The sequence below is a fragment of the Crocuta crocuta genome, unplaced genomic scaffold, assembly GCF_008692635.1.
Source record: "Crocuta crocuta isolate KB4526 unplaced genomic scaffold, BGI_CrCroc_1.0 scaffold271, whole genome shotgun sequence".
NCBI classification, from domain to species: Eukaryota; Metazoa; Chordata; class Mammalia; order Carnivora; family Hyaenidae; genus Crocuta; species Crocuta crocuta.
Genome location: NW_027527824.1, coordinates 4,899,860 through 4,967,675, shown reverse-complemented (window position 1 = coordinate 4,967,675; position 67,816 = coordinate 4,899,860). Strand labels below are relative to the sequence as shown.

At 49.2% G+C, this 67,816-nt stretch overlaps 6 protein-coding genes and 1 long non-coding RNA gene across 10 annotated transcripts; 5 read left to right on the top strand and 2 right to left on the bottom strand.

Moving 5' to 3' along the window:
* Positions 1-8,582: 8,582 nt before the first annotated feature.
* On the top strand, positions 8,583-10,652 carry LOC144243073 (uncharacterized). Of its 2 annotated transcripts, XR_013338531.1 has the most exons (4): positions 8,583-8,785; positions 9,123-9,226; positions 9,525-9,601; positions 10,418-10,652. It is a non-coding gene; the product is annotated as an uncharacterized LOC144243073 (long non-coding RNA). The 2 variants fall into 2 exon arrangements; XR_013338530.1 differs by lacking the exon at positions 8,583-8,785 and having other exon boundaries at positions 9,083-9,226.
* Positions 10,653-10,805: 153 nt separating this feature from the next.
* On the top strand, positions 10,806-12,820 carry UPK2 (uroplakin 2). The gene is given in 4 exon segments (XM_077778109.1): positions 10,806-11,059; positions 11,422-11,557; positions 11,744-11,882; positions 12,311-12,820. Coding segments are annotated over 4 exon segments (555 nt in total). The 5' UTR covers positions 10,806-10,981; the 3' UTR covers positions 12,513-12,820.
* Positions 12,821-25,821: 13,001 nt separating this feature from the next.
* FOXR1 (forkhead box R1) lies at positions 25,822-28,992 on the top strand. Its single transcript, XM_077777815.1, has 6 exons — positions 25,822-25,885; positions 26,101-26,175; positions 26,276-26,532; positions 26,768-26,994; positions 28,275-28,513; positions 28,943-28,992. The coding sequence occupies exons 1-6, from the start codon at positions 25,822-25,824 to the stop codon at positions 28,969-28,971; spliced, it is 891 nt and encodes a 296-aa protein (XP_077633941.1). The 3' UTR covers positions 28,972-28,992.
* Positions 28,993-35,125: 6,133 nt separating this feature from the next.
* CENATAC (centrosomal AT-AC splicing factor) lies at positions 35,126-41,876 on the top strand. The gene is made up of 11 exons (XM_077777065.1): positions 35,126-35,289; positions 35,321-35,484; positions 36,071-36,169; positions 38,702-38,768; positions 38,840-38,902; positions 39,222-39,286; positions 39,440-39,545; positions 40,487-40,517; positions 41,232-41,321; positions 41,394-41,526; positions 41,617-41,876. The coding sequence occupies exons 1-11, from the start codon at positions 35,170-35,172 to the stop codon at positions 41,687-41,689; spliced, it is 1,011 nt and encodes a 336-aa protein (XP_077633191.1). The 5' UTR covers positions 35,126-35,169; the 3' UTR covers positions 41,690-41,876.
* RPS25 (ribosomal protein S25) lies at positions 41,788-44,193 on the bottom strand. Its single transcript, XM_077777091.1, has 5 exons — positions 44,083-44,193; positions 43,752-43,847; positions 43,015-43,198; positions 41,931-42,029; positions 41,788-41,837 (listed from the first exon to the last, which is right to left on the bottom strand). The coding sequence occupies exons 1-4, from the start codon at positions 44,083-44,085 to the stop codon at positions 41,935-41,937; spliced, it is 378 nt and encodes a 125-aa protein (XP_077633217.1). The 5' UTR covers positions 44,086-44,193; the 3' UTR covers positions 41,788-41,837; positions 41,931-41,934.
* A 315-nt stretch (positions 44,194-44,508) lies between these two features.
* TRAPPC4 (trafficking protein particle complex subunit 4) lies at positions 44,509-47,505 on the top strand. The gene is made up of 5 exons (XM_077777078.1): positions 44,509-44,750; positions 44,914-45,088; positions 46,051-46,154; positions 46,748-46,874; positions 47,165-47,505. Exons 1-5 carry the CDS (start codon positions 44,576-44,578, stop codon positions 47,241-47,243), a joined length of 660 nt encoding a protein of 219 aa, XP_077633204.1. The 5' UTR covers positions 44,509-44,575; the 3' UTR covers positions 47,244-47,505.
* Positions 47,506-48,127: 622 nt separating this feature from the next.
* Positions 48,128-54,438, bottom strand: SLC37A4 (solute carrier family 37 member 4). Of its 3 annotated transcripts, XM_077777046.1 has the most exons (11): positions 54,398-54,438; positions 52,974-53,316; positions 51,891-52,123; positions 51,335-51,578; positions 50,668-50,826; positions 50,340-50,425; positions 49,709-49,822; positions 49,439-49,504; positions 48,987-49,125; positions 48,685-48,855; positions 48,128-48,546 (listed from the first exon to the last, which is right to left on the bottom strand). In XM_077777046.1, exons 2-10 carry the CDS (start codon positions 53,119-53,121, stop codon positions 48,689-48,691), a joined length of 1,356 nt encoding a protein of 451 aa, XP_077633172.1. In that variant the 5' UTR covers positions 53,122-53,316; positions 54,398-54,438; the 3' UTR covers positions 48,128-48,546; positions 48,685-48,688. The 3 variants fall into 3 exon arrangements, with proteins under 3 accessions (XP_077633172.1, XP_077633164.1, XP_077633179.1); XM_077777038.1 differs by having other exon boundaries at positions 48,128-48,855; XM_077777053.1 differs by lacking the exon at positions 49,439-49,504 and having other exon boundaries at positions 48,128-48,855.
* Positions 54,439-67,816: the final 13,378 nt, after the last annotated feature.

The following is a 67,816-nucleotide window of genomic DNA, read 5'->3' as shown; positions in this document are numbered from 1 at the left end:
CCTTCCCACACGGCCTCGCTTTTCCTCCAAGCAGCCACCTTGAACACCTTGAAACACCTTGCTTTTCTCTCTGGGGATTGGCTTGAGCCATAGCCAAACCTCGAAGTTGGGGGGTGGGGAGGAGTCAGAAGTTGGCTGGACCCCAAGAGCAGCTAAAGGTCACGGTTCTCTTGGGTCCCCCGGTTGGCTAGGCTTGAGCTCCCAGGCCTCTGCCCCTCACCCCTGTAGAGGGGGATGAGGGGATAGAGCCCCTTCCTCAGCAGGCCTGACCCAGGGAAGACTGACCCAGACCACCCTGGGAAGGGGACCCAGCCTGGGGCAAAGGAAGGTGGGGAGGGGGTCCGGGAAAGAAGACTCTCCCTACCCTCCTCCTTCACATCTGCCCTCCCCAGGCTGTCTGGTGCCTCGGCCCTTCCCTGAGCCCTACACCCCTCTCCACCCAGAGCGCCAGGCCCTCACCACCATCTTGCCCGGCCCCTCATTCACACACCCTCACTCCCAGCCTGAAGCAGTCTCCGTGACTCCTACTTGCCACATCGAGGAGCACACTTCAGACCTCCCCGTGCCCTGGGAACCAGCTTGCGTGGGCCGCGGGGCCTGGAAGGTTCTTCTTTGGGTCCCTGGGACACCACTCTCTCCTGGCTCTTTTCTTTTTCCTTCTAGGAAAGCTTCTCGGTCTCTTGGGCAGGCTCCTCTTTGCCTTTGACCCCAGTGGTGCTCCCCAGGCTCTGTCCTGGCTCCGGTCCCCTTCCTGGGCCGGCACTCCATACCCAGGCCGCAGCTGTCACCCCCGGGGCCCACAGCCTTCCTGGGCTCCAGCGCCTCCCTGAAAACCTCCCCCCACCACCACCTGCACCCCAGCCAGTGAGGGTGCCCCCGTCCTCCCTCCCAGCTGCCCCAGCCACAGCCTGGGAGGCATCCTTCACCCTGCTCCCCACGCTGCCCTATAGCCCTCCCAGGCCAGCCGTCACCCCGGATTTTTCTCTTCGGTCATTTCTTGCCCAGGACCGTATCTCAACAGTGTGTCAAGAGACATTTAAACCGTCTCCCAGCTATTCATCCAGCACAGTCTCTACAGCACAGTGAAAATCATCTTTATAAGATACACATTTGATGGTGACACTCTCCAGTTTAAATCCTTCAAGGGCTTCTTTTATCCTTAGGATAAAAATTAAAATTCTTTTTTTTAAATTTTTTTGTAGTTTATTTCTTTTTGAGACAGAGAGAGAGAGGAAGAGAGAGAGAGACAGAGCATGAGTGGGGGAGGGGCAGAGAGAGAGGGAGACACAGAATCTGAAGCAGGCTCCAGGCTCTGAGCTGTCAGCACAGAGCCCGATGCGGGGCTCAAACCCATGAACCGCAAGATCATGACCAGAGCCGAAGTCAGACGCTTAACTGACTGAGCCACCCAGGCGCCCAGGCAAGGTTTATTTTTAAGGTTTTATTTTTAGGTGGCTCAGTTGATTAAGCGTCCGACTTCAGCTTAGGTCATGATCTCACGGTTCGTGGGTTTGAGCCCCGCGTGGAGTCTGTGCTGACAGCTCAGAGCCTGGAGCCTGTTTCAGATTCTGTGTCTCCCTTTCTCTCTGACCCTCCCCCACTCATGCTCTGTCTCTCTCTCTCTCTCTCAGAAATAAATAAAAACATTAAAAAAAATTTTTTTTAATTAAAATTCTTTAAAGGGCCTAACAGAGCTCTTCATCTGGTACCTGGCTGCTTCTCCGGTGACTTCCCCAAATTCACTCTATTTTTTTTTTTTTCAAGTAGGCTTCATGCCCAGCGCAGAGCTCATGCGACCCTGAGATCAAGACCTGAGCTGAGACCAAGAGTCAGACACTCAAGTGACTGAGCCACCCAGGTGCCCCCCACCCCCCACCAAATTCCACTTTAAACCTCTAGTAACTTAATGAGCATCTGCTGCTCTCTCAGCTTAGAGCAATCTCCCCTCTCATCCCTTCCTTCCTCCGCCTTCACCCTGCTAACTCCTATTCGACTTTCAGAACTTTCAGATCCTTGCTTATTTACTGCTTCCTCCAGGAAGCCTTCCAGGACTGCCCAGGCCCATGGAAGTCCCTCTTTCAGTGAGGAGCCTCTTTGGCAAGTCATTTAACGTCTCNACTATAAGGGTTAAGCAAGAAAATATAGGAAGGATTTAGTGCAGTGCCTGACGTGTGGTAAACACGCAATAAATAATGGCTGTTGGCATTACTTTCTCTACTAAAATCCTGCTGCAGTGAAGTCGTGGACTCTTCAGTATCTCCCATTATACCATAATTTCCGGGAGAGCAATCATTTTCACCTCTGAATGCCTGGTACTTAGCACAGCGACTGGTGCAAAGGCATTTAAGAAAAATGTATTGAAGAAATTAATTCACATTCATTCGGGCTACTATTATTTCTTGGGTGGATTAGCTCTCCTTCAGGCCTAAGAGGAGGCTTCATTACCCAGCAGTGTAAGCCTCTGCCTTTCCTACGATATTGAATTTTGCCACTTCCCTGCTTAAACCCTGGGAGAGGCTCCTGACAGCCAGGCTGTGGAAACATGGTGGGCCAGGCCTTCCCCAGAAGCTCTGCTTCTTCGGATCTGCCCCTCCTCTCCCTCCCCTTCCACTGCAGTCCCTCCTTCTCGCTAGGCCCTGCCCCCTGGCTGTCTGACAGCCTGCAAGCTCTCTCCCTTTAGCTTCAAATGCTTTTCCTTGTTGGTCACTAGCAAAACACCTGCTCTCCTAACACCCTGTCCCAGGTGACACCATGGGGGGCTCCTAGCGGCAAAGATGGCCTCAAAGATGTATATTGTTGGGGCGCCTGGGTGGCTCCATCGGTTCAGCATCCGGCTCTTGATTTCAGCTCAGGTCATGATCTCACGGTCCGTGAGATCGATCCCAGCGTCGGGTTCCACGCTGGACGTGGAGCCGGCTTGGGATCCTCTCTCTCCCTCTCTCTCTGCTTCTCCTCTGCTCACGCACACTTTCTTCCAATAAATAAATAAACATTAAAATAAAGGGGCGCCTGGGTGGCTCAGTCGGTTGAGCGTCCAACTTTGGCTTAGGTCATGATCTCACGGTCGGTTGGTGAGCTCAAGCCTCACATCAGGCTCTGTGCTGTCAGTGCAGAGCCTGCTTCAGGTCGTCTGTCTCTGTCTCTCTTTGCCCCTCCCCTGCTCATACTCTCTCTCAAAAAATAAATTGTAAAAAACTTAAAAAAAAAAGAAAGCTGTATCTTGTTTGGCTCACAAAGTACATTGTATAATACATATTAGTTTTGACTTTGTATTTTTTTTAAATTTCTAGGCGAGAGAGAGAGAGACAGCGTGAGCAGGGGAGGGTCAGAGAGAGAGGGAGACACAGACTCTGAAATAGGCTCCAGGCTCCGAGCTGGCAGTCAGCACAGAGCCCGACGCGGGGCTCGAACTCACAAACCGCGAGATCATGACCCAAGCGAAAGTTGGACGCTCAACCGACTAAGCCACCCAGGCACCCCTAGTTTTGACTTTGAAAACAAGAGCGCTTTACCTGCAAGTTCCGATCTCTGGCCTCTAGAAAAAAGAGAAGGTGCAACTTCACGAGGTCCCCCTTTCTGCGAGGTGACGCTCCCCCTCTAACCGGAGCTCCTGCTGCTATACTCTGTCCAGTTGCCCCAGTTTCACTCACCTTGTTTTATGGATTTTATTATCTCCCTGGCCCCAGAGACACCGGCGTCCACAGCCCCTGTGTGGCCTCACAACGCCGTGATTGATCCGCTGCAGTGAGGGCCTCGGCTTTCCCTCCCCGGCAGCTGCCTGGCTGGCCGCCACTCTCCGTCCTGGCCCCGTCCACACTCCCACACTTCATTCGACCTTGACCTCCCCCGCAGTGCTCCTCGTCCTGTCATCCAGCAGCCCTTTTCATAACTAGCCCACATCTTATTCTCCGGCCCTTCATGCCCCGGTGCCTGCAACTTTCCATGCCTCGAGTCAGGACCTCCTGACACTTGTATCATTTCTGCACTCGAGCTGTTGTGTCATTTGAAAAACTCCCAAAATGTCAAAGTTAGTGCGACGTTTGTTGTACATAGTTTGTCAAACATTCTGGATGGCTCGGTGAAGCTGTTATTTGGGGCGAGGTGAGCATTGGAATCAGTGAATTTGGGGTAAGGCAGGTTATCCCATGGTGTGGTGGGCCTCATCCCATCAGTTGAAGGTCTGAATCCAACAAAGACTGACCTCCCCTCTCGCCTGCCCCACAAAGAAGGATTTCCGTTGGCAGATCACCTTTGGACTCCGACTGCAGCTCTTTCCTGGGTCTCCAGCCTGCCTGTCTCCCCCTTCAAGCTCAGCTGGGCCACAGCCACCAAACAGCCTTCCTCAAGGCCCCCAGTGGCTATGTCCTCCCCTCCCCACAAATGGCTACTGAAAGTCTCACCCCTCTTCAGGCCCCAAGCCCTTCTCCCCACTGAGTTTCCTATTTCCCAGAGAAAGTAGAGGCCATCAGGAAGAAGCCCCCTTAATCTGCTTCTTCGCCCGTCTTTCTCCCCTAACTCTCTCCATAAAAGTATTGCATTTCTCTACCTCGTTGCCCATTATTTTCTCTGCCTCGAGAGCATCATTCCTATGGCCAAATGCTAATGCTTCCACCTCTGATCTGAATCCCATTTTCCCCTCCAGAAGCTCTGTACCAGACACACCTCTCTCTTACATCTTTGCCTTCTTTTTAATGTTATTTTTGAGAGAGAGAAAGAGCAAGAGCAGGGGAGTGGCAGAGAGAGGGGGAGACGGAGGATCCCCAGCAGGCTTTGAACTAGCTGTCAGCACAGAGCCCAACGCGGGGCTCGAACCCATGAACTGTGAGATCATGACCTGAGCTGAAGTCAGACGCTTAACCCACTGAGCCACCCAGGTGCCCCTTTGCCTTTAAAAACACAGCAAGTGAGCCTCTCCTGAACCCCCAGTTCCCTTCCAGTTCCTTGTCTCCTTGCATCCCCAGCCAAGCTTCTTTGTTTTTCCTCTTCTTCTCCCCTTCCGGTCATTTCTAGACTCTTGCAGTCTGGCTTCTCTCTTCCTCGTCTGCAGAAGCTTCTCCAAAGAATGCGTGTCCCTCAAGATACCAAGCCCAGTGGCCATTTCTCGGTCTGTCCCTTTGACTCTGACCTTCACACTGTCCAACACTTTCTTTTTGAAATTGCCCATCCACTCCCTTGTGGTTTTCCTCCTCGCGCCCCTCCCTCCTCCATCAGCTCCCCTCCCTCCTTCTGTCTTTCACCCGCTGTGTGTCCCAGGATCCTCTCCATGGCCATCTTCTCCTTCCCTTCTACTCATCAGTCCAAAGACGGCTTTCCGTGTCATGATTTTAACCATTGCAGCCCTTCCGTCTCTTCCTCTCACACTTGTCTTCTGTCCCCCAGACGCATACACTCAACTAGGAAAATGCCAGTTGCCTCTGAATTTCCAAAGATATTTGTTTTAGTTATCTATTACCACATGACAACATAGCCCCAAACTTAGCAGCTTGTAAGAGCAAATACTGCTCTGAGAATCAGGAATCAGGAAAGGCTTCGCTGGGCAGTTCTGGCTCAGAGTATCTTATGAAGTTGCCGTGAAGATGTTGACCTGGACCACAGTCATCTGAAGGCTTGACTGGGGCTGGAGGATGTGCCCCAAGCTTGCTCATTCTCGTGGCTAATCGTCTAGAGGATTCGGTTGCCTGCTGGATGTTGGCAGGAGGCCTCAATCCTTGGCCGTGTGGGCCTCCCCTAGAGGTGCTCCTATGCCCTCCAGTCCAAGAGGGAGCAAGAGGGAGGTGCAAGTCCTTTTATGATCTAGCCTCAGACATGGCCATTGCCTCTGATGAATTCTCTCGGCCACACAGACTAACACTGCCGCAATGTGCCAATCCATCACCTGCTGCCATTCCCCTCCCACACCTTTTCCAAAATGTTCTTTACACAGTTAGAACTCCTCAAAGGCTCTCTGTTTTCTTTTTTTTTTTTTAATTTTTTTAAATGTTTTATTTATTTCCGAGAGAGAGAGAGAGACAGCGTGAGCAGGGGAGGGTCAGAGAGAGAGGGAGTCACAGACTGAAACAGGCTCCAGGCTCTGAGCTGGCAGTCAGCACAGAGCCCGACGCGGGGCTCGAACCCACGAACCGCGAGATCATGACCTAAGCGAAAGTCAGACGCTTAACCGACTAAGCCACCCAGGCGCCCCAGGCTCTCTGTTTTCTTTAAGGTAAAAACCAAGCTCCTTAGTGTGGGATACAATGGCACAGATGACCCAGTTGCTGACGAGAGGTATTGTCCTGCTCATCTTTGAAAACCTCTTCCTAGCCAAGGTGTATTTGTTTGCAGTTCCCAGAAGGTGTCAAGATAATTCACTTCTCTGAGCCTTTTCATATGCTGTTTCCTTTTTGGAATATCCCCTTCCACTTCTTTCTTTTTTTTTTTTTTTTATTAAAAGTGGGGTGTTTTTTTTTAGTTCATTTACTTACTTTTGACATAGAGAGCTCGAGCGGGGAGGTGCAGAGAGAGAGAGAGGGAGAGAGAGAATCCCAAGCAGGCTCCTCGCTGTCAGCAGAGCCTGATGCACGACTCAAACCCATGAACCGTGAGATCATGACCGGAGCCGAAACCAAGAGTCAGATGCTTAACCGACTGAGCCACCCAGGCGCCCCATCCCCTTCCTGGTCATTTTAACCAGGCTACCTCCAGTTCATTCTCCAGAACTCAGCACCTTGAGAGCAAGAATGGTTTCTTGTCCTCGCTGTATCTCACTCATCATGGCAGCCACCACCGAGTAGTTATTTGACAAATGTTTACTGACTGAATACACGAGCGAGTAGGCAGTTCCTGGGTGCCTGGGACCTCAGTGGGATGCTTAGCATACAAGGAACAGCTGGCTCACATCTCCGTCATCTTCCCGCTCACATTACCATTCCTGCCCAACCGTTTTTCTCTGCATCAGTGACAGAATGGGGAAAACAAATTCCAGTTTCTTTCTTTTAATTAATTAATTTTAGGTAGGCTCCATACCCAATGTGGGGCTTGAACTCATGACTCTGAGATCAAGAGTTCGTGCTCTACTGATCAAATTCTGATCAGCTCTCCTGATCAAACTCTATCCCACATCATTCCCTACTAGCTTTGTGATCTCTGAGCCTCTAGACTCATTTATTGCCTCTGAGCCTTTAGACTTCATCTGCAGTAAGGGTTAAAGGAGAAGGTAAGATGAATTACTTAAATTAATATTTATTGAACCAGATATCATGCGAGGCACGCCTAAATAAATTAGCTTGAGTAATGGTCATAATAGTTTAGTGAGACAGATTTTATGCCCTTTCTACATAAGGGGAAACTGCAACAGAGTACTCAGGTAGGTAACATGGCCAAGGTCACAAAGCTGGCAGAAGATTTGGGGTAAGTGGTTATATCATAGGGAGCATTAAAAAAAAAAGGGGGGGCATCCAGGTCTCTTCCAACCCTGAGTGACACAGATTTTCCTCTTCTCCCAGCCTTTTGCTCAGATCTCAAGGATAGAGGCTCGGCCCTTTCCCATCAGACCAGCATTTGGTAAACACTGCGTATTACTTCTCAACCCAAGTCCCCAGGGCTCCCACCGACTATGACAATGATCTCCAATATTCCTTCTGCACCTTTATTTTAAAGCATTTTTACACCTGTCATATCTTGCTAGATGATTGAGAAGGAATGAGTCTTCCCATTTTACAGGGGAGAAAACTGAGGTTCAGAATGACTCACCTAAAGTTGCATGGTATCACCTATCAACAGGTCAATTGTCCCCATCGGAGGCTCACGCGCCCGTGGAGTCAAGCGGACATGTGGACAGAAGGGTGGCATTGTGGAACAAGAAGCATCGACATACCAGACAGACCTGGGTTCTGATCTGAGGTCCCCTGGCTGCAAATCTACCACACTTCAAGCGAAAATAAAAAATACCATAATTCCGAAAGAGTAGGTCCGCTTTAGGAGCTAACCTTTTAGCCCAGGCAGAATAGAGAGGTTAAAAGCTCCCTGAAGGCAGAAACTAGCACAGTTCTGGTTCTTAATAGGTTTTTGTTGACTTGAGTAGGGAGCCTGGAAGGAAGGAGGCAGAAGAGGAAACTTGCATGAGTTTAGAATCAAGAATCCAAGGGGGAGACGGCCTAGAAGGGGTGGGTCCCAGAGAGAAACTCCAGACATTTGTGGCCCTGGTTCATTTACTCCGGACCATGAGGACACCCTCCAGAGGCACGGGGTGCTGTGGCTTTAAATGACTTCAGTGTGTCAATGAATCTGCTCTGCTAAAAGAGTTATCTTCTTGCTCCTGCGCTCGGCCTCCCCCCCTCCTCGCAGCTCCCCAAACCCTTCTCGGCCGCCGCCGCTGCGATGGGATAATTAGATGCGAGAGCTCAGCACAGATGATGCTCCAGTTGCTTAGCAACTAATGGTTTCCATGGAGACCGCAAAGCACAGCCTCCGGAGCAGCCAGTGAGCAGCTCGGCAGGGCAGGGAGAAGACGCAACTCTCAGTTCCTCCAGAAACCTGGGGAGGGCCGGGGTGGGGAGGGGAGGGGGCGCAGGAGGGAGAAGGGAGAGCTTAAAGGCACAGGGCCCTCTTATCCCTTAAAAATCTGGTCAGAGCTCTGCCCTGCCCTACTGCACTCCGTCCCACTCATAACTTCAGATGGGATGGGGGCTTGGGGTGGACCCAGCACAACCCACCCCGCGAGAAACCCAACCTCTTCTTTCTGCTTCTTGGTCTGTGAGTGAAATGGGAAGAGATGCCTCCCAAGCCCGAGCGTGAACATACCTTCCGGGTTAGTGATGGGATCTGAGGAGTACCAGGAAGACCCCCTTGACCCTAGAATGCCACCACCTACTTCTTCCCTCTCTCCGAAGTTCTCCTCAATGTGCAAACAGTCCTCTCTCAGTCTGTAGAATGATGGTAGGGACTGGTGGAAAGAGGGGCAAAAGGCAAGGCACAGAAAAAGCAGGATTCAGTTCCTCACCGCAAGGCAGCCCGGTTCTGCAAGACCAGGGAAAAACACCTGCCCCTGACCTCCACCAGTGTGTGCGTGTGTGCGCGTGCGTGTGTGTGTGTGTGTACAGGGTACAGTATGAAGCACCTGGCAGTTCAAAGTTTGGGCCTCTCAGACTAGCATCAATCGCCGTTAACCTGGAAGCTCGTTCAAAATGTAGACTTTCAGGCTTCACCTCAGACCCACTGAATCAGAAACTGCATCTTAACAAGGTCCCTGGTGAGTCACAGGCACATTCAGTGTGGACAAGGGCTGGTCTGAGACCCTCCTCCCCTCGTGTGGGTCTGTGAGTTCCACCTTGACCCTCACCCCCTGCTCACGCTCCAGGCTTTGAACATACCCTTTTTCCCACCGTAGGGGTAAGGATGGGGCCCCCACTGAGCCCTCCCTCCCTTACAGGAGCCTGGCCCCTCTCTGGGCCTGGGGGAGACAGGATGGTTCATGGTGCAGAGACCTGCATCAGCACCTTCTCTGTACATCTCCTGGCCTCCCTTACGGAGTATCCCACTTCCCACAGGTGACTTCCCCTCCGAGTCTCAGTTTCCATATCTGCAAAAACGGAGCCTGTGACGTCTGCAGCCCCGTGGCTTAAGGGTAAGCATGTTGGCACACGCCCAGTGTCCAGAGTGGGCACTTCCCCTCCTTGCTTTCTGCTTATAACTCCCCCTTCTGTCTAATCAAGTGCAGGGCTGGGAGATGCAATTAGAGGAGTTGTGTCTCTTTTTTATCTTCTCTTTTTGAAATAAATATATATATATATTTACATTTATTTATTACTGAGAGACAGAACGCAAATGGGGAAGGGGCAGAGAGAGAAGGAGACACAGAATCTGAAGCAGGCTCCAGGCTCTGAGCTGTCAGCACAGAGCCTGACGCGACACAGGCCCTGAGATCATGACCTGAGCTGAAGTCGGAAGCTCAGCCAACTGAGCTACCCAGGCGCCCCTCTTTTTCATTTTTTCCTACCACGTCTCTCTCTTTTTTATTCTCTCTTTTTTTAAATGTTTTATTTATTTCTAGGAGAGAGAGAGAGAGAGAGACAGCGTGAGCAGGGGAGGGTCAGAGAGAGAGGGAGACACAGACTCTGAAACAGGCTCCAGGCTCTGAGCTGGCAGTCAGCACAGAGCCCGACGCGGGGCTCGAACCCACGAACCGCGAGATCATGACCTAAGTGAAAGACACTTAAGCGACTAAGCCACCCAGGTGCCCCATCTCTTTTTTATTCTCAATCGGTTCAACAACGGTTGCTGAGCCAGGCTGGCTGTGCCCGCTGAGGCTGGACGGGGTCGATGCCCACCACTCCAGTCCCTCTGGAAGTCTTCCCTAGTGTCCCTTGGCCCTGCTCTCCGCTCTCCAGAGGAATCAAGCCCCGCACACTCCCTGGCACCCACACCCCTCCGCCTCTCCCAGGGCAGCAGTACCTGGGCCTCGGTGGACACCACTACGAAGAGGAGCCCTCTCATCTGCTGCCCCCATCCCCTCCTACCAGCCTCAGTTTCCCTCCCATCCTCGCCCAGTGGAGAGGCCCCATCAGGAGCCCCTCAGCGTCGCTCTCCCTTCCTTGCACACCAGGGCAGTCTCAGAACTCGCTGTGCTCCTGGGAAGACTCCCACCACCTGAGGGGACCAGTCTTCCACAGGCCATGCTCCAGGTGCACGCATGGGCAAGAATACTCAGGCCCTAACGCATGGGAGCCCCAGAGGAAGGGGTGATTTCTGCCCCCCCCACCTTACCCTGCCCCTCCACAGCATCAAGATCCAGCCAGAACAACCCCACTTCTGACCGGGGAGCCAGCTCCCCATCCTGAAAAACCTGTCTGGGGGCCTGCCCTGAGGCTGGAGGGCCCAAAGGGCAGGTTGGACAGGATTCCCCTGCAGCCACTCCCACCCCAAGACAAAATCAGCCACCTGGGGGGCCGGGCGGCACTTGCTTCAGGAAGCCCCAGCCTGCCAGCACCTGTCCCAGCTCCCAGCTATGGCATCCCCGCTGCCGCTGCCGGTCAGGGCCTTGCCCTTGATCCTGATGCTGCTGACTGTCCTGGCCCTGGGGACTGCAGGTCTCTGCCTTCTCTGGCCGGGTGTGGGGAGGGGAGGCACGGTGCCTTTCAGGGCTTGCAAAGCAGAGCTGGCCTGGCCATTTGGAGGGTTGGGGCCGGTGATGGCAGTGACCAGGCATCAGTCACTGAGCCCAGGGCACACTCCTGGTCCTCCTCCAAACCCAAGAGGCAGAGAGGTGCTAGGGATTGGGGGAAGGTTGGCCGCTGCCCCCTACTGACACCCAGGATCTGGCCGCTCGGCGGAGGACCCGGCTTCCGCGGCTCAAGCCTGCCACCTGGCGGCCACACAGGCAAAGGCCTGTGTTCTGTGGCACCGAAGGGGGGTACTGCATCCTTAGAAATGGCCCCCAGGGGTCAGGGCCAGATCTGATGGNCATGCGTCTCTGGTCTGCTGTCCCCTGCGCTGACAGAGAGCCTGCTGGTTGCTCTGCCCCCCTGTCACCTCACAGGGGGCAATGCCACACTGATGGTCCGGAGAGCCAATGACAGCAAAGGTTTGCTACCCCCTCCCAAGTGGCCCCCTAGGCCCTGGAGACCCCTACCCAGGCCACCACCAGCGCCCCTTCTCCTACCCCTGCCGCCGTGTAGACCCTTCTCCCGGGCCACCCATACCCTGCTGCCCCTTCTCTTTGGGGCCTCCAGAAACATGACCCCGACTTCACCCCCGATTTCCTCCCCAGTGGTGAAGTCCAGCTTCGTGGTGCCTCCGTGCCGCGGGCGCCGGGAGCTGGTGAGTGTGGTGGACAGTGGGGCTGGCTTCACCGTCACCCGGCTCAGTGCCTACCAGGTGACAAACCTCGTGCCCGGGACCAGATACTAGTAGGTACCAGATCCAGGCCTGGGGCACCTACGAGGGGGGCAGTGGGGACAGGAAGAGAAGCTGAGTCCTTAACATTTATTTGGTGGGAGGCGATAAGGTCAGTTTGGGGGAAGAAGTGAGGATACAGCCTGAGGCGTCCGGAACGGGCCTCCCGGAGGAGGGCNCCCACCCCCGGCTGCCCCTCCCTGTGCCCCCTTAGCTTCTTGGCATACCTGTATCCTCCTGGCATTTCAAGTGCCTGTCGACTCATCTCATAGACTAAAGGTTCTCGTAAATTAAAGGCGGGTAGGGATTGTGGCCACTTAATTTCTGCACCCTCGGTGACCAACGTAGGAGATGCTTCATGGATGCTTGCGCGACGGATGTGTGGACCCGCTGGCCGGCTGGATGAATGAATGGACGAAGGATGTCTGGATGAGACAGAAAGCCTCGGGCCAGGAGAGGGGCTCCTCCTGCCCACAAAGTCGCCCCCCCCGCTCTGTCTTCTGACAGGGAGGAAGATGGAATCCATTGGGCTGGGCATGGCCCGGACGGGGGGCATGGTGGTCATCACAGTGCTGCTCTCTGTCGCCATGTTCCTGCTGGTCGTGGGCTTCATCGTCGCCCTGGCACTGGGCGCCCGAAAGTGAGGAGGCCCTCACCAGGCAGCAGGCCTCCGGAAGGTCCGGGAAGGTCTGCTCTCCATTCCCCCAGCCCTCACTTTGCCCTCTGTGCCTGCCTTCTCTCCTGAAAAGGCTGCCTGCTCCCAGGCCTCAACCAGGAGGCTTTGGTTCTTTGGGTGCCTTCACCTCCCTTCCCTGCCCCCTCTCACTGGAGCCCTTTCCTCCCTCTGCCCCTCCCCTTTTCCCCAGAGCCTCACCTTCTCCCCACACTCCCTATAACCCCCTCACCCCACTTGTGTCAGAATGGATGCGCCTTCCACTTCACCTCTTTAATCTCTCCCCCTNCTCCCCCCCCCAGTGACGGAAGGCTCCACAGTAAAGTCTGATGCCACCTCTGCTGTGTTTCCTTTCCTGCGCTCCACCTGGGCGGAACCGAATCCCTGCATCAGGCTCCCAGCCCCCCTCCCTGCCCCCCTAGAACAACCTAGAGTTGCTCCTCTCAGGACGCAGGTAAGGGGGGGAGCATTAGATGCCAGGAGTCAAGAGTCCTCAGAGCTCCTGAGGACTGTGGATTTTGCCCCCTCCACCGCGGGCCACCCAACCAGAGCGTGCTGCGCCGCGTGGGGGAGTCTAGAGGCTGAGGGTCTTGGGGTGTTGGAGCAAAGGGAAGTGTTGGGTACGGGAGTGCAGGCTCTGACAGGGGAGAGAAGAGAGGGCCACCAGGGTGAGACCCCAGACAGGGTGCTGGGGGGTGGGAGAAGTGGCGGGCAGTCTAAAGGGGCCCTAGGAAGACGGAGCAGAAATGGAAGAAGCCTGGGTACGGGAGGGCAAGGATGGTGCAGTCTGGTAATGGAGGGAAAAGGGCGGGCGTGTTCCCCTTTCCAACACACCACCCTTATGAGGATCAGTGACCTTCGCATTGACTCTTTAAGGTGACCTTCAAGACCAGCTCTGATCTCTCCCCTCACTGCCCCTCAGTTCTCACCGTGTTCCCTCCAGTATCCTGTGTTCCCTCTTGCCTCAGGGCCTTTGCACAGACTGTACCACACGCCTGGCTTGCCTTTCTGACTCCCCCCATTCCCATTCCATCCTTATGTGCACAGGTGGCTCACCTTCTCCAGGAAAACCCCTGACTTCTAAGCCCCCATTAGGCTGGGTTCCCCTATCCTGTCTTTCATAGCATCGCTATGGTTTATCATTAATGTTTATGTGATTCTTCAGTTGTGTCCGCAACCAGACTGTGTGTTCCACGACAGCAGTCATTTTGTTCCCAAAGTACCTTTGCTCCACAATACCTGGGGCATAGTAAGTACTCGGTAAATATTTGTTGGATCAGTGAACAGATGAACGAATGATCAAGCTCCTAAGAGAAGGTGGGGACTGGGCAAGGGCTAAAAATTCTGTGAAAACAATAAAAAAACCACACAGAGCTAGAAGATGCTGGCACAATGGCCTTAATGACCCCTTCCTAAAGTAACACAAAAGCCTGGGAGAGGGAGGCCATGGAAGAGAAGAGCAACAGTGTTTATTCATCCCACAAACATTAACTGAGCATTTATTATGTGCCAGGTGCTGCTAGAAGTGCTAAGAATAAAACGCAGAAGGACCTTGTTCCACCCTCATGGTGTTTACAGGGAACTCAATGCAAGACTCAGATTCTCAAGAACGTGAACAAGTAAATAGATTAAAAATGTGAGAAGTGCTGGGGCGCCTGGGTGGCTCAGTCAGTTGAGTGTCTGATTCTTGATTTGGGCTTAGGTCATGATCTCAGGGTCGTGGGATCGAGCCCCATGTTAGGCTCTGCATGAGTGTGGCGCCTGCTTAAGATTCTCTCTCTCTCTCCCCAGCTTGTGCGCGGGCACCGTGAGCACCCCCTCTCTTTCTCTCTCTCTCTCAAAAAAAAAAAAAATGTTGGTAAGAGCAATGGGAAATGAGAGAGGAAATGAGCACTGGAGCCCTTCTTTGTTCAGGTGGGCCTAATGGAGCTGGGCTTAGTCAGGAGAGACAGGCAGAGAAGATGTGCCCCGCAGAGAGAATAGTTTGGCTGTGTTTTCCCACCTTCGCTGCATCAGCCAAGAGGGCTTTGGGAGCCCAACCTTCCCATGCTGGGGGAAGAGCATCAGACTGGGAGTCAAACTGCCCACTGGAATCATCTAGGAGGTAGGTTTTAAAAACCCGAATGCCTAGGCCATACCCATTACCGGGATCAGCATAACAGGTATAGGAGGCAGGTATTAGTATTTTTTTTTTCTAGATCCTCAGGAGATCTTAAAAGTTTGGAATACACAGCAAAGCTTGGAACTTACTGATATAAACATTTTCAAACTTGTGATAAAATATACATGACATGAAATTAACTATTTAAACCGTTTTCTTAAATCTTTATTTATTTTGAGAGAGAGAGAGAGAGAGTGTGCACACGTGCATACGGGTGCACAAGTCAGGGAGGGGCAGAGAGGGAGAGAGAGAATCCTAAGCCGGCTCCGAGCTGTCAGCACAGAGCCTGACGCAGGGCTCGATCCCATGAACCGTGAGATCATAACCTGAGCCAAAAGCAAGAGTCAGACATTCAACCACCTGAGCCACCACAGTGCGCCTATATTAACCATTTCTAAGTGTTCAGTTCAGCAGCATGAAATACATTCACAGTGTTGTGCAGCCACCACCACTATGCATCCCCAGAACTTTTTCCTTACCCCAAAGAGAAATTCTGTATCCACTAAACAATAATTCCCCATCGCCTCCTCCCCCACCCTTATCAACCACCGTGCTACCTTCTGTGTCTGTGAATTTGGTTGTTCTAGATATCTCATAAAAGTGGAGCCACACACAATTTGCCCTTTTGTGCCTGGTTTGTTTCACTTCGCATTATGTTTTCAAGGTCCAGGCACATTGTAGCCTGTGTCAGAGTTTTATTCTTTTTTTTTTTATGTTTTATTTATTTCTAGGAGAGAGAGAGAGACAGAGACAGCGTGAGCAGGGGAGGGTCAGAGAGAGAGGGAGTCACAGACCGAAACAGGCTCCAGGCTCTGAGCTGGCAGTCAGCACAGAGCCCGACGCGGGGCTCGAACCCACGAACCGCGAGATCATGACCTGAGCGAAAGTCGGACGCTTAACCGACTAAGCCACCCAGGCGCCCCTCATTTTTAAGGCTAAATAATATTCCAACGTATGTATAAGACCGCATTTTGTTTATCCATTCACAGGCCGATGGGTATTTGGGTTTTCACCTGTTAGTTCTTGTGAACAATGCTGGTACATAGGTGCACAGGTATCTGTTCAAGTCCGTGCTTTCAGTTCTTTTGGAGAGATACCCAGAAGTGGGATGGCTGGGTCATATGGTGATTCGTTTAATTTTTTGAGAAACCGCTATACTTTTTTCCATGGGACTGTACCATTGTACATTCTTACCAGCAATGCACAAGTGTTCTAATTTCTCCACCTCCTCATCCACACTTATTATTTTCTTGTTTTATTTGTTTGTTTTTAAAATAGCCATCCTAATGGATGGGAAGTAGTACTTCATTGTTTTTATTTATTTATTTTAAAATGTTTTATTTATTTGTGAGGGAGAGAGGGAGATGGCGTGAGCAGGGGAGGGGCAAAGAGAGAGGGAGACACAGAATCCGAAGCAGGCTCCAGGCTCTGAGCTGTCAGCACAGAGACGGATGCGGGGCTCGAACCCACGAACCGTGAGATCATGACCTGAGCCGAAGTCAGATGCTTAACCGACTGAGCCACCCAGGCGCCCCCCTGTTTTTAATTTGCATTTCCATAATGTCGAGAATCTTTTCACATGGCTATTGGAAATTTGTCTATCTTCTCTAGAGAAATGTCTGTTCAACTTCTTTGACCAGTTTTAAATTGTCTGTGTGTGTGAGTTGTGGTTCTTTTTTTTTTTTAAGTGTTTTTATTTTATTTTATTTTTGAGAGAGACAGACAATGTGAGCAGGGGAGGAGCAGAGAGAGGGAGACACAGAATCTAAAGCAGGCTCCAGGCTCTGAGCTATCAGCACAGAGTCTGACATGGGGCTTGAACTCATGGACTGTGAGATCATGACCTGAGCTGAAGTCAGACGCTTAACTGACTGAGCCACCCAGGCACCCCTGTAGGTTGTGATTGTTTATATATTCTGGATATTAATTCTTTATCAGATATATGATTTGTATGATATAAACATTCTTAAATGGTAGACTAAATTGAAAAGNAGTTTTCTATACTCCCAAGTTTTCTGCATTGAACATGTATTTTTTAAATTATTTTTAAAAATTATTATTTACTATTTTTAATGTTTATTTGAAAGAGACAGAGAGGGAGAGCAGGGAAGGGGCAGAGAGAGAGGGAGATACAGAATCTGAAGCAGGCTCCAGGCTCTGAGCTAGCTGTCAGCACAGAGCCTGATGTGGGGCTCGAACCCCCGAACAATATGAACTGAGCCGAAGTCGGACACTTAACCGACTGAGCCACCCAGGTGCCCCTAAAATAAACATTTAAAAAAAAATTAAATAAATAAATAGCCTTTAAAAATAATTAAATAAAATACAAAAAGTAATTTCCACATCCAGTGTGGGGTTTGAACTCACAACCCCAAGGTCAATAGTCAATGTTCTACTGACTGAGCCATCCAGATACCCAGAACAGGTATTATTTGAATAATTAGGGAAATTATCATTAAAATTACTATTATTGGCATTAAAGGTAGAGTCCCCGCAAATTTTTAAAAGGGGAGCTGTTGTTTTCAATGTAGTTAAAACATTTATTGAGGGTCTCCTATATGCCAGGTACTCTCAAAGTTTCAGGAACAGAGGAAACAAAGGAGGCTCTCACTGGAAAAATCTGTAACAATTTGAGGATTAAAATAAATAATGATATTAATGAATTATAATTCACCATATAAAATAGCAGAATTTTATAATAATTAGATAATAAATTGCTATAATTAATAATTAGAAATAATCCACTTTAAGAATCCTTTGGGTCCATACTGACAATAAACAAACAAATATGAGATAAGGGGGCACCTGGTCGGCTCAGTCAGTGGAGCATGCAGCTCCTGATCTCAGGGTTGTTAAGTTCGAGCCCCATGCTGGGTGTAGAGATTACTTAAAAAATAAAATCTTTAGGGGCACCTGGGTGGCTCAGTCAGTTGAATGTCTGACTCTTGATTTCAGCCCAGGTCATGATCCCACGGGTTGTGGGATCAAGCCCCTCGCTGGGCTTGTTGTTGAGCATGGAATGCCTGCTTAATAGTCTCTCTCTCTCCCCCCTGTTCCTCTCCCCGCTCATGCTTTCTCTCTCCTAAAAAAAAAAAATTAAAATTAAATAAAATCTTTACCTGTTGGAGTTAAAAAACTCAATAAAAATTAAATCAAATTTTTAAAAATTTTTAATGNAGACACTTAACCGACTAAGCCACCCAGGCGCCCCTAATGTTTATTTATTTTTGAGAGAGAGACAGACAGACAGAGTGTGAGCAGGGAAGGGGCAGAGAGGGAAGTAGACACAGAATAGGAAGCAGGCTCCAGTCTCTGAGCTGTCAGCACAGAGCCCAGCGCAGGGCTTGAACCCACAAACCGTGAGATCATGACCTGAGCTGAAGTTGGACACTTAACCAAATGAGCCACCCAGGTTCCCCTAAAATAAAATATTTTTTAAAAATATATGAGATATGGAAAAGCTCTTCCTTACAATAGAATGTCAACTAAATAAATGGGAAAGGAGTGATAGATTTAGAAAAATGATTTTAGGGGCTCCTGGATGGCTCATTTGGTTAAGCATCTGACTCTTGATTTCATCTCAGGTCATGATCTCATTGTTCACGAGATGGATCCCTGCATCGGGCTCTATACTGACACTGAGGAGCCTACTTGGGATTCTCTCTCTCTGCCCCTCCCCACCCAATAAATAAACATTAAAAAAAGAAAAATCATTTTACACTCATCATAGTAATAATTGATTCAGGCAAGAATCATAAATAGATACTGGACTTAAAGGGACCAAACTTGATGAGGAACAGAATTTTATTCATTTTTACTTTATTTTTAATCTTTCGTTTTTCTTTGAGGAACAGGATTTTAGATCAAAGTATCTCCCCACAAATTACTTACCAATTACAAAGTAGAAAAAAAAAGGTAACTACCATAGAGAAATCTGGTGGATACCACTAAACCAAGTGATTGAAGTTAACGTCAGTAATAATGAGATAAACTGACACCATGTGGCTCTTGATGTGCGGTACCGAGAGAGAAAGAAACATCATTCAACATCACTCGTGTGGTGTTCCTGCCAAAAATGTGCAAGTCCAATTATGAGGAAACATCAGACAAACCTAAACCAAGGGACATTCTACAAAACAAATAGCTTATACTCTTCCCAACATGTAAATGTTATGAACTATTAAAAGGCTGAGAAACGGTTCCAGATCAAAAGACAACTAAAGGGACAATGACGAAGAAATGCCCTACGTGATCCTGAATTCGATCCTAGACCAGAGAAGTAATTAATATAAAGGACATCATTGGGACAATTAGTGAAATTTGAATAGAATCTGTATGTTAAATATAGTATTGAGTCAATGTTCAATTTCCTGATTTTGATTATGTTCTCATTTCTGGTTATATATTCTAGTATCCCTGTGTTTAGGAAATACACACTGAAGTATTTCTAGGGAAAGGGGCATTATGTCTGTAAATTACTCTGAAATAGTGTGGGGGGGGCGGGGGGAATCGATGTCTTCTATCTGGAAAGAAAAAATTTTAATGTGATAAAATGTTGATAATGAGTGTCATTGGTGGACTATAGGATTTAGGTATACAGGAATTTTTTATACTATTCTTGGGGTTTTTCTGTAAATTTGAAATGATTAAAAACCAGACTTAAAAAACAAAACAAAACCACCATCCAAACCTATCTCCATAGGTACTATGGATGAGATCTTAGATAAGCTATAAAATCTATCAGAATGTCAAGAAAGTAGCTATTAGATCCTACTTAAGTGGTAGAGAAACTTACTAAACACAGGAAGAGCTTTGTGCAAAGGCAGAGCGGGAAGAGGGCCTGGGATCCCTCCCTGCTGGACCCCCAGGGTCCCCAAGCCCCCCAGTGAAAGCGAAGGGGGTTTAGGAGAGACGTCGCCGCGAGTACGAGTACCGAGTACCGGGTGGAGGCCAGAGGCGATTAAAGGCGTCAAATTGGGGACTCTCCACACCTGAGCTGGCGCTAAGTAACTCGACCGGAGCCCGCCCGCCCGTGGGAATTAAGGAAGTGGTGCGAGGCCCTCAGCCTCAGTGTCTCAGACTCTCCCACCCGCTGCCGGGCGACCTCTCCTCTCCCTGAAGGTGGACCTGAAACTCCAGCACCTCGACCTCTGGGCCAGCCTCCATGGCCGGGTCCCGGGCTTGCTGGACTGGGACATGGGCAACGAGTCCTTCCTGGCCTTCACCTNACACCGCCTCCCTCAGAGCCCCCACCTCCACCCCACCGTCAGCCCGGTCCCAGAACCTTCTAGGCCTCGCCTCAGCCTCGCCTCAGCCCTTTTCCCATGATGCCTATCGCCATTGGGCACACCACCAACATTTTACTCGTTCTGTTTTGAAAAGGTTATCAGTTTTGTTCGAGGCCCTACCCCCACCGCCACCCCCTTTAGTACATTGGCTGACACCTAGAGGTGCTGGATATTTGCTAAACGGATGGTTGACCGTTGTGGTCTTTCAGAAAATGATTTTTTCTTTGGGCCTCAAGGGCAGAGAGTGGAGGCGATCACCTCCGACGTTCGTGGTCCATTATTGCCATCTGGTCAGACAAGGTCCTTGGATGATCCCCTTGCCCNCCCACCGCCACCCCCTCCCCGCCTCCCGTCACCTCCCACACTCCCGTGTATCTACCCTAAGCGATTTAATGGCTTTAGATAGGTTTATTTTGAAAACGGTTTAACGTTATTTTATGCTTATAGATGACGTTCATTTACTTAACGCTCATTGCTTTTTTCTGGGTACTCGCATTGTTTTTGAGAGCTACTCAGGTTGCTGCATGAAGGTCTGGTTCCTTAGTCCTGACGGCTGGGTGGTACTCTTATCTGCATAGACTACCTTTTGCATTTTAGTTCTTCCGGATTGCCTCCAGCTCTCTGCCGCCAGAGAATGCTGGTGAATTCCTGTATCTTCGTTGATGAAGAAAAACTTACCGAGCACCTCTCATTTGCCAGGCAGTGTTCTAGACACTCGTCATACATAATGAACAGAACAGACAAGTCTACATGGAGCTTATGTTCTACGGGGGGCAGACAATCCACATAAAGACATGTCTATAGTATAAGTCATAACCGAGATGGCGAAAAGAGTAAGAGGGCTCAGGAATGTGGGGAGGTGGTGACAGCCACCGAGTTGGGCTTCCTTGGGAACCTGACATTGGAGCAGAGAGTTGAAGGGTATTTAAAGGAAAAATGTCCCAGGCAGAAGAAACAGCCAGGGCAAAGGTCCTAAGGAAGGAGTATGCCTGGAGTGTTTGAGGCACAGGAAAGAGGCCACTGAAGCTGGATGAAAGTAAATATGGAGGGAGGTTCAGAGGATGTGGAGCAGAGATGGAGATGTGCCCATCTTCCACTTTAGGCACTTCGCGGTTGACTTGGAGGTTGAAAGGTTTTGAGCAGAGGAGTGCCATGATTCGGGCTTCCCGAGTGTGTGATGGAGGTGTGACCCATGTCGTTGCCTGCTCTGCTGTCACTGTCTTGAGATAATTTTTGAACGAGGAACCCCTCATTTTCACTTCGCACTGGGCTCTGCAAATTATGTAACCCAATGCTGCATGATTTATACTCTGAAAAGATCACCGTGGCTGCTGTGTCGAGAGTACATTGTAAATGTAGGGAGAAGAAGCCAGCAGACCAGAAGGCTACTGCTGGAATCCAGACCAGAAATGGGGGTAGGCTCGCCCATCAGGGCGGTGGCAGAGAAGGCAGAGCCAGCTGGGTTTGCTGATGGATCTGATNAGAGTACATTGTAAATGTAGGGAGAAGAAGCCAGCAGACCAGAAGGCTACTGCTGGAATCCAGACCAGAAATGGGGGTAGGCTCGCCCATCAGGGCGGTGTCGAGAAGGCAGAGCCAGCTGGGTTTGCTGATGGATCTGACGTGAAGTGTATGAAAGAGAAAGGACAACTCCTCCAAAGTTTTTGGCTGATCCAGTGACAGGATGGAGTACTGAGATGGGGGAAGCTTCTAGAAGGATAGGTTTAGGGAAGAAGATCAGGAATTCTGTTCAGGGCCTGCTGAGTGTGAGATACTTTTTAGATTTCCAAGCAAAAAAGTTGAGTGAGCAGATAGATGTTTAAGTCTAGAGTACTGGAGAGAGGTATATTTTGAGAGTCTTTGGTATGTGGGTGGCATTTAAGGGGTGAGGATAGAGAAGGACCAAACATGAGCCCTGGGGACACGCCATTGTAAAGATACCAGAGAGGAGAGAGATAAGCAGCCAAAACTAAGGAAATGACCATTGAGAATCAAAACCAAGAGGCCGTGGTCTCCTGGAAACAAGTGAAAAAAGTGGGTCGCGGAAGGAGTGGTCAGGTGAGAGGACTACCCGTGTGAGGTCAGGTGTGAGGTAGACGGACAGTTGGGTTTAGCAAAGCCGACATCATTGGTGACCATGATGATGATGGGGTGGTGGAGATGAAAGCCTGATTGGCAAAGGTTTAAGGGTGGAAGGAGGGGACGTGGAGTCAGAAGGAACAGGTAGTTCTTTTGAGGAGTTCTGCCTCACAGAAAAGCAAAAACAGAGGGCAGTGGCCTGGCACAGAAAACCGGGGCAAAAGAAGGTCTTTTCAATAAGATGAGAAAATTAACATCATATTTGAGTGCTAATAAGAGTGATCCAGTAGATACACACTCACAAATAACAGGAAATAGAGGAGGGATTGGTTGGAACATTATCCGTGAGAAGGCTGGAGAGCCCCTGTGCTAGGGAGGGAGACAGATGGACAGAGGCACTCTCCTTTGATCTCACTGAGATCACCAACCGGCTGATGTCACCCTTTTACTGCTCTCAATCCCTGGATGTTTTCCCTTCTTTAATTTACCTGGAATCCCATGGTCAAACATGCTTTCTCTTTGCATACGCCTCAATTCCTTTGAACCTCTCTGGCTTTGGAGTATTTGCTTGGCCAAACCACCACCCTGATTAAATCCAGCTCTACCAAAGAGTACTCCAAAGCCATAGGTCAATGGATTGGTGATATCATGGTATCCAAGGATAGTTGGAGTGGGGAGGGAGTTATCTGGAAAGATAGGTGAAATTTTTTTTTTTCTTTGTTTATTAAGTCGGGGCATCTGGGTGGCTCAGTCAGTTAAGCATCTGATTCTTGATTTTGGCTCAGGTCATGATCTCACGGTTTGTGAGTTTAAGCACCACATTGGTCTCTGCACTGATAGTGCTTGGGATTCTCTCTCCCCTCTCTACCCCTATCCCACTTGCTCTCTCTTTCTCTCTCCCTCAAAATAAATAAATAAATTTAAAATTTTTAATTTGTTTATTAAATAGATTAATCAATATCTACACCCAAGTGATTGTACCAAAGAAGATTAGCATGTAAATTCCCCCATTGACTTGAATAGACACACCCACCCGTAGACCCTAATGGGTGGTAATCAGCCCTTCACTGTGATAGCACCAGCTGCTCTTGAGATCTACAGTGTGAGAAAGGATTCTAGTTCCCTGAGTCCTTGCCAACACTCCGTATTATCTGTTTTTATATTTCTTGTCAGTATGATGTAAAGTGTTATCTCATTATTTTATTGTGTTCTTATTACTAGTAAGTCCGAGAGCATCTTGTTAGTAATTCAGGGATCCCTGCCTGAATCATGAAGGTCTAGTTCATTCTTTGATGGGTTAACTCCTACATACTTTATAATTTTGGTTGCTACTGCAAATAATACCTTTTTTTAAAAAAACAAACTTATATTTTCCGGTTTCTTCATGCTGGTCTGGGTTAGTGTTGATTAGTATCTGTTCTTATATCCAACAAACTTTCTGCACTCTTATTGATTCTGATAATCTGTCTTGATTTTGTATGGTTTCTATCTTAACATTTTTTTCTATAAATAATGCTAGTTTTGCCTTTTTCTTTCCGACTTTACATCCCTTTCTTTCTGACCTTATATTCCCTTCTCTCTAGCTCTTTCTACTTTTTCCTCTTTTCAAATAATTATTGAACGTTGTTAGCAATGTAATGGACATCCTTTCTAATTACTGAGCACTCTAATAAGTATATAATCATTGGGGCGCCTGGGTGGCTCAGTCAGTTAAGTGTTCGACTTTGGCTCAGGGCATGATCTCATAGTTCGTGGGTTCGAGCCCCACGTCAGGCTCTGTGCTGACTGGCAGCTCAGAGCCTGGAGCCTGTTTTAGATTCTGTATCTCCCTCTCTCTCTGACCCTCCCCTGCTCACGCTGTCTCTCTCAGAAATAAATAAAAATTTTTTTAAAAAATTTAAGAAGTATATAATAATTTTCCAGACAAAAACCTAGATTTGACTGCAAAATGATGACACTCAAGTGGTCCTTGGGTGGGGTAGAGGGGATGGAAATAGTTGCCAGTGACCCCAAGGAGCCAGCATACTGCCAAACAGATAGCTCTAATATCCATTTGATTTACTCTTTTATTTTTAATAACTGTTCCTTTTTATTATTTAGCATCCCATGGCACAGAGGCACCACAGTTTGTTTACAGTTCACCCGCTGAAGCACATTTGAGTCATTTCTAGTTTTTGGCGAATACAATTGGAGCTGCTCTGAATTTTCTCCTACAGAATTGTTTTTTAATTTTTCGCAAATGATTTTATTTATTTATACTTCTAAAAATATAATTTATTACCAAACTGGCTAACATACAGTGTGTACAGTATGTTCTTGGTTTTGGGGGTAGATTCCTGTGGTTCCTTGCTTACATACAACACCCAGTGCCCATCCCAACAAGTGCCCTCCTCGATGCCCATCACCCATTTCCCCCTCTCCCCTACTCTCCCAATCAACCCTCAGGTTGTTCTCTGTATTAAAGAGTCTCTTATGGTTTGTCTCCCTCCCTCTCTGTTTGTAACTAATATTTTCCCCCTTCCTTTCCCCCATGGTCTTCTGTTAAGTTTCTCAGGATCCACATGTGAGTGACAACATATGATTGACTCTTAGCCCATCCGTTATTCATTCATCCAGTTAAGCTGAGCTCCTCCCATGTGCCAGGCAGTGAAAAAGACAGTCCTGGAGACGGGCTCTAAGCAAAGTAATTAGGGTAAAATGTGTGTTAGGGAAGTGTTTGGACAGGCAGAGAAGGGCCGCTTTAGAAACATGTTTCAACAGAGACATGATGAGTGAATAGCAATTAACTAGGGCAGCAGGAAGAGGGAAGAGCGTATCTGGCAGAGACACAATAGTTTATGGGGAGGCCCAGGATCTAGACTGTGGTCTGTTGGAGACATGGAGAGCCTGGGAGGAAGGACCCAACACTGATGAGGAGCCAGGGCCTTGTAGACTATCCCAAGGAACATCAGTTTGGCCCAAACGTCATGGAAAGCCATCAAAACTGTTTAAGCAGAAAGGTGACAAGATGGGATTAATATTTTAGGAGGATTCTCCAACTGCAATAGGATTAAGTTAGAGAAAAGCAGATAGGGGCGCCTGGGTGGCTCAGTCGTTAAGGGGTCCAACTTTGGCTCAGGTCATGATCTCACAGTCCGTGAGTTCGAGCCCCAAGAGCCCCACATCAGGCTCTGTGCTGACAGCTTGGAGCCTGGAGCCTGCTTTGGGTTCTGTGTCTCCCTCTCTCTCTGTCCTTCCCGCATTCATGCTCTGTCTCTCAAAAAATGAATAAATGTTGGGGCGCCTGGGTGGCTTAGTCAGTTAAGCGTCCGACTTGCGCTTAGGTCATGATCTCGCGGTTCGTGGGTTCGGGCCCCGCGTCGGGCTCTGTGCTGACTGCCAGCTCAGAGCCTGGAGCCTGTTTCCGTCTGTGACTCCCTCTCTCTCTGACCCTCCCCTGCTCACGCTGTCTCTCTCTCTCTCTCTCTCCTAGAAATAAATAAAAACATTAAAAAAAAAATGAATAAATGTTAAAAAACTTTTTTTTTAATTTTAGAGAAAAGCAGATAAACAGACTCTTCTGGGTTATGGCTGGACTTGGGGATTAACTGGCTGTGGCTGGACGGGAAAGAGAAATCAAGAATACGTCCACATTCCTGACCTAAGCCACGGGTTAGATGGTGGTGCCACTTGCTGAGACGAGGAATACAGGGGCAAGAGCAGGAAGATGGAGTTTAGTTGCAGGAATGTTAAGTCTGAAATACCTGCGGGTTATGCAAGTTAAGACCTCCCAGGGCCAGTGGTGCTTCCTGGCAAGCAGAGTCGTCCGGGCCGGAGGTAAAGATTTGGGAACCCTAAGTTGACAGATAGTGGCTGAGGCCACAGGCATTCATGAGATGGCTCAGGGACCCTGTATGTGGATCAAGGTCAGAGAGGTCGGATACGGTGTCATAACGCCCTGGGGAGGGCCCCCAGCCACCTGGGACAGGACCCTGGGGCCACAGTGGAAATCCTAGGACATTTTGACCCTCTTCTGTCTTTCTTTTTGCCAGTTGCCAGATATAGACTTCGAATAGTTGAGCCACCAAAAGTACCTGTGGGAAAAACACCCAGCTCTGATAAGGATGGTGAGTAGGGGGGCGCGGGCTCCCTGGCACGGTCATGCGGCCGGGGCAGGACCTCAAAGCCAGGGAGCCATGGCACACCATCCCCTTTTTCTCTGCACAGGCCCAGCTGTTGAGCCCAACCTGTGGATGTGGGTGAACCCCAACATTGTGTATCCCCCCGGAAAGCTGGGGGTCCCAGAACCTCATAAGGGGGAGGATCTCCCAGGCACACCCCCCTCCCCTGAGCCAGCCCCAAAAGAGGAAGACTCTGCCAGCTGCTCCGAGTCCACAGCAGTGGAGTCACTGCCACCGTCCTCGCCCTCCAGCGAGCAGTCGCCCCCTCAGAAGTGGTTTGCCTCTCCCCCGGGCAGCTGGGAGGTAGGAATTTCTGGGGGCGTGGGCTGGACTTGCGCTGTAGGCAGGGTGGGTGTAGGGATGATGCAGTCAGCGAGCTCTGTTTCCTTCGGGATCACCAAGGGTTAATGGGTCCAGAAATGAGCTGTGCCCTTGGGTTGGGGAGAAGCCCAGACGGCAGGCAGCGGCCTCCCTGCCGCCGCGCCCCTGGAGTAGAGGCCGCAGAGTTAGGACCAGTTCCTACTCTGTGCTCCTCTAGCTCACAGAAGAGGAGGAGGCCGAGGACCAGGATGACAGCACCTCTATGGCTCTCCCGTCCCCTCACAAAAGGGCCCCCCTCCAAAGTCGGAGGCTTCGGCAAGCCAGCAGCCAGGAGAGGAGGCTCTGGTCCCGGCCCCCTCTCAATTACTTCCACCTAATTGCCCTGGCATTAAGAAACAGTGCCCCGTGTGGCCTCAACGTGCAGCAGATCTACAGTTTCACTCGGTATGTGCCACGGCGGGGGGGCCTGTAAGGATGGGACAGGTGGGGGTCAGGGCCTTCGGTCTGATACCTCCCAAGCTGCCCCCTGCCCTGGGCTGCTGCCTCAGTTCCCCCATCTGGGTCTGAAAGGATGAGCGTGTTCCCAGGCCTCCTTCCCCAGACACTGGTACTGCGCTGTCCCCGGCGGGGTGTCCACGTATCCTGTGTTAGGGAAGACATCCACCCCCGCCCCCCTCACATCTAAAAAACGCCAACCGTTTTATATCTTAGTCCTTTAAAACATAGATTCACCTGGGTCAGAAATTCTTCCATCTTCCCTGTCAAGATCATCCAGTAGAAAATCTGATTTCCCCAACAGTTTCTCGCATGCTTCCTTTCCCTTTGGCCGGACTGCCAGGCACAGGTCCCCGCTCCCCCAGGGATTTACATTTAGCTTTGACAGTCACGTACACGTGAGTGTGAGGGGGTTCTCAGACCCTTTCCCTCTAGCAGGAGAGTCTCAGAATGTTACCCCGCAAGTGGTGTCCTTCCTTGACCAGGATTCCTCTTAGGGGCATTAGTTGGCTTGATTCTGCTCCATTCATGTCACAAGTCACAGTATTTTTTTTTTTTTTTCATTTCTAGGAGAGAGAGAGACAGCGTGAGCAGGGGAGGGTCAGAGAGAGAGGGAGACACAGACTCCGAAATAGGCTCCAGGCTCTGAGCTGGCAGTCAGCACAGAGCCCGACGCGGGGCTCGAACCCACGAACCGCGAGATCATGACCTAAGCGAAAGTCGGACGCTTAACCGACTAAGCCACCCAGGCGCCCCACAAGCCACAGTCTTGAGCCCTCGGAGGGAAGCAGGACAATGAGCCTCAGAATGGGAGCAATAAACTGGTTTTAAAAGACGAGGGTTAGCGGGGCATCCTGGGTGGCTCAGTCGGTTGGGCATCCGGCTCTTCGGCTCAGGTCATGATCCCAGGGTCTTGGACTCAAGCCCCATGTTAGGTTCTGTGCTCAGCATGGAATCTGCTTGGGATTCTCTCTCTCCCTCTACCCCCATCCCTCGCTCACTCTCTCGCTCTCTCTAAAATTAAAAAAAAATAAATAAGGGTTGGCACAAGCCACACCCTAGGTCAGGCTTTGCCGTGTGCTCTGTCAGCAGAGCTGTTCCAGGCCAGCCTGCCCTCCTTCGCCTCTGGGGGAGGGGGGCGACTCCTGGCGCCTGGAGGAGAACGGTCTCAAGATGGGGCATCTCCCAAAGAAACCAGCTCTTTCCTCACCATCTCCCACTGTCCACAGACAGCATTTCCCCTTTTTCCGGACGGCCCCTGAAGGCTGGAAGAACACCGTCCGTCACAACCTCTGTTTCCGAGACAGCTTTGAGAAAGTGCCGGTCAGCATGCAGGTTGGGGCGGGCTCACGGCCCCGCTCCTGCCTCTGGAAGCTGACGGAGGAGGGACACCGCCGCTTCACAGAGGAGGCCCGCGCCCTGGCCTCTAGCCGGCTGGAGAGCATCAGGCGGTCCATGAGCCAGCCAGGTGTGAGGCCCTGTCACACATGGGGCTGGGGGGGGCGGTGGGTAGGGAACCAGGTCACACCATGGTGGGGGGACACCTTCCATGGGAAGGGGCGAGGATAGCAGTGGTCTGAGATCCTGGGATGGCACCTGCCTCCCGGTGGGACCCCAGCCACACAGGCATGTACGTGAGGTCCGGGGGACTGATGGAGAAACAGCTGAGGTGCAATGGGCCCCACAGCCCCGCTGCCTAGGGAAATGGTGGCCGCGCAGTGAGAGATGCATGGTATGAGCCGTGACGTGCAAAGGAGGCTTTCTTCTTTTTCTGGAGACCTGGTGGCATTTGGACCTCGAGGGGAAAATAGGTCATCTGCTGTGATGTGGTCCAGGCTGAGGGAACAGCAGCTGCAAAGGGCAGATCGACCCTGTTGACTCTCTTCTTTTCTTACAGATGTGATGCCCTTCCTCTTTGACCTTTAAATCTGAGAAGCAGGAGTCAGCCCATCCCTTATTAAAGTTCCCTGCAGCAGCCTGGTGTGTGTGTGTGTGTGTGTGGTCTCTGAGGGTGGGGACGGGGTGGAGGTGGAGGTCGGCTCTCAGGCTGGAAATGGGCTGCCCAATAGAGCTGACGGATGCGCCAGACGCAATAGGGCGGGTGCCTGGCATGCCGCCAAGGGAGCCCATACACCTCTTTCCTCAAAGGACGAAAATACTCAACCCCGTTCAGGAGCCTGGAGCGATTCTCATTTTTCTGGATAGTCTTGGGAGATGCCAGCCTATAGCAGCCCGCCCTGCCAAAGGCCCAAAGAAGCACCGCCTGCTTACAGAGGGGACGCGATCAGCTGGGGACAGTGGAGAGAAGCCTAAGGAAACACATCACTTGTGGGGCAGTTGAAGGAAAGGCAAACCTTCCCAGGGGGCCAAGAAGGAGCAGTGAGAAGGGCGAGAGGAAAGACTTCTTCGGGAAAGGGGCTGATCAGGCTGAGCCCGCTCCCNTAATCGTTTTGAGTGTGGGAGGGGTGGGAGCCAGGGGTGGCAGCTTGGAGGCAAGATGGGGTACCACCCCCGTGCTGTTTGTCTCCACCACAGCTCAGCAGAGGCCACAGCACCAGTGGATTAGAAGCCCTTAGAAGCTTCAGGTCCCAGCTGGGCTGCTGTCGATTTCCCGGTGGCAGGAAGGGTGTCCAGGGCAGGGCCAGGTGCCAGCCTCGGGTCCCAGGGGAAGACGGAGACGCCTGCGAATGAGGGAGAAAGGAATGAAGTTTAAAGCTGCATCAGGATGCCCCAGACATTCAGACCGTGCTGGAAGGCAGTACTGAATTTCCCTCAGGGCTGGAATGACCTTTCTCATTCCCTCTCCCGCTCTCCCCTCTCCCCCCAGGAGATTCGCACAGAAACAGGGCTCCACCCTCAGAACCCAGGGCATCAAGCTATCCTCAGTGCAGGAGGCAGTCTTTGACCTTGAAAAACTGGCCCTTCTACCCCAGGCCACTGGCAATGAGATGAGCCCAGAACCTAACTGGGTGTTAGACCTAAGCAGAAAGTATTTGTGGCACCATTTTAAGTTACGCTGAACTTTCCAGGAATGCAACTGTTATGTAAAACGAAGGATGATTGTGCTTTTTTTGGTTTGGACGTTTCCCAAGAGTTGTTTGCCATTTCAGTAAATCGCTTCACTGACAGCAAAGCTGCGCTGGTATTTAAGTCACCAATACCACATGCCCATATCAGATTGTGTTTGTGTCTGCGGCACTCATGGGGATTCTACATGTATAAACAAATATTTATTACATCCAGGCAGCCGCCATAAAGAAAACCTATTTGCCATGGTCATATGAATATCAGCCCTTAAATCTAAACTCTTCACTGTAAGTATATATACATTTCCAACTATCTCCATATTTTCAAATATAATTTATCCATTGGAATACAATTTCCCTTTATTTTTCTGTTATAGTACAGTTAAAGTGTTATATTGATCTTTTTAAAACCACACGTGTATGTCAGTTATTTTATCAGTAAGATTCATTTCAAGGTGGTAAAGACGGTCCACAAAATGTTTGCTCTATTCCTAGGCTGTTAAGGCTGATGAGAGAGAGAACCACTGAACCAAGCAACGTATAAAATAAAGTCCCTGCCCAGAGGCACTTACCCACAGTGACACTGACAACCAGTGAGGACGCTGGAATAAATCCTGTTTATGTCCAACCCCCCAAAGCCTAGCGTGGGGCCTGTAAGGCAGTAAGAATGCGCTATTTGTGGGGCACCTGGGTGGTTCAGTTGTTAAGCATCCGACTCTTGATTTCAGGTCAGGTCATGATCTTGTGGTTCATGAGATTGAGCCCCATATCGGGCTCTGTGCTGACAGTACAGAGCTTGCTTGGGATTCTCTCTCTCCCTCTCTCTCTTCTCCTCCCCTGCTCGCTCTCTCTAATGAACTTTAAAAAATAAACTTATGGGATGGGGCGCCTGGGTGGCTTAGTCGGTTAAGCGTCCGACTTTCGCTTAGGTCATGATCTCGCGGTTCGTGGGTTCGAGCCCCGCGTCGGGCTCTGTGCTGACTGCTAGCTCAGAGCCTGGAGCCTATTTCAGANAAAAAAAAAAGCATAGGGCACCTGGGTGGCTCAGTCGGTTAAGTGGCCGACTTCAGCTCAGGTCATGATCTTGTGGTTCCTGAGTTTGAGCCCCACATTGGGCTCTGTGCTGACAGCTCAGAGCCTAGAGCTACTTGGGATTCTGTTTCTCTCTTTCTCTGCTCCTCCCCCACCTCAAAAAAAATGAACATAAAAAAAAAAAGAATGCATGATTTGCCACAAGTGACTTCTCTAACTGGCCGACTCCATATTCTCTGGAAGCACAGGTAGCAGCAATGAGCTCTGTTTAGAGGAGCTACGGAAGAATTCTCATGGGAGGAGTTAGCACTGAGTCTTTCCCCAGGTCTAGAAAAACAATAGGTAGTACTTGTCCCAAAGCCAGCCGTGCTCTGCTGCTCTGCGGGTAGCTGCTGATGCTTCTCTGAGGTGGAGGTGGAGGCTGGGAGGTGCAGAGGAGCAGCGATGCAGTGGGAAGGGAAAGTGATCTGTTCCAAGGAAAAGACAGGACAGACATGTGTAGGTGCACTGTCAGTGCAGAGCCTGATGCGGGGCTTGAACCCACGAACTATGAGATCATGACCTGAGCCAAAATCAAGAATCAGACATTTAAGTCACTGAGCCACCCAGGTGCTCCAATCCAGAGAGTCATTTTAGAGACTTTCTTAAAACCAGTGTCTAGAGGATAAATGGAGCTGAAATTGACCAGACACTTGGAAACCAGTTCGATTTTATATGAATCCAGATGAGAGAGCAAGGGAATTGAAACAAGGTATGCTCTAGGAGTAAAAAAATAGAGAACAGGCTTTAAACATCTCAGAAATCCCCGGGCACTTGGCTAGCTCAGTCGGTTAAGCATCCCCACTCTTGATTTTGGCTTAGGTCATGGTCTCCCACTTCATGAGACTGAGCCTAGCATTGGGGCTATTAGCATGGATCCTCTTGGGACATTCTCTCTCTCTCTCTCAAAATAAATGGATAAACTTAAAAAGAAATCTCAGAGGGGTTCCTGGGTGGCTCAGTCAGTTAAGCACCAGACTTCAGCTCAGGTTATGATCTCACAGTTCATGGGTTCAAACCCCGTCTCAGGCTCTGTGCTGACAGCCTGCAGCCTGCTTCGGATTCTGTGTCTCCCTCTCTGGCCCTCCCCTACTCACACACACTCTCTCTCTCTCTCTGTTTCAAAAATAAACAGTAAAAAAAATAATTAAAAATTTAAAAATCTGAGAAATCCAATCAGGCAACTTGTGTGGGATGGATATGGGGACCGGGTAAAAGCAAGTGTCAGGATAACCCTGCCCCAAACCCCAGGCTTTAGCTTGGCACTATTTGGTGGAAGGATGAAAATATGGGATGTTCTGGGTCTCCTGGGTGGCTCAGCCAGTTAAGCATCCGATTTCAGCTCAGGTCATGATCTCACTGCTGTGGGTTCGAGCCCCACCTCAGGCTCTGTGCTGACAGCTCAGAGCCCCGCCTCTGAAAAATGAATAAATGCTTAAAAAGTTAAAAAAAAAAAAAAAAGAAAAGAGGATGTTCTGAAGTGGAAGATGTTGAGTTCCATTTCACACAAGTTCAGTGGGCAACTGAACACCGGTAGTGGAGAACTTTAGGGAGATGCCTTCAAAAGCAAAATTGCAGAGGGCTAAGAAGGTAGTAGAAGGCGAAATAACATCGACTACTCTAGGCAGCTTTGGAACAAATGAGGGAAACGGATGGCTGGGTTGATCTGCATTTGGGGTTTGATGAAAGGAGAGGTTTTGGAAGGTCAATAACAGGTTGCCACGAAAGTGTAGTGGAAATAGTTCTGAGATCCAGTGGGTGGAGCGAAGCCAAGAGGACCTAAGACCTAGACCAGTAATTTTTTTTAATTTTTTAAAAATGTTTATTTTTGAGAGAGAGAGAGAGAGCAGGGGAGGGGCAGAGAGAGTGGGACACAGAATCTCAAGCAGGCTCCAGGCTCTGAACCATCAGCACTGAGCCCAACACGGGGCTCACACCCATGAACGGCGAGACCGTGACCTGAGCCAAAGTCAGACACTTAACCAAGTGAGCCACCCAGGTGCCCCTAGAGCAGTAATTTTCAAATTTGATTGATCATCAGAATCACCTGAAGGACTCATTAAACTGCAGCCTACTGGGCCCCACTCCAGAGTTCCTGATTCAGTACATCTGTGATGGGTCCAAGACTTCATTTCTAACAAGCTTCTGGGATCTGCTCTTGCTGACCTCGAGGCCACACTTTGAAAACCTAGACCAAAGTAGCTGGTAGATACTGAATAGTTTCCGGAGTGAATGGATAAGAGTAATCATCTTCAAGAATGGAAGATCTTCCTGACGTTAAAGACAAGATGGAAGGTAAGGTCATGTAGGAGGAAGGAGGGTGGTGGTTGGAATATAACTACAGAGTTTGAATTCAGAGAAGGAGCAATTTTGGGCAGACAAGGTCTGGGACTGACCCTCCCAGGGAAATGATGGAAGGTCAAGGAATTGAGTATTACAGGGTCTTCAAAATGAGTCACATCTGACAGAGGCCTGAATCTAAAGGGAAGCTCAAAGAGGAAGTCAAGATCTGAAGGAGAGTCTGGCTACTTTCTGGGCCTGAATTATGTATAGTTAACTGAATATCCACCTACAGACATGATGGCCCATCCAGGTAAATGCATCAGTACTGGTAACAAATCTAAGGGAAATTTGGGACTCTATGCTAGTTCTGTGTGGCACGTTCTTTTCCTTATCTTCTTTTAAAGTTTATTTTAAGAGAGAGCAAGTAGGGGAGGGGTAGAGAAAGAGGGAGAGAAAGAATCCTAAGTAGGCTCCATGCTGTCAGTACAGAGCCAGAAACTGGACTTGAACTCACAAACTGTGAGATCATGACCTGAGCCAAAATCAAGGGTCGGTCACTTAAACGACTGAGCCACCCAGGTGCTCCCTGTCTGGCACAGTATAAAACTTTTTTTAAGTGTTTATTTTTTTTTCAAAAATTATAAAATGTTTATTTGTGAGAGAGAGAGAGAGAAAGACAGCGTGAGCAGGGGAGGGTCAGAGAGAGAGAGGGAGACACAGAATCTGAAACAGGCTCCAGGCTCAGAACTGGCTGTCAGCACAGAGCCCGGCGTGGGGCTCGAACCCACAAACCATGAGATCATGACCTGAGCTGAAGTTGGACGCTTAACCGACTGAGCCCCCAGGCGCCGCAGGCACATTGTATAAGTAAGGTCTGAGCTGGGCCTCATGTTTTTTGGGGGCTGCACTTAGGTAGAGATTGCAGCCTGGGGATTTCAGCCATGTAAGAAGCAATTCACCTTAGACCCTAAGGCTTAGGAGTGCAAGACAGGAAGGCTGTTCTTTTTGGGAAAAGCAGCTTGTAAAGAATGAAAATTCCACTAGATGTGCATGCTTACAGACTAAAAATGTCTGTTAACCCTCAGCAATGATTCTGTACCCTTTATAGCTTCCCCTTTACAGGAACAACTGCTGTGATGAGGTCTTAGATTAAGGCCACCTCCAGCAAGTATTCCTTACTGCCAGCTGGTACTGAAGAACACTGAAGCCCATGATGCCACCTTTGATGCTTAACACCTGTGCAAACTTCCACACAGTTCCTTCCTCTCCATGCCTGTTTTCCCATCTGCAAAATGCCGGGAATAATAGTGCGTCACACAAGGTTATGGTTTGGATCAGGTTAGGTAGTTAACGTAAAGCTCAGGATGTCAGTGAGCACCCTATAAATACTAGTTACGACTTGTCGCGATGTCTAATGCAGGTCCTTGCCAATGCCACGACATGCGCGCGGTTTGTAGTCCTGCGGTGTCACTTAACTGTTGCGTGTGCCCTTTCCCGCGCATCTGCACACTGGTGCTGCCACTTTTTCTAGGTAGACAGCATCTGGGGATCTTGGGACCGGCCAGGTCTGCGCGTCCACTGGGAGCCCGGGAAGGGACTCGCGCAGCCGCAGAAGGGCCTGCAGTGGCGCCTGCCCGCCGCTGGGGGCCGCGGGGGCCGCTGGGTTCGCTCCGCCCCCGAGGGGTCAGGGGTCACCGGTCGGCGAGAGAGCGGCACAGCGTCGCGGATACCCAGGCTTGGGCCCATGGCGCCGGCGGAGCGTTGCCCGCTGTGCCGCCAGACCTTCTTCTGTGGTCGCGGACACGTGTACAGTCGCAAGCATCGGCGGCAGCTGAAGGAGGCTTTGGAGCGGCTCCTGCCCCAGGTGCGGACGNCATACACCCTCTCCGCCGCAGGTGGAGGCCGCTCGCAAGGCCATCCGCGCCGCACAGGTGGAGCGCTACGTGCCGGAGCACGAGCGGCGCTGCTGGTGCCTGTGCTGCGGCTGTGAGGTGCGGAAACACCTGAGCCACGGCAACCTGACCGTGCTGCACGGGGGGCTGCTGGAGCACCTGGCCAGGTGAGCTGCGGCCTGGGGACCTCCTCCAGGCCCCTCGCACTCTTGTGTGGGAGGGCGGCTTAAGGACGGGGGGAGAGGAAGAACGCTTTTATGGTCTGAAGAGGGTGGATTGAGCCACCTGATAGGCATTGCATTTTTTTTTAATGTTTTTTGAGAGAGAGAGACAGCGTGAGCAGGGGAGGGTCAGAGAGAGAGGGAGACACAGAATCTGAAACAGGCTCTAGGCTGGCTGTCAGCGCAGAGCCCAACGCGGGGCTCGAACCCACGAACCAGTGAGATCATGACCTGAGCCAAAGTCGGACGCTCAACCGACTGAGCCACCCAGGCGCCCCGCATTCTTTAGGGGTAGAAGGTTTATGGCTTCCATGTCCCAGGGGTCTTGGTGGAAAAGCCAGCTGGGCAGCATCAGATGCTTTTATTTTTCTTGGAAGAGGGAGACTGGACGTCTGGATGAAACTGTAACAGTCTTCTTTCTGTCAGCCTTGCCCAGAGGCAGAAAGCCCCATGTCAGTGTGCTTTAGGTATATAATGTCTAGATCTCTGAGTAATATTTTGTAATACATCGAGATTATTCTTTCATTCTCAGCCCAGAGCACAAGAAAGCAACCAACAGATTCTGGTGGGAGAACAAGGCGGAGTTCCAGATGAAAGAGAAATTTCTGATCTCCCCCCAGGACTATGCACGGTAGGTCATTAGTGATGAAACGTGAACTAACAGAATAGGGCTTCTCTGGGTCTGTGTCAGGTACTGGAGCTTCCTCTAATAACTGGAAAGTTCAGTATTGTTTTTATAGTACTCAAGATTCTAGGCACTATACACAGAAGTAGTATGACAGTCCTTGAAAGGTTTATATCTAGGTGGAGGGTGGGATTTACAGTGTAGTTAGCAAATGGAGAATATTATATAATAAAAGTTGACTGCAATCAACTATTTAAATGTGTGGTACAGAGAATATTCAGGTTCTTTAGAAATAGAAGAGGCTTTTTATATAAAAGGAATTTTTTTTTAATGTTTTTATTTATTTCTGAGAGAGAGACACCGTGAGCAGGGGAGGGTCAGAGCGAGAGGGAGATACAGAATCTGAAGCAAGCTTCAGGCTCTGAGCTGGCTGTGAGCACAGAGCCCGACGCGGGGCTCGAACCCACGAACCAGTGAGATCATGACCTGAGCCGAAGTTGGACGCTTAACCGACTGAGCCACTCAGGCGCCCCAGAAGAGGCTTTTTGGAGTGGGCAAGAAACTGGTACTCCCCCTGTGTCAATAGTTTTAGACTCTATTTACTGGCCTCTGGAGGACCCTGACAAACTGGAATGCAGGAAGCTGGTCAGCAGAGTGAGTGTGAGTGCAGGCTGCTGCAGGAAGAGGACACAGGCAGCCTCACACTGTGTCTATTGGGAATATATTGAGATTACGGGGTATGGAATCCAAGGGGATCCTGGAGCCAACGTTACAGAAAAACTCATGTCTGTTCTCTTCTCCGTGTGGAGAATAATGAGGGGCTGATAAATGCCTAAATCCTACTACCTTGCCTTCAAATCTGAGGCTCCTATGGGCAGGAGATGGGAAACTGAGGCCAAAAAGCACTACTTACATCCTGACCCAGCTCCAGATGGTTTTGGTGGGTGAATAAAGGATAGCTGAGCAGAAACGGTTATAAGTGAGAAGTATGATGGACACTTTGAACTATTTATTAAATAGTTTTGACTTCTGAATCTAATAAATTTCAAGGTCAATGCACAAGGTCACATGCACAAGGCAAAGCCCAGCCTGACTAATTTGAACAGTAAAGATACCATGAGCCCTCTTTAGATTTAGCCTGTTACTTACATAGACAGTGAATAGAATACACCTAAAGTGCCTGTTTCCCAGGTCCTTCCCGCCTCCTCCCCCCCCAAAGCACTGCTCTGAAACAGCTAGCTAACTGCAGTGTGAGCATGGGACACCCTGGTGCTGGGGAGCCCAGACCGCCTGGGGGTGTGGGGGGAGAACAGGAGGTGAGTGGCAGATGGCCCCACAGCAGCTCCTTTCAGCTCTCCCATCCTCTCTCTTCCAGGATCATCACACAAGCATTCGGCCAAGACTCAGATGCTGCAGTTCTAGGCTTTGCCTGCATGGATAGGCACAGGGCTGCCGGGGCACCATGGTAGAGACATGCCCTCAGCGTTTTACCCATTCAAATCAGGCCAGAAAGCAAATCCTAAAATTAATTGCAAACAGTAACAAGTTATCATAGCTGTATATCAAATTGATATCACAAAAGAATAAGAATTTAAGTAATTTGTGGGGCGCCTGGGTGGCTCAGTCAGTTAAGCATCCAACTTCAGCTCAGGTCATGATCTCACAGTTTGTGGGTTCGAGCCCCACATCAGGCTCTGTGCTGATGGCTCAGAGCCTGTTTCAGATTCTGTGTCTTCCTCTCTCTCTGCCCCTTCCCCACTCATTCTCTGTCTCTCAAAACTGAATAAATGCTTAAAAAAAAAGAATTTAAGTAATTTGAACACAAAATTCTGACTATATAGCCTCAGGATATTTTTTTTAAGGACTTAAAAACTACAAAGAAATCCTGAGGCTGGCTTGGTAGTTTTTTTGTTGATAGTGGTGTTAGTAGTGCTGGTGTCCTGATCCCTTCACATGTGTATGTAAGGTCAAACAATTCCAAGTATGTTGGTGTTGTCCCAAATATGGGCCAATTCAAAAGAATGGAAAAGGATCATTGATTTCTTAAAAAAAAAGTTTGAGTGCACATGCGCACGTTGGGGGTTGGGGGGAGGCAGAGAGGGAGAGAATCCCAAGCAGGCTCTATGTTCAGCACGGAGCCCAGTGCAGGGCTCGATCTCAAAACCATGAGATCATGACCTGAGCTGAAATCAAGAGTCAGACGTTTACCCGACTGAGTCCCCAGCTGCCCAGATCACTGATTTTGTTTCACCGGATCCTAGACTCTCTCTGTTCTTAGGTGCATGCTGAAGTTTTCAGTTAAGTCTCATGATGTTCTAAAGCCCATTTTTGATTTGGCAAAAAAGAAGTGTTTGTATAGAAGAGAAGTGGAGCCAGTATGGCAAAATGTTAACCGTGAATCTGGGTGAAAGGTACATGGGTGTTCGTTGTTTTGTTTTTTCTGATTGAGATTATCCAAAATTTAAAGAAAAATGATCTGAGGATCTTCTAACTGTTAGGGACTGGGGTTCTTGGCTGACTTGCCCTTTTTCTTTTTAGATTCAAGAAATCCATGGTGAAAGGTTTAGATTCCTACGAGGAAAAAGAGGATGAAGTGATCAAAGAGGTGAGTTAAAAGGCCTCTGGAGGACCCAACCCCGTGACCTTGCACCTAGCTAAGCAGCCTCTCTCCCGCAGATGGCAGCTCAGATCCGTGAGGTGGAGCACAGCCGGCAGGAGCTGGTTCGGTCTGTCTTAGAGGTTGGTTTCCCTCGGAGGAGCCAGAGCAGTATCCAAATCCATTTGATCCCTGGTTCTCCCAGGTCCAGCATTTCACCTACCAGCTCTTCTAAGAGAACTCAGGGACTCCATGCTTCATCTGCTCGGCTTGAATTCCCTTAACTGTCCGCCAGGGGGCAGGCCTTGTCAGGGAGCAGTGTGGGGAGGGAGGGGGGAGGGAGAGGGAAGTCTGCAAGGACAGTACCCTCCATATGCTACTTTCCTTCTGGAGGGTGGGGGCATGGCCTAGACAGCCTGCTACGTGTCCTAGACACATTTATTTTTCCTGAATCAAACTCAGCCTCAGGCAGTGCCAGACCCAGAAGAAGGCTCTTCAGCACTTGGAAGCTGGAAAGGAACCAACAGGTAAAATTGTTAAGGAACCTCTTGTCGCGAGTCTGACCTCCTTGAGAGCATTCTGTGACTTTCTGGCCGGGAAGTGGGAACAAAGTTCATCTGTGCCATCCTCATGGCTCAAGGACCTCATCTGCCAGCCTGGCTCCTGTCTGTCTGTTTCAGTCAAGCGGCCTCCACCTCACAGCAACCCTCTTACTTGGACCTGCAACCAGCCCCAGAGCTTGACTGGATGGAAACGGGACAACCTTTGACATTCATTGGCCATCAGGTACAATGGATAAGGCAGCCAGGAAGGGCCAGTGCCCCCTCAGGTCCGAGGACACCCATCTGTCCAGGGTTTTATACTTCACCATTCTGACCTTCTCTTCTTTGCCGTTCCATAGTATGTTCTCAGACCCATTTCCTCACCCTCCAATAATCTCTTCACACCTTTGCCCCCACTGCCACTGAGGAGTGCCAATGCCAAATCTCCTCTGTGGAACCCCCAATTCCCAATGTAGGCCATTTATAAATATCCCACAGGCACCTGAAGCTACTAACTGCTACCATTCCTATTATTTCTACTAACTGTGGAGGAGTTATTTCCTCTTTCATCTACATCCTGTCAGGGATCTTATTTTAACCATCTGACTATAAATCGATGGCCTCCAATTTCTTTCTGGAAGTTTCTATTTCCCCTGCACTCCTGTCCCAAACAGAGTCACTGCTTCACCTATCTTATATTGTACACTACAGCCGTATCGTGCTTCCTATTTTTGCCCATGTAGTTATCACTGCCTTAAATACTAGGTTTACCTTCCCTCAGCCTAGTTCAAATGTTACCTTTTCATGGAATGCTTATCTGAACAGGTTGCCTGCTATAAATGTACATAGTACCATGTAAAAAGCTGCCAAAATAATGCGTAATTTATGCTTTATCCTCTTCCCCCACGATGCATATGCCCTGTAAGGATAGTGTTTTTTGCTTACCTGCATCTAGCAGGCACTCTATTTTTGGACATCTTCATTATGGAGGCCCAGAAGTCTCTTGAGGACAAGATTGTTTTTCAGTTATTTGTGCTCTTAGGATTTAACATCAAACCAGGGCACAGAACTAGCACTTGCAGTGCTTCCACCCACCTCCTATGGTTTGTCCTTTCTCTAGCTAGGGGGTATCCTGCCCTGGTTCTCAACTGTGATTCCTCCCTCACCCCCCATTTCTTACTACAGGATGCACCAGGAGTTGGTAACATCCACTCAGGTAAGGCCTAAGGCAGTATTTCTCAGATGGTAAGAGACCCATTTTTTAAATAAAGTTGATTAAGTACTACCTGGGGCCCTTGGGTGGCTCAGTTAAGCTCAGGTCATACTCTCATTTTGTGAGTTTGAGCCCCTTGTTGGGCTCTGCAGACCATGCAGAACCTACTTGGGATTTATTCACATTATCTCAAAATAAATTTAAAAAAATTTTTTAAGTATGATCTGATGGGAGTCTTATCTTGAATACATAAACTCTCAACAAAAACAACAAAGGGGTGCTCAACAAGAAAAAACTGTTGGTAAGTGCAGCATAGATAAATCTCAAAACTGCTAGAAGCCAGACCAAAAACAGGCACATACTTGCAAACTAGAGTAACAGAAGCAAATCCATGGTCCCCTGGGGCTGGGAACAGGGTTATGGGGAGGGACAGGGAATATTTTTAAGGGTTTTATTTTCAAATTGTACACTTCCAGTGTGTGCAGCTACGTCAACTATGCCTCAACAAAGGTTTTAAATATGAGCACATCCTATCACATGGAAGGTATGTTGCTTTAAATTAGTCTGGAGCCCCCACTTCCCAAGGTCCAGAATTCCTGGGTTTTTGTTTTAAACATTTCTGATTGTCAATTAGTTAAGAGCTTTTACCTAGGGCAGTTTCACAAGAAGCCTGCAACTTAAGAGTGCCTTAATTTCTGCTTAACGGGTCTCTTCCAGGTGCTATACCTCCCTGGATGGTTCAAGAGGAGGAACACAGCTCTGGAAACCAACAAATAGGGCCCTCCCATGAAGAATTTCTTAAAGAAAGTAAGTAAACAGATTCCAGTATGGGAGAGGGGGTTAAGTTTTCCTACTCAAAACTTGTTTACTTTTTTGTAGAAGAAAAACAGAAATTGAAGAAACTCCCTCCGGACAGAGTTGGGGCCAACTTTGATCACGACTCCAGCACCAGTGTAGGCTGGCTGCCCTCTTTTGGCCGCGTCTGGAATAATGGACGCCGCTGGCAATCTAGGTATGGGTCCAGTGCCAGGACCCCAACCCACTCACTACCCCTTTGGAGAGATCTCAGCCTTCATCCTGTTAACCCCACATTTCCTTTCAGACATCAATTCAAAACGGAAGCTGCAGCGAGAAACAAACAGTCACATAAAGAAAAAAAGCCAAAAGTTTCCTGATATTTTTCTAAACACCACGAGGCACAAAGCCAAGTCAACAAACCCATACCTGCTCTTATCCTCCGTAACTGATCTTCTTAGGAAAAAGACACACCCACTTATTTGATTTAATAAAGTTTTATTTTCCAAAATGTACAGTTGGTGGGATCTGCAAAAAAATAAAAAGAATCTCAATTATAAAGCCTTATGTATAAGGAGGATCTGTACTTTCTACACCATGGGCCCCAGGGTTCTTGCCTACCTGTTCACGCATCTTCACCAGCAGCTGGGGCATCTCCACCCTTGGTGTTTCTGGTGTAAATTACTTGGGCTCTGTGCTTTGAAACCAGTTTAATAAGTCCTAGAGAGAAAATAGAGATAAGGTTTTCATAAAGTCCTAGCAAATAAATGCTTCATAGACATGACAAATACTGAATTTGAGCCTGACAGTTTAATAACAAAAGCAAGCATGCCTACATGTCTTGGTGATAATCTAATTTGATTTATTCTTTCTAAATGAGGGACCACTATCTGCTCTTGGGACGGTTACCCTTATTGTACCTTATTAGAACTTAAAAATTAGACATTCCAGAGGCTTAACATATGTACATTCCTATTAAAGTGAAATTATAATTAGACCCACCACTCGATTTTTAAAATACAGAAGTAGAGGCACCTGGGTGACTCAGTCATCTGACTTCAGTTTAGGTAATGATCTCGTAGTTTGTGGATTCGAGCCCCGCATCAGGCTCTGTGCTAACAGTTCAGAACCTGGAGCCTGCTTTGGATTCTGTGTCTCCTTTCTCTGCCCCTCCCCTGCTCATGCTCTGTTTCTCTCTCAAAAAATGAACACACATTAAAAAAAAAAAAAATTAAACACAGAAAAACTGCTTTACCATCAAAGCTTTTAATATTTTAGTAGCCATATTTCAAAACAATTGGGTTATTTTTGTAACACTAAAAAATACATATATTTTGAGAGAGACCAAGAAAGTGTGAGCAGAGGAGAATGAGGGAGAGAATCCCAAAGCATCCAATAAACTAGGAGATCACGACCTGCGCAGAAATTAAGTGTTGGATGTTTCACCAACTGAGCCACCAATGCCCCCTATTCTGTAACTCAAAGTGGATCTATTCACCTGCGAACACAAGAGATCCCTGTGCTTCACCAAAATGGCCAAGAACATACTTTGAGGTCTACCCTACAGGTAACATGTTAGAATAATCCAGTCACTGGTTAGCCTGTGCCCATTTTAATAAATTCCAGTAAAACACACTGAAGACAGCTAACACGGTCAGGCCAGTTTTACATGCAAAAGCAAACCAGTACAGCACTCTCCTCTCACCTTTACTAAGGAGCTCCTGAAGCGCTGCCCTGGCCAGGGAACCTCGAATCTTCAGTCTCTCAGAGACAACAGCTGGAGTTATAAGCTTATAATTGGGAACTTCCTTACAGAGTTTGTCGTATGTTGCTTTGTCAAACAAGACCAGGTTATTGAGCTTGTCCCGAACTTTGCCTTTGGACCACTTCTGCTCACCAAAAGAAAAAGGAGAGTCAGTGTTTCTGGAAGAAACTGCTCTTTCCCTCCCCAGACAACCTGTGTCACAGAACTTTTCCGTGGCCGTGGGATTATACTGCAAGGGTGTCCTGCCCCTGCAGCAATCTACGAAATTCAGAGTTTACAGAAACTCTGCAAACTAAGATTCAAGTAACTTGAAACTAGAATACCAAGGAAAAAGAACCCTACTGCCGTTTACGTTTACAGCATCCAAAAAAAGTTAGATTAAAAAGGAAAAAAAAACAAAACCCGAACACATCTACACTAGTTTCAGATATAGGCTGAGCTCCGTGAAACCAATTAAAAGAACACCATGTGCTGAGCATCAGAACGCTGTATTCACACTTAAGTAGCACGTATCACCCCATTCTTCCAAACACACAATGGTGAGAGCAGAACTCTAGTCATCGGACTCTAAACGCCACAACCCTAAAAGCCATGTACCAGACACATCATTTATCGCTACAGCGCATGGGCCCAGCATCCCTGCTCTCCCTCACTCTTGGGGAGAACTCCACTCCTACCTTCTTTTTGGCCTTGCCTCCAGATTTATTCACTGGATCTTTGTCTTTTTTGGCCGATTTCCCGGCATCTTTCTTCTTCTTATCGTCCTTGGGCGGCTGTGCGAAAAAGGGGGAACGCAGCAAAATTACAAGACAGCCCCACTTTCCCTCTGCCACTGCGCCCCCACCCCGCCCAAACCCCACTACCGGAGCACATGCGAGAAGCAATCCCCCCGCCCGCCCAAAGCAGCAGCCAGTGGATCTGGGGCCCTGCGTCCGGTGCCGCCTCCACCCCGTCCCAGCGCTGCCCGGCTCTCAGCGCCGCACCAGCTTCCCACCCGGGAGAGCTCACCATAGCTAAGCTCAGAGAGCAGCGGCCACCCCTGCAACCTCGCTAAGATGTCGGACAAAAAGGAAGCGCCGCTCACGCACGGGCCCAGAAACCTCCACCCTCAGCAAGCGCTTCCGGGGCAAGGGGCGGAACCCGCGGCGGAAGGTCGTGGGCCCAGCCCCCTCGCCCAGCGGACGCAGGGAGGGTGGCTGTCGTTCCACCGCCGCGCACCCCGAACACTGCCCGCGGCGTTTTGGAATTTTGCCGCCAGTTGTGAGGCAGTCACACGTTGCTATGCCCTAGCCCTGGAAACTGATAAAAAAGAGAAAACAATCTGCCAGCCTCCGCAACTACCCCAGCGATCTTAAGTGTGGTGCTACAAGTGCGCAGGCGCCGGCTTTGCGGCGATTGGGGGGGGAGAGGGCGGGGACGAGGGGCGGGCCCCGCGACTGCGGCTCCGGGGCGGGGCCTCTGGAAGAAGCCAAATCCCCGCCTCTGAGGGACAGCGGCCGCAATGGCGATTTTTAGTGTGTACGTGGTGAACAAAGCTGGCGGCCTCATCTACCAGTTGGACAGCTACGCGCCACGGGCCGAGGCTGAGAAAACTTTCAGCTACCCTCTTGATCTGCTGCTCAAGCTGCACGACGAACGTGTGCTGGTTGCCTTCGGCCAGCGCGACGGCATCCGGGGTGGGCTAGGCTTGCGTCCGAGGGGCGGGCCCGGTGCTGCGGAGTGGGCTAGTGTCTTTGCTGGGCAGGCTGGTGGGGGGAGAGGGAGTGAGGCCGCGTCGCTGGTTCCTTCGGCAGAATCCCCACGCTAGGGCTTCGTTGACCCTTAGCTTCACCTCTACAGTGGGCCACGCAGTGCTGGCCATCAACGGCGTAGACGTGAACGGCAAGTACACGGCCGATGGGAAGGAGGTGCTGGAGTACCTGGGCAACCCTGCTAATTACCCGGTGTCCATCCGGTTCGGCCGACCCCGCCTCACCTCCAATGAGAAGCTCATGCTGGCCTCCATGTTCCACTCGTAAGTCTCCCAACACTTTCTAGTGCCTTTTGGCCTGCACTTGGCCCTTAGGATAGCTTGATTAGTGAGGTTCTGTGGGAAGTCTCCTGAGCAGCAGTGCCTATCTTTCTTTGCCTTTTTTTTTAAGTTTGAGGTTTATTTATTAGGGAGCACGTGCAAGCAGGGGAGGAGCAGAGAGGGAGAGAGTGAATTCCAAGCAGGCTGTGCAGTATCAGCACTGAGCTGATGCAGGGCTCGAACCCAGGAACCAGGAAATGGTGACCCGAGTGGAAACCAAGAGCCAGAGGCTCAACCAGCTGAGCCACCCAGGCACCCCTTTGTGCTTCCTTTTAAGTCATCAGTTCTTGTGTTATGAAAAGAAAAAGAACTAGTCCAGTATGTCTAGGCTTTAGATAATACTGGCAGTGGTGTGATCTTGCATAAGTCAGCTTCCTTCAGCTTTAGTTTCTAAGTCTTTAAAGTAAGGTAGCTGAACTAATGATCTTCAAGACCTTTTCCTGCTATCAACTAAAGTAAGAGATCTGCTGGATAATCATAGTCAGGGGAGTGAGTAACCCTCGCACATACTCCTGGTGTTAATTTCACCCAAAGCTTTCAACATAAAATGTTTTACGGCAGAGCGTAAATGCATGCAGAGTTCAAATGAATTTTAAAGAAATTTTGGTGCTGCTGCTAGGCAATTCACCCCCATTTTTTCTTTATTTTTGAGAACCAGCCCAACCAAGGGAGGGAGGGCAGAGAGAGGGAGACACAGAATCCAAAGCAGGCTCCAGGCTCTGAGCTGTCAGCACAGAGCCCGACGCGGGGCTCGAACTCACAAACTGTCACACTGCCCCTTTTGACCTCTCACGGTGTAATGTGAACACCTCAGCAGCTAGGGTTCCTTCAGTGGAAAAGTTTGAGCAGCACCCCTCCCTTAAAACAGTGGGGTGCATTCCCAACCTTACCTCCTTTGCACATAGGCTGTTTGCAATCGGTTCCCAGCTGTCTCCAGAACAGGGGAGCTCAGGCATTGAGATGCTGGAGACCGACACGTTCAAACTGCACTGTTTCCAGACACTAACAGGTATGCGTCTCCACATAGGCCAAAGGGATGCAAGTAGGGGCAGTTTGGGGGAAGGGACTGACCAAAGACAACTTTGGCAAGCAAGGGGGTGGTCGTTATCTGTTCCTGGGACAATTGCACAGACACGTCTGTTTGTTTTGTGGCTCCAAAGCCAATATTTAATCTGATGCCAGTTTTGTCCACACCACCCAGCACGCTCGGCCATGGTTATCTTGTGTGCAGATAAAACTCACCTTAGTGTTGCACACGTTTTGGTAGGTGTGTTTCAAAATGAAACCTGAATGCCAAATGGAAATGACCTTTGGATCGTGTCATTCCCTCACTCCCTTAATGGGGATAATTGAAAACTGCCTGTGGAGAGACCACAAGACTAGGAATTAAGTGACAGAGCTAGAAAGCAAAGCCTGGTCTCAATCAGTTGGGTGATGTGATAAAGTCATGTCACCGCGTTGGTCTAGATCCACCGTCTTGGCTTTCCTGCTTTACAGAGCAATAGGTAAAATTAGAAATGGGCTTAAGAAAATGCTATACACACAGGATGATGTTATTTGCTTTTCTCTACTCTTTGGTAACCATTCCTGGCCCTCCTTCAGGGATCAAGTTTGTGGTGCTGGCAGATCCCAGGCAAGCTGGAATAGATTCTCTTCTCCGAAAGATATATGAGATTTACTCAGACTTTGCCCTCAAGAATCCATTCTACTCCCTGGAAATGCCTATCAGGTAGGTAGTCTGGCCCCCCCCCACCCCCACCAAGCTGGTCCAAGCGTCCTTGCCCCTCTCTTCGTTCTTTCCCCCACAGACGTTTTTCAAAAATGTAAGAAGAGTTGTTTTTTCAAATAAAACAAGAGTGACTAGCCTTTTCTTGCTATTTTGAGAGCCCAAAGACTTTCCCATGGGGTTCCTATCCTTCAAGAAAAGAGCTTCCACTGGCTCTACCTCGGCCCCCAAAGTGGGGAAGGGTCTGAGACCTAACACTTTGTCCTCATTTGTGCCACTTGGGTCTGGCCTAGGTGTGAGCTGTTTGACCAGAACCTGAAGTTAGCCCTGGAGGTGGCAGAAAAGGCTGGAACTTTCGGACCTGGGTCATAGGCTGAGCCTGCAATGGATCCCCCACATTTTGAGAGATCCTGCAGCAGGGAGTCTCCTGTATCCTCTCCGCTGGAGATCCCCACAGCCTCCTTAGTGCACTTGACAGTGGGAGGGTGTGGAGCCTGATGACACGTACTGATCCTTGAGCCTTAATACTGCTCTCTGCCCTCCCGTGTCTATCGTGGGCCTACTTCCCAACTCTGTACAGACTTATTTATGGAGGGAGTAGGTCCGTAAATGCTAAATAAACATTCCTTTGATCTGTGTCTGCTATCCTAATTGATGGTTGGAGGGAGGGGAGGCTCTGGTGGGGAGACAGGAAGGAGAAGGGAATTCTGAGATGAGATATATTCTAATAGAAAACAACTAAGTGTTCATTAAATAAATGAACTTGGGGCTTTGAATCAGGACCTTGGGTCTAGTTCCAGAATTGCTGACTTCTAGGGTGATGGTGAAATATTTACCAAATGTTTATAGCCAGCCTTTACTGCTTTATTGAACTTAACCCTCACCCTAATCTCAGGGGGTACATTCTATTATGGACAATAGATTTAGCAAGGTACAGACTCCCTCTGCCTCAGAGTCTCAAAGCTAGTTACGAACTGCATGAGTTCGAACCCAGGCTTTCTGACCACGCTATCATAAGCCACTATTTTATTGCCTAAAACCCAGTAGCTTCGGCTCTAAAATGATCACTGAATTATACAGTGTTAAGTTGAAGGCAAAGGAGACATAAGCTAAAAAGATACGTCAGATCTCCCATCCCAAGGAAATGAAGTCTGTCCCTTTTGGGATGGAAAGAGCAGGTAGCGAGAGAATATTTTCCAAAGAAAACGGTCTCTGGCCTGTAATACCCCTTTTGAAAGAATGGCTCATTGATCACGTTTAGTATCAAATCTAGTTTTAATCTCTTTATCAAGTCTCCCTCCCACCCAGGCCCGACTTCCCGGGGTACTGGTGAGAATGACAGCCTCCTCTCTGCCTGGAATCTGAGGTATTGGCACAGGCCGTCACCCTGTGCTGGGAGGCCTCAGGGCAGAAATCATGGCCGATTGGTGCCCTGCAGGAGGGTGAGCCAGAGGAGCCTCCCCTCTCGTGGGGATGGGATGGGATGGGATGAGATGGGGTGGGGGCGGGGCCCAGGAGAGGAAGAAGGGTATAGGAGACTCCCTCACTGTAGGGGTTTCCTGTTTGAAGGCAGGAAATAGGAGCTAATGGAGTCCAAGAACAAAAGTTGCCTTTTAAATAGACCACAGGATGGGGAGCTGGGACCTCATTAGCCACTGATAACGTCCCGCGCCACCTGGGCGAGGGAGAAGGAGCAAAAAAAAGGCAATCCTAGGTTTTGTGGTAGCCAGAGCAGCCCCACTTTCTCCCCGCCCCGCACCTCTCCAGCCCCGTGCAGGGGAAGGGCCACAGGTGGGAGAGGATGCACGGGCACCTCTTCACTCAGCCTTCTTGGGCACTCGACCCATCTTGGTGCGGATGTTCCGTAGCAGAAAGAAGGCGACTGTACTGACTGCACAGATCACTTCGGCCACCCAGAAGGCTGTGCTCCAGCTATAGTGCTTGGCAATGGTGCTGAAGGGCAGCCCGGCCAGAAAGCCGCCCACTGCCAAGGAGGAGGGGAAGAGCTGGGTCATTTGTGAGGCGAGGGCCGGCTAGGCCTGCCCCAGCCTCTAGCTGGCCTACGTGTGAGGCACAAGTGGGGGTGAGGTGGAGACTCCACAGAGCACGGCTTACCGTTGGCCATGAGCCCCACAATGGCGTGGGAGGTGCCGCACAAGTTGGGAGGAGCACTCTCGTTGGCTATAACTCCGAACAAGGCAATGGGACCGTAGGAAGAGAAACCAAACACAGCTCCCAACACCAGGATCCAGAGCTACAAAGGCAGTGCAGGGTGGCATTCAGAGTTTGAGAAAGCCTACCTACCTGTCTACCTCTGTTAGAGGAGAGAACAAAGAACTGTAGTAAGGAGACAGGAAGTGACCTCCCCCAGCCCACTTCCTGACATAATGGACAGGGCAGAACTAGAGGAGTGGGTGCCCCACTGAGCCAACCCGAGGGCCTGTGCGGGTAGTGAAGGAGGTACAGAAGCCATCCCTCCAGGTTAGACGCGGTCTCTTCTCAGAACTCGGGCTAGCTCGACTGGCTGGGGGCAAGGCAGACCAGGAAGAAGACCAGAGATAAGGCACCTCATGCTCCGTAAAGCCTGTGAGCTCAGCGAGAGGGTGAAGAGCTGGAGTCCAGAAAGCAACATCCTAGAGGAGCACAGAGAAGAAAAGAAAACCAGGCCCCGAGTCCAGGAGGGGCACCAACGTGCAGAGAGGTGAGACAGAACTGGAAAGGGAAATCCGAGGCAGAGAAAGGCCAGGGCAGTGTGGAGCCAGGGAGAGGGAGCCTGAGAGTCCGCAGGCCTTGCTTTCCCATCCTGTGCCTGCTGCAGCCAGGCCCTCCTTATTTACCTTGGGGGAGTTGCTGGTCACAGTGACCCGGAAGAGGTACATGGACACGGTCATGCCAGCCATCATGAACAGCAACAGGCCATGGCGAGGGTTCCCATAGATGGAGAGCCCTGCCTGTGGATACAGTCCCGGCAATGTCAGGGCCTCAAAGCAGCAGAGAACCTCTGCCCCAGGACTCTGGCACAGCAGGGCCTCTGCTGACAGGTCTTTGGCAATCCCACCACAGCTCTTGGCCCCAGGCAGCTCTGGGAGGCCCCAGGGCCTGCTCGTGGTGTCCTGAGGCCAAACTCCACAACATCCCTTCCTCCACCGTGGGGCAGGGTCGGGACGTGTGCTGGCAAGCTGCACCTGCTTCCTCCTCAACCCCGGTTTTCCTGGGACTGCGGAGAAGCCCGCTGCCAGGCTGAGAGACATTCCAGCTCCCCGTGACATCACTTAAAGCCCTTTCCTTACCTTCACCCCCCAGCAGATAACAGTACCCTGGAGTCATTCCAACCTCCCCCCCCCCACCTAAACCGGCCTATGCCAGCCTGCCCGTGCCCCGGGGCTCCCGTCCCTCTGGTGCCAGTCCTAGTCATGCTAGGAAGATTTAAAGGGACCCTCCTGCTTCCTGTCCCATCTGCCCACTCACCTTTGCCATGGCCCGGTCTGACAGGTAGCCAGCTGCGATGCTGCCTACGAGGCCGCCAACCTCCAGGGCACTCATGTAGGAGCTACCTGGAGTGGGGAGTTGTGGTGAGAAGAGGGAAAGGAAGGGTGGGTGTTACACACTGGGGTCGTCCCTGATTGGCTGAAGCCCAGAGAGGTACGGGGTCCCCAAGGGTGACCGGCTGCAGCTGTCTGAGTAGTGCCCGGGCTCGGGGAAAGAAGGAAGGGATAGAGAAGCTGGGCCTGAACTTCCCATCCCCGTCGCGGACGCCTGCTGCCTCGGTCCACCCACATCCCGACACTCCTCTTACCCACGAGGACGGACTGTCCTTTCTCCTGGATAAGGAAGAACTGGCCCCAGTCAGTACAGCAGGTCTTGACTCCAAATACCACAAGGTAGCCCGTGGAGAGCACCCACAGGTAGGGAGACAGCAGCAGCTCCTGTAGGGTACTCTCCTCCTTCAGGGAGCCTGGGGGCAGGAGGAGGCCAGGCCTGAGGCTCCGCTCTTGCCGCTCTGCCCCGACTGAGCCCCCACCACTCATTAACCACCCACAGGGCCAGAGTCCATCCACACAGCCAGGGATCAGCGGGAAGCCGCCCCTTCAGCCACTGCTCTGCCCTGTCCCCTCCACTGCAGGCCTCAGCAAATGCAACAGGGGCCAGGACCCACGGAGGAAGGCACCCAAGCCACTTAAGCTTAGGACGCCGTCCAGGGCAGGGAAGTCTGGCTCTGCCACGAGGAAGGATCGGGACATGACAGGAGTCACACAGCGTTCGTTGGCTCTGCCGCTCGTCTGGTACCTACGTGTCTCTTGGAACGGAGTTTTATTTACTCCCCACCAACTCGCCCCCACCGTCCCTCCCCATCCCTCCATGGGCTTGCCCAGGGCCAGGCATACAGCCAGTCCTAGGTGAAAGTCTGCCAAATGAATGGGGAATGAAGGTGTCCCAATGATTTGGCTTGGGTGCGTGCTCACCCTTCTTGCCCTTGGAGGGGGTGGGGTCCAGGTTCCGGAGCCCAACGTCAGCAGGTTCGTTGTGGATGAGCAGGAGGCAGAGGACGGAGACAGCTACACAGAGCGCCCCCGACAGGGCCAGCGTGCTGCGCCAGCTGTAGCTCTGGGCGAGGACGGTTGCCAGGATGGGACCCAGCCCTCCGGCCAGGTTCATGCTGGTTGACAGAATGGCCCACCAGGTGCCAAACTGAGATGGCTCAAACCACTGCGGGGGCAGAGGGTTCAGAGCAGGTGCCCACGTTAAACACGCTGAAGGTGAGGGGCAGGTGGGGCAGGGGCAGACCTAGAAGCTCACGTTACAGGGACGAGAAAGAGGGCGCTTCTACTTGGCAGGGCCAATCCCCTCATCTGCCACCTGATCCCACCATGTTTAGCTCCTAAAATATCTCGACAAGCAACAGGAGCTGGACTGGAAGTCCCGAGGAAGCCGCTCTGGGATAGGGGTGCTGGGACTCCCACATGCTCCGCAGGGATCCCCTCGGCCAGTCTCAACAGGCTTCTCGTGGCAGACACTCACCTTCCGCAGGATCTTCCCACATGGAGGCCAGCCCAGCCCCTGTGCCAGGCCATTGAGGAACCACAGAGCAGCAAAGACAGGGACCGCGGAGCTCCAGGAGAAGACTACGTTGACCAGGCCGACCAGGAGCAGCCCAGAAGAGAAGAGCCAGCGGGCACTCATCTGGTCAGACAGCACCCCGCTCACAAACTTGCTGATGGCATAGGCTGCCGACTGGCTGCTGGTGATGAGCCCTGCGGGGGAGGGGGGCGGGAGGCAGCACACCTGGGGGGTTAGGGGCCAGGGGCAAGGGCACAGGAGGGATGGAGGAAGACATGGGGTCAGGTGTGTAGAGGTGCCTGGCAGGGTGAGAGAGCTTCCTTCCGAGGGGACCAGGATGAGCCTGTGCTGGAATCCTAGCACGCGCTCAGTGGGGGCCCCGCTACTCCTCACCGCCAGCACTAGCCCCACGCTGACCCTTGACTTTTCAACCTCCTAGACAGTTCCAGCTGCAGCTGTCAGGGGGCAAGAAGGGAAGAACGGGGCAGCCCCCACCCCGGGATTTATTTACACGTGCCTGATTACATTTCCCCTCACCCTGGTGCTGCCCTGGGGCTCCTGTTCTGTCGCCCCACCTCTGAACATGGCACAAAGAGCTTAGAACTGGAGTCAAGGACCTTATTCCGCCTGAAACGCAGCACGGAGGGGGCCACATGAAGCTTCTGTGCCAAGTCCCCCCGTCCCATTGCTTACGATGTCAGTGGCCAGCGTGCACCCTGTGGTCTCACCCGCACGGTGTGGAAACTGCCCAGAAGCCCCCTAAACACACTCAGAATGAGCCACGCCTCCAGGGGCGCATGTGGGTCACGGGCACACACAGACCCATCAAATGGGCAGCCCTCCTCAGACACGCATGGACCACACTCTGAGTGCTCTGCCCACAGCCAGGCGTGTGAGGTTTTCGGCGTGAGACTCTCCCTATCCTCCGCTCTGCAGACGCTCCACACACGCTACGTGCCTTTACGCACGACACTGCCACCAACGCCGACTTGTGCTACTGGTCCCGTGTCCCGGGGCTCACCCCCCTGCCCTTCCAGGGCTCACCCAAGTCATCCTTGTCTAGAGGGATCTCCTCCACCAACGACGGCATGACAAAGGAGAAGGTCTTGCGGTTGAAGTAGTACAGGCTGTAGCCTCCAAACATGGCTGAGAAGATCACGGTGCGGTAATAGCCGTAGCCTTGGGCGGCCATGGTGGAAGGGAGCAGGCCCTGCTGGCCGGGACACAGCGCTTCCGACGACAGCTCCTGCCTGTGGCTCTCTCCGTCACCAGATCTGCTGAGTTAGGCTTTTTCTGTTCCCTCCTCCACCCAGCCTCCCAGGCTCCCTTTATAGCCACCTTCTGGACAATCATTAAGCCTGGGGCGGCTGGTAGGGAACCCAGTGTCCTGAGGGAGACAAGAAAAACAGATTACTGACGGAGAAATCTGTGGGGGCTGGAGGGGGTCCCAGAGGGAGGCACTGCCCGTGAACCAGCACACTGTGTCCCTAGAATTTCTGCCTTTCTCCGCTCTGCTCTTCCTTGTCCGCCAGCCTGTGAAACCAGCTGTGATTAAAAGCTCAACCTAATTACTTTTGTCTGCGGGAGCCCAGGGGAGGCAGGGGTGGGATAAAGCAGAGTCGCGCTCTCTAGCCCTGCTCCCTCAGCCACNAACACCACTTCCAAGTCGTCCTGGGGCGGACTCAAGCCCTGTAACTGCCAATGCCTAGCACACATCGGGGTGTAGCTGTTTATGGATAGTTGCAGAATCGGAAGCGAGGGGAACTTCCCAGTGCAGGTCCCGTTGTTGCACTGAAAGCCCCTATAAATGCCTGCGGTCATGGTCACCCAGCTGCCTCTGGTCCCTTTACCCTGTGACGCCAGTGTAGGGTGCCCTCTGGCTGGCTGGGGGCTGCAGGGTGACAGCACGACCCGTGGGCGGGAAGGTCCACCCTCGGGCTTCAGGCGGCACTGCCGAGCCGGCTAGCGTCCCAGGGCCCCCGCGATACGCCCCCGGCCTTTCCTTTCGATTAGGAAGGCAACTGGAGCAGAAGGCGTAGGCGCGCGCGGAGCAGGCGACCGCTTATAGTTTCCCGGAGGCTCCTCGCCCGGGGCGCCTAGTGGCTCAGCCCAGCAGGACAGGGCCAGGCGCAGGCTCTCGGCACCTGCCCAGCCCCGTGTCCTCGAGCCACCTAGGACACCCGACCCGGGCTGCGAGGCCACCGGCCTGGCAGCCGGAGAGGTGCAGAGAAGCCGGACTGGTACGACAGAAAGAAGCAGGTACGTGCTGGTCCCGAGCAGTGCCTCGGAGGCCCCCAGACCCAGGAAGTGCCCCCATCCCTGAAGGGGCAGCTGCAGGAACGCCTCCGCTTGGTATCGGAAGTTAGGGCAACCTTTGCTGAGGCTCTAACAAAGGAGCCACGAGACCCGAGACGCCCCCTCCAGCCCCGCCTTCTGCCGGCGCCCCTCCCCCGCATTCGTCCCGCTACCTGAACGCAAGCGGGAGCCGGAATAGGACAGAGCCCAGAGGTGGGACGGTGTGCGCAGGCGCGTGCGCTCGGGGCGGGGCCTCCGCCTGCGCTTGGCTGGCTGAGAGCCAAGTCCACCCGCAAGGGTGTAGTCCAAATCCTTCCGGTAGTACTCTGTGCTTGGATGAGAACAGCGCCCCTTAGGGGCTGGACGCGTAGGTCCCTTCTTTAACTGATGGCATTCGACATACCAGTTTTTAGTGAGTGCCTCCCGCTACCAATCACTGTTCCCGCGTTGTTCAGAGTCTGGAAAAGGTCTTGTAGAGAGCACAGTCTTTTGTGTAAGAAATCAAGCCAGTCTTCAATAAGCACAGTAGGAACATTTAATTTGTAATCAGACTGTTAGGGACGAAGTTAAGACAAAATGGAGTGTTTAAAGTACGCGGCTGGAGGCGCCTGGGTGGCTCAGCTGGTTGGGCGTCAGACTTCAGCTTAGGTCATGATCTCACAGTTCACAAGTCCAAGCCCCACATCAGGCTATGTGCTGATAGCTTGGAGCCTGGAGCCAGCTTTGGATTCTGAGTGTGTGTCTCTCTCTGTCCCCTTCCTCCAACTCACACTCTGTCTCTGTCTTGCTCTCAAAAATAAATAAACGTTAAATAATAAAGTACATGGGCAGGAGTAAACCTCAAATTCTAATCCTAGACCCACTACATTTTGACAATGTGACCTTGGGTAATAATTTCTATGAGCCCCAGTTTCTTACCAACCTCATAGGTTCATGTGAGGACCCAATAGAAGATTTATTATTACTTTTTTTAAGATTCTAGGGGCGCCTGGGTAGCTTAGTCCGTTAAGCATCCGACTTTCGCTTAGGTCATGATCTCGCGGTTCGTGGGTTCGAGCCCCGCGTCAGGCTCTGTGCTGACTGCCAGCTCAGAGCCTGGAGCCTATTTCAGAGTCTGTGACTCCCTCTCTCTCTGACCCTCCCCTGCTCACGCTGTCTCTCTCTCTCCTAGAAATAAATAAAACTATAAAAAAATAAAAAATAAAAAAAATAATAAAGATTCTATTTTTCTAAGTATTCTCTAAGTGGAGCTCGAACTCACAACCCCAAGATCAAGAGTCATATACTCCACCAGCTGAGCCAGCTAGGAGCCCCTCAATAGAAAATTTATATAAAAGCTTAGAAAAGTTAGATAATTGCTTTCAAAGAGACTACTGGATATTTGCTGAAAGAATTCTAAGTGGTCCAAAGTTGACAGCAAAGATCTTTTAGATTAGGAAGGTGATCAAGGAAGGGAGGAGAAAAGTGCAATCAGCCACCAGCGCCACTCCAGAATGCCTCATGAAAGATTTTATTTTATTATTTTTTTAACATTTATTCATTTTTTAAAAATATTTTTTATTTATTTCTAGGAGAGAGAGAGAGAGAGAGAGAGAGACAGCGTGAGCAGGGGAGGGTCAGAGAGAGAGGGAGTCACAGACTGAAACAGGCTCCAGGCTCCGAGCTGGCAGTCGGCACAGAGCCCGATGCAGGGCTTGAACCCACGAACCGCGAGATCATGACCTGAGCGAAAGTCGGACGCTTAACCGACTAAGCCACCCAGGCACCCCCACATTTATTCATTTTTTGAGAGACCCAGAGAGACAGAGAACAAGTGGGGTAGGGGCAGAGATAGAGGGAGACACAGAATCTGAAATAGGCTCCAGGCTCTGAGCTTTCAGCACAGACCCCAACACGAGGCTCGAACTCACAAACTGTGAGATCATGGCTTGAGCCAAAGCTGTGAGATCATGACCTGAGCCAAAGTCAGATGCACAACCGACTGTACCACCCAGGTGCCCCATGACTGGATTCTGATGAGAATCATGGGTGGGTTTTGTATTTCCCTTCATTTCCCATCTGGGTACCCAAAACAATGAATGCAGCCAGGGATTCCCGTGAGCAGAGAGGTGAAGCATTCAGCCTCCCAGATGACAATCTTGGATCTAGCAATTGGGAGACAGCCAATTTAGGAGAAGATAAAATTAATGAAGAACCGGGAGTCTTAATATCAGCAAAGTGTGGATAGTAAACTATCAGGAAGATAATGAGGAGACTGTAGACTTGGCTTCAGTGAGGTAGGAGGATCATAACGCAGAAGGTAATATGGCTGCAGATGGTGATGATGATAATGATTCTGAAAGTCTAGATGACTCTGAAAGTGATTCACAGTGAAAGAAGAATCTGCTGAAGAACTCCAAGCTAACTGAGCACCCTGATGAAGTGAAGGATCCCCAACAAAACTAAAAGATAACCTACTCAATGGGAGAAGATATTTGCAAATGACACATCCAATAAAGTGTTAGTATCCAAAATATATGAGGAACTTCAACTGAGCACCACAAAACAAATAATCAAAATAAAAATGGGTGGAAGAGGGGGTGCCTGGGTGGTTCAGTCTGTTGAGTGTCCAACTTCGGCTCAGGTCATGATCTCATGGTTCATGAGTTCAAACCCCGCATCGGGCTCTGTGCTGACAGCTCAGAGCCTGGAACTTGCTTCAGATTCTGTGTCTCCCTCTCTCTCTGCCCCTCCCATGCTCACACTCTCTCAAAAATAAATAAACATTAAAAAAAATTTTTTTAATAAGCGGAAGAGGGGTGCCTGGCTGGCTCAGTCAGTAGAGCATCCAACTCTTGACCTCAGGTTGTGAGTTCAAGCCCCACGTTGGGTACAGAGATTATTCAAAAATAATTAATTTTTAAAATAGGCAGAAGACATGAATATACACTTCTCCAAAGAAGACATACAGATGGCCAACAGACACATGAAAAGATGCTCAACATCACTCATTATCAGTGAAATGCAAATCAAAACCACAATGAAATGAGGTGCCTGGGTGGCTCAGTCAGTTAAGCATTTGACTCTTGGTCTAGGCTCAGGTCATGATCTCACAGTTCATGAGTTCGAGCCCTGTGTCAGGCTCTGCACTGACAGCACAGAGATTCTCTCTACTTGGGATTCTCTCTCTCTCTCTCTCTCTTTCTCTCTGCTCCTCCTCCACTTGTACATGCAAAATAAATAAACTTAAAAAAAAAAACAAGTGAGCTATCACATCACACCTGCAGAATGGCTAAGTCAAAAGGACGAGAAACAAGTGGTGGAGAGGATATGGAGGAAAAGGAACCCTTATGCACTGTTGGTGGGAATGCAAACTGGTACAGCCCCTCTGGAAAACAGTATGGAGGTTCTTCAAAAAATTAAAAATAGAATTACCATATAATCTAGTAATTCCACTGCTGAGTATTTACCCATTGAATATGAAAACACTAATTCAAAAAAATATATGTACCTCTATGTTTATTGCAGCATTAATTACCACAGGCAAATCCCAGAAGCAGCCCAAGTGTCCATCAATACATGAACAGATAAAGAAGATGTGGCAAAGTCACCTGGGTTGCTCAGTTGGTTGAGTGGCCCTTGATTTCTGCTCAGGTTGTGGTCTCATGGTCGTGGGATCAAGCCCTGTCGGGCTCCACACTGATGGCTGGAGCCTGCTTGGGATTCTCTTTCTCTCTATCTCTGTCAAAATAAATAATAAACATTAAAAAAAAAGAGAGAGATGTCATATGTGTGTCCGCCTGATTTCTATACTGTAAAGTGTATCTCTTTGTAATTAGTAATCGATGGGTCCACTCTTTGATCCTCCCTCCTCAACCTTCATCTGTAGGCCTACCTTACCCCTCTCCAGGATCCAGTTTCTTCCAACATCTGATCAACGTCCATTGGCAACCTTCAGAACCATCTTCACAACCACCCCCTGCTTCCAGGATCAGCCAACACCAGCTTTTGAGATTGGTCCCTTATTGCTGACCAGCTCCCCAGCTCCCAGATTTGCCAGAATTATTCCACCCGCGTAGCCAGCCGCCTATTCAACCTGCATCTGCGGGCCTCCTGCCCTACCTCTCTGAGCGTCTGTTCCCACTGCCATGGTGTGTGGCTCTGGTCAGCTGGGACCTGCCCTCCAGCAGTGGGCGGAGGACCAGGGCCAAGGCACAGAGTCCCTTGATGCAAAACCCGCACTGCGGCCGCGCCCTCTTCCAGGACGAGCAGAAGCCTCCCAGAGCGGATGGGGCAAAACCCTGAATTCCATGGAAGCCACCCCCACCCAGGAGAAGAACCTGAAGCAGGCGCTTTGGGAACTGCAAGCCCTGGGCTCTGCCCGCGCATTCTCAGACTTGCCCGAGAACCGTGTCCTAGAGGAGCAGGTGAAACTCATCAAGAAGATGAGGTGCACCTGCCTGAGCTCCGGGGGCTCATCTTCCAACTCACTAGCAGCCTCGGAGCCCACGGTTTTGAGGGGCCCTTCTGACCCCCTCGTACGGGGGCTTCTGCCTGAGCCTCTCCCCACAGCCCCTAGGCAGCTTTTTAACCACCCTGGAGCCCTCTCCCAAGCCCTAGGCCAAATAGAAGCAATAATGCTTTTCGCAGAAAAAAAAATCATTTTCGGACAGTTCCTGGTTAGTGTATAAAAACACACTGAGGGGTCTGTGGGTGGCTCAGCAGGTTAAGCGTTGGTCTCTCGATTTCCACTCAGGTCATGATCCCACAGTTTGTGAGATCCATCCAACAGGCTCTGCACTCTCAGCTTGGATTCTCTCCCTCTCTCTCTGTCCCTCCCGCACCCATGCCCCTTCTCCCTCTAAATAAATAAATAAATAAATAAACAAACATTTTTTTAAAAAAAGGAAAACAATATGGCTTTAGAAAAATCACACAAACAAGTGATTTGGGGTCCTTGATTTTATATCTCATAAGGCTACTGAATTCCTTTATTAGTTCTAACAGTTTTGGGGTGAAGTCTTAGAGTTTTCTATATATAAAGTTATGTCATCTGTAAACAGTTTTAAGGGTAGAAGATCATCTTTAAAAAAAATTTTTTTTTGTAGTTTATTCGTTTTTGAGACAGAGAAAGACAGAGCACGAATGGTAATACCTGATGCAGGGCTCAAACGCACGAACTGTGAGATCATGACCTGAGCTGCAGACAGACGCTTAACCGACTGAGCCACCCAGGCACCCCGAGGAAGATCATCCTAATCCAGTATTCTCAGGATAATTTTACCTTCCTAAGAATTACTGAGGACCCCAAAGAGCTATGTGGATTATCTCTGTGGATATTTTTCACATTATTAAAACTGAGAGACTTAGGGGGTGCCTAGGTGGCTTAGTTGGTTAAGACTTCGACTCTTGATTTTCACTCAGGTCATGATCTCACGGTTGTTGAATTTGAGCCAAACACTGGGGCTCTGCATTGACAGTGTGGAGCCTGGTTGGGATTCTCTCTCTCTCCCTCTCTCTGCCTCTCCCCTATTCATGCTATATCTGTCTCTGTCTCTCTCTCACTCAAAATAAATAAATAAACTAATAAAAGAAACAGAGGGGTGCCTGCGAGGCACGGTGGGTTACATGTCTGACTCTTGATTTTGCATGTTCTCACGGTTTGTGGGTTCGAGCCCCAAATCAGGCTCTGTGCTGACAGTGCAGACCCAGCTTAGGAGCCTCTCTCCTTCTCTCGTTGCCCCTCCCCCACTCGCTCTCTCTCTCAAAATAAAAATAAACAGAAAAAACTGAAAGATTTAAAAAATACTTATGAATACATGGATAAAAATATATGCATACATAAAGTAATGCTAATAAATTAAATAGGACATCAGTGTAAATAGCTCTTTTTATGACAAATAATTGTATTTTAAGAACTTATGAGGGATGCCTGTGTGGCTCAGTCGGCTAAGTATTTGAATTTGGCTCAGGTCATGATCTCACTGTTCATGACTTTGAGCCTCACTTTGGGCTCTGTGCTGACAGCTGTGAGCCTGGAACCTGCTTTGGATTCTATGTCTCCCTCTCTCTCTGCTCCTTCCCCGCTCTCACTCTGTGCCTCTCTCTCTCTCTCTCTCTCAAAATTGAATAAATGTTTAAAAAGTGTTTTTAAGGAATTTACAAGAACACTGAGATTGTTTTACATTTTTGCAAGTCTATCCCACGACTCTGTGATCATGACCTGGGCCGAAATCAAGAGTTGGAGGATTAATCAACTGAGTCACCCAGGAACTCCATTATTTTTGTTTATTCTTCTATTTTAGTGAAGATTCTTTTTTTTTTAAGTTTATTTTTGAGACAGAGAGAGACAGAGCATGAGCAGGGGAGGGTCAGAGAGAGAGGGAGACACAGAATCTGAAACAGGCTCCAGGCTCTGAGCTGCCAGCACAAAACCTGATGTGGGGCTCAAACCCACAAACCGTGAGATCATGACCTGAGCCGAAGTCGGACGCTTAACCGACTGAGCCACCCAGGCGCCCCCTGAATATTCTTTTTTAAATAAGATTTTATTTTTAAGAGATCTCCACACCCAACATGGAGCTCAAACTCACAACCCAAGATCAAAAGTCACACACTCTGCCAAGTGAGCCAACCAGGTGCCCCATATTTTTGTGAATATTCTTTTTTGATACTACACTAAGCTAGACAAGTGGTAGGTTTTTTTATATTTTCTAATATTTATTTTTGAGAGAGCGCGCACGAGACAAACAGAGCATGAGCAGGGGAGGGGCATAGAGAGAGAGGGAGACACAGAATCCGAAGCAGGTTCCAGGCTCTGAGCTGTCAGCACAGAGCCCACTGTGGGGCTCAAACTCACGAACCATGAGACCATGACCTGAGCCAAAGTCAGATGCTTAACTGGCTGGGGCCCCTAGGCACCCCAATCAGTGGTAGTTTCTTAAAGATTAGTTGCAGTGTGGAATCTGAAACCAAGTCAATGAACTTTTCATATTCTGATAAGCTAAAATCTTTTGGTCTATCTTACACTTAAAATGGGTATTTAACGCAAGCATGATGTTTTAACATTATGTATTGGTCATTTGGAACTTGCTGGCTCACTGAATCATGCGGCTCTTCCCAATGTTAATGCATTTCATTACACAATACCAAAAAATGAGATTTGGTAATATCACCACTGATTTCATTGGGAAAGTATTAAGAGTAGGAAGCTGTGAAGCTCAAATTTTATTTCTGGCAACAAATACTGATGGGAGTCCGGCAATCCAATGGGATTACCATATTCATTTTGGAGAAACCGTCTGCCAAAAACCATAGCTGGTTTCTCAGGCGTTCTTTCAAGTAAAACTGGTGTTCCATGAAAGAAGAGGCTAATTTGGCTCACAGCTCAAATACCTGCAGAGGTGTATTTCCTTAGGGCGGCCGTTGTACCTCCCACAGAAGTACTTTAGGCATACTGCACATTTTAATAAAATTAGTGATTTTCCCGGCTTTATCGAGGACAGTCCCTCTTTAAATTTTGTATTTTTATTTATTTAAAATAATTTTTAATGTTTATTTATTTTTGAGAGAGAGAGGGAGAAAGAGACAGAGTATGAGTGGGGAGGGACAGAGAGAGGGGGAGACACACAATCCGAAGCAGGTTCCAAGCTCTGAGCAGTCGGCACAGAGCTCAACGTGGGGCTCAAACTCAAAAACTGTGAGATCATGACCTGAGCCGAAGTTGGACATGTAATCGACTAAGCCACCCAGGTGCCCCTATCAGGGACAGTCTTAAGGGAACCTGCCTTCCTTTTCTAACTTCGAGTGCGTGATGGTGAAGAAAACAATGATTACTAAAGGGGCGCAATGCCACTGCTTTTTTATTTATTTATTTGTTTATTTTTATACAGTTTTTTAAAATGTTTTATTTATTTCTAGGAGAGAGAGAGAGAGACAGCGTGAACAGGGGAGGGTCAGAGAGAGAGGGAGTCACAGACTCTGAAACAGGCTCCAGGCTCCAAGCTGGCAGTCAGCACAGAGCCTGACGCGGGGCTCGAACCCACGAACCGCGAGATCATGACCTAAGCGAAAGTCAGACGCTTAACCGACTAAGCCACCCAGGTGCCCCGCAATGCCACTGCTTTGATTCACTCATACCAAGGGGCCATGGTTTCATCTTCCATTGCTTTTACACCATAAGTGCAGATGTGGGGGTGAGGGGGAGGCAAATTACATCTCAGTATTATTAGGAAGATAGTTTTGACCTCCCTGTCTCCCTAAAAAAGTCCTCAAGAGTCCAAAGAGCCCACTTTGAGAACCACTACCTCAGTCCAACTAGGATTTGAGCTGATTTGAGTGGACTGTATAGTCTTTGAGAAGGATGTTGTCATTCACGTTTAGCTTTATTCCTAGGGTATAGTCCCTCAGGGGTCCTAACTTAATGCCTGGGCTCTTTTTCCAGGATGCCTTCTTCTCAGTGTCCCTTGAATCCCAATTTTTGTCCACCCTCCCCCTTCTCCCCTCCTCTCCTCTCCACTCCCCTCCCCTCCCTTCCCCTCCACCAGTCCTAGGAGACTTTTTTTTTTTTAAAGCAGGCTCCATGCAGGGTTTGAACTCACGACCCTGAGATCAAGAACTGAATACTTTACTGACAGAGATATCCAGGTACCCCGAGGGGGCTTCTGAAATCTGTGCTGAGCCTCTCTTTCTCTCAGCAGCTTCTTCGGATTGGCAAATGACTTGGTGATGCAAACACCAGATGTTGAACTCACTTCTCTGGGGCTTGACCCCTGTGGCAGATTGATTGCAAAAAAAATCGCTGGGATTCTTCATCTATAGGAGATACATATACAATACAATATGGCTCAGCCATAAAAGAGAAGGAAATCCTATCATTTGTGACAACATGGTGGAAATGGGAGGGACATTATGCTGAGTGAAATAGGCCAGACGGAGAGGGACAAACATTGTATGGTATCACTTACATGTAGAATCTTAACAACAACAACAAAAGGTCCAGCAGCTCCTAGTGACAGAGTAAAGCGGTGCTTGTCAGGGGCTGAGGGAAATGGGGAGAGGTTGGTCAAAGGGTACAAGCTTTCAGTTATAAGATGAATTCAAGTTCTGAGGACCTACAGATGTACAGCATGGTGACTATAGTTAATAATACTGTATTGTAGGGCCACTTGGGGGGCTCAGTTGGTTGAGTGTCCCACTCTTGATCTCAACTCGGGTCATGATCTCACGATTTTGGGTTCGAGTCCCGCATCAGGCTCTGTGATGACAGCACGGAGCCTGCTTGGGATCCTCGTGCTCTCTCTCTGCCTCTTTCTCTCTCTCTCTCCCTCAAAATAAACTTCAAAAAATACTGTATTGTGTCCCCCATAGATAAGGGGGTTACATTCCAAGACCCCAGTGGACACCTGAAACTGCAGGTAGTACCAAACCCTGTGGGACGCCTGGGTGGCTCAGTCGGTTAAGCGTCCGACTTCAGCTAAGGTCATCATCTCTCGGTTCATGAGTTTGAGCCCCGAGTTGGGCTCTGTGCTGACAGCTCAGAGCCTGGAGCCTGCTTTGCATTCTGTATCTGGCTCTCCCTGACTCTCTCTCTCTCAAAAATAAATAAACATAAAAAAAAATTTTTTAAATAAACTGTGTGTAGTTTTTCCTATACATATGCACTTACAATAACATTTAATTTATAAGTTCAACACAGTAAGAGATTAACAATAAAATAAAACAATAATAACAATTTACTATAATAAAAATTCTGTGAGTGTCGTTTCTCTCCCAAAATACCTTATTGTACTGCACTCACCCTTCGCATGATGATGATGGGAGATGATGAAGGACCCCTTGTGGCTCAATCAGAGCAGGTGACTCTTGATCTTGGAGTCATGAATGCAAGCCCCATACTGGGCCTAGAGTTCACTTAAAAAAAATGAGAAGGAGTCAGGCATATGACTTAGGCATCTAGAAGGATACATCTAGGCCATAGTTGACTCGGATAACTGAGACCATGAGTAACTGAAACCATGGATAAATATTTGAAATTTGCTGAGGATGAGGATACATATTTAAAAATTTTTTGAATATTTATTTTTGAGAGAGAGAGAGAGCGGGGAGGGGCAGAGAGAGAGAGGGAGACACAGAATCTGAAGCAGGCTCCAGGCTCTGAGCTGTCGGCACGGAGCCCGATATGGGGCTCAAAACTCAACTGTGAGATCATAACCTTAGCCGAAGTCGGACCCTTAACAGACTGAGCCACCCAGGCGCCCCTTGCTGAGAATACATCTTAAGTGTTCTCACCAAACAAACAAACAAACAAAAACTAACTGTGAAGTGATGTGTCTGTTAATTAACTTGATTGCGGGAATCATTTCTCACTATATCAAATCATTGCTTTATACACTTTTTTGAGAGAGAGAGGGTGCAAGTGAGTGAGGAGCAGAGAGGGGAGAGAGAGAGAATCCCATGAGGGGCAGAGAGAGAGAGAGGAGAGAGAGAGGAGACAGAAACAAGTGGGGCTCATTGAAGCAGGGTTCGAGCTCACTCGAAGCAGGGCTCATGCTCACCTGATGTGGGGGTTCGAATCCAGGAACCATGAGATAATGATCTGAGCCACAGTCAGATACTTAACTGACTGAGCCACCCAGGCGCCCTGTATACTTTAAATATATTCTAATTTTGTCCATTATACCTCAATAAAACTGGAGGGAAAATTGTTTAAATATGATCTTTCCCTGTCCTAACTGCCCACTATAAGCAAAACAAAGTTCTCTCTAAAGGAAGCTAACATCATCTAAAGCTTCAAGTTATCTATACGATTCTTTATACACAATGTTAGGCACTCAAAACCAAACAAACAGGAATTTTTTTTTAAAAAGATAAGAATTAAGTTTAAAAAATACTAGATAGAANTCTCTCTCTCCTAGAAATAAATTAAAAAAAAAAATTAAAAAAAAAACTTAAAAAAAAAACAACCCAGATTTTAAAAAATATATGATTAATATGTCCAAGAAATCAGATGACCAGCAGGGGCCTAGAAACTATAAAAGATACTCACTTGAATACTCTTAAACTGAAAAATACGATAACTGGAAATAAGAATAGATCTGACACAGATGAGGAAAGAATCAGAAGATAATTAAATTCACTTTTCTCTAAGAAAGAAAAAGCCAACAGCAACAAAAAATTATATTCACGATTGTGATAGTTAATTTTATGAGTCAACTTAGAAGGTGCTTTTGGATGAGATTAACATTCAAATTGGTGAACTTTGGGGCACCTGGGTGGCTCAGTTGGTTAAGCGATAACTTCAGCTCAGGTCATGATCTCACGGTTCATGGGTTTGAGCCCCGTGTCGGGCTCTGTGCTGACAGCTAGCTCACAGCCTGGAGCCTGTTTCAGATTCTGTATCTCCCTCTCTCTCTCTCTGACCCTACCCTGCTCACACTTCCTCTCTCTTTCTTCTCTCTCTCTCAGAAATAAATAAAACATTAAAAAAAATTTTTTAAACAAGTTGATGAACTTTGGGTAAAGCAGTTTGTCCTCTCCTAATGTCCACCTAATGTGGGTGGGCCTCATCTAATCAGTTGAAGGCCCGGAGGACAAAAAGACTGACCTTCCCTGAGCAAGAAGGAGTTCTCCAACAGACTGCTTTCAGATTTCATTAGCACCATCAGCTTGCTTTTGGACTGAAACTGTCCCATTGGTTTTCCTAGGTCTTCACCTTGCTGGTTTTGAACTTAGCAACCCCCATAATTGTGTAAGCCAATTCCTTATAATAAATCTCTTTCTATATGTATACACACCCTATTAGTTGTTTTCACAGAGAACTGTGACTAAAACCGTAATAATCCAGAATGAAAATTATTGATGGGGGAGCCTGAATGGCTCAGTTGGTTAAACATCTGACTTCAGCTCAGGTCATGATCTCATGGTTTGTGAGTTCGAGCCCCTCATTAGGCTGTCTGCTGTAAGCAAAGAGCCTGCTTCAGATCTCAGCCCCTCCCCCGCTCATGCACATGCTCTCCCTCTTTCTGTCTCAAAAATAAATAAATATTAAGAAATAAAAGAAAATTGTCGATATCAACATGAGAGTGGTAACTATAGAAATTAAGACTAAGGAATTTACCTTGTTAAAGGGCATTAATATCAATTTTGAAAAGCTAAGGACTGATAGAAAAAAAAACAAATGTAAGTCTGGGTCTTAATAATTAAGGAACAAATACCAAAATAATCAAAATAAAATGCATGGCTTTCAAATAGGCAACAAATTTTAAAAATTAGTCTAGCCAAGGGGCACCTGGGTGGCTCAGCCGGTTAAGCATCCAACTTCGCCTCAGGCCATGATCTCATGGTTCATGGGTTCGAGCCCCTCATCATGCTCATCTGTGCTGACAGCTCAGAGCCTGGAGCATGCTTCAGATTCTGTCTCCCTCTCTCTCTGCCCCTCCCCCACTCACACTCTCTCTTTCTCTCAAAAATAAATAAGCATTAAAAAATTAATCTAAAAAATTAATCTATCCAATAGAAAGTAGATTGTAGTAAGGAAAAAATAAATATGGATGAAAAAACCCTAAAAGGCTATAACTGTAATTATAATAAAGGTAAATGGATTTAACTTACCTATTGAAAACAGATTCTCAGGATATTAACAAAAATAAAATGCAATCTTATGAGTCTCGGTCAAGAAACTGTTAACATTATCACTCCAAAGAAGAAAAGTGGATTATTTGGGAGACAGGAGGAAAGTATAGGAGAGAGATTTTACCTTGTACGTCTGTAAGCTTCTTTTGAATTTTCAATGCATTATCTGTTTAAAAGAAATATAATCACACTGAAATAATGTGTGGATCAAGGAAGAAATCACAGTGGAAATCAGATACTATTTAGAATTGAGACCTAATAAAAATACTAGATATTAAAACTTATGGACACAGTAACAAGATATTTGAAGGAAATTATAGACTTACGTGCTCTATTGGGAAAGTGGCTAAGTGTCTAACTTGTTTTTACTAGAGAGCGCAAGTGGGAGAGAGGGCGGGAGAGAGAGAGAGAGAGAGAGAGAGAGAGAACCTTCAGCAGGCTCTGCATGGTCAGCATGGAGCCTAAGACGGGGCTCGATCATGGGATCATGACATGAGCCAAAATCAAGAGTCAGACGTTTAACCGACAGAGCCACCTAGGCCTCCCAGGAAATTTTTCAGAAAGAGAAAAAATCCAAAGAAAATGGAAGAAATCAGATATAAGGGCAGAAATTAAATGAAATAGAAAACAAACTACAATACAGTGTACCAAAGCCAGACTCTAAAAAGCTAAAACTAGCAAATACTCTGAAAATACTGATTAAGAAAAAATGAAGGGCACCTGGCTGGCTCAGTTAGTAGAGCAGGTGACTTTTGATCTTGGGATCATGAGTTCAAGCCCCACATTGGGTGCAGAAATAACGAAAAAAACAAATAAACTTAAAAAAAAAGTCATTACTTTTCCCTGAAAAATATATTAGTTCCCTCACTTTATAATGTTACAATAATTAAACATAGAGCAAATTTTAAAAATAAGATTACTACATATACACTTTTAAAATTGAGATATAATTTACATAAATTTCACCATTTTATTTTTTT

Bases quoted from the DNA above. Each gene is read 5' to 3' on its own strand.
- TRAPPC4 (XM_077777078.1), top strand. From the start codon at position 44,576: ATGGCGATTTTTAGTGTGTACGTGGTGAACAAAGCTGGCGGCCTCATC. The intron at 45,089-46,050 runs GTAAGTCTCCCA...CTTTGCACATAG, and splicing joins CTGGCCTCCATGTTCCACTC to GCTGTTTGCAATCGGTTCCC. The intron at 46,155-46,747 runs GTATGCGTCTCC...GCCCTCCTTCAG, and splicing joins CTGTTTCCAGACACTAACAG to GGATCAAGTTTGTGGTGCTG.
- FOXR1 (XM_077777815.1), top strand. From the start codon at position 25,822: ATGCAAGTTAAGACCTCCCAGGGCCAGTGGTGCTTCCTGGCAAGCAGA. The intron at 25,886-26,100 runs GTAAAGATTTGG...TCTTTTTGCCAG, and splicing joins CAGAGTCGTCCGGGCCGGAG to TTGCCAGATATAGACTTCGA. The intron at 26,533-26,767 runs GTAGGAATTTCT...GTGCTCCTCTAG, and splicing joins CTCCCCCGGGCAGCTGGGAG to CTCACAGAAGAGGAGGAGGC.
- CENATAC (XM_077777065.1), top strand. From the start codon at position 35,170: ATGGCGCCGGCGGAGCGTTGCCCGCTGTGCCGCCAGACCTTCTTCTGT. The intron at 38,903-39,221 runs GTTGGTTTCCCT...AATCAAACTCAG, and splicing joins TGGTTCGGTCTGTCTTAGAG to CCTCAGGCAGTGCCAGACCC. The intron at 40,518-41,231 runs GTAAGGCCTAAG...GGTCTCTTCCAG, and splicing joins AGTTGGTAACATCCACTCAG to GTGCTATACCTCCCTGGATG.
- RPS25 (XM_077777091.1), bottom strand. The intron at 43,199-43,751 runs GTAGGAGTGGAG...TTTGGTGAGCAG, and splicing joins GAGGCAAGGCCAAAAAGAAG to AAGTGGTCCAAAGGCAAAGT. The intron at 42,030-43,014 runs GTGAGAGGAGAG...TTTTCTCTCTAG, and splicing joins TCAGGAGCTCCTTAGTAAAG to GACTTATTAAACTGGTTTCA.
- SLC37A4 (XM_077777038.1), bottom strand. From the start codon at position 53,121: ATGGCCGCCCAAGGCTACGGCTATTACCGCACCGTGATCTTCTCAGCC. The intron at 49,505-49,708 runs GTAAATAAGGAG...GTGCTCCTCTAG, and splicing joins TGACCAGCAACTCCCCCAAG to GATGTTGCTTTCTGGACTCC. The intron at 49,126-49,438 runs GTGCCTTATCTC...CTGCCTTTGTAG, and splicing joins CAGGCTTTACGGAGCATGAG to CTCTGGATCCTGGTGTTGGG.